This window comes from Acomys russatus, chromosome 17 (genome assembly GCF_903995435.1).
Source record: "Acomys russatus chromosome 17, mAcoRus1.1, whole genome shotgun sequence".
NCBI classification, from domain to species: Eukaryota; Metazoa; Chordata; class Mammalia; order Rodentia; family Muridae; genus Acomys; species Acomys russatus.
Genome location: NC_067153.1, coordinates 60,458,977 through 60,528,751, shown reverse-complemented (window position 1 = coordinate 60,528,751; position 69,775 = coordinate 60,458,977). Strand labels below are relative to the sequence as shown.

Here is a 69,775-nt window from a genome sequence, read left to right as displayed (position 1 = left end):
TTTTAAAAAGGTGGCATCGGGCATGGAACCAGTAAGCTCTCTAGGAACTGGGCCCCAGTACCTGTAATCTCTTTTTCTCCCCCCCCCCCTTTTTACACACACACACACACACACACACACACACACACACACACACACACACACTTATTTATTTATTTATTTTTTAATTTAATGAGACTCACCATGTACACCAGGCTGGTCTTCACCTCAGATCCACCTTCTACCTCTGGGGCGCTGGGATTGCAGCTGTGGATTGCCACACTCCACAAACCCATTTTTACTTAGTGTGTGTGGTGTTGTATGCAGTTGTGTGCTTGCTTGTGTGTAGGGGACAAGAGTAGAGATGGACATCAGATCTTCTATTGCTCTCTGTTTTTTTGAAATAAGGTCTCTCACTGAGCTGGAGCCTGCCATTTTGGCTTGGATCCTCCTATTCTACCTCTTTACCCTGATATTATAGACATGCTGCTGCGTCTGGATTTTATGTGGCATGGAGTTTTTCGACGTAAGCCACCACTTTATCTGCTGAGCCCCCAATTTTTTAAAAATTCCCCCAAACTTTTAAAGATTCTACAATTCACTGACCCTCCCTCCCCCTCACAAAATTAGGCAGCCATGAGCAGTGTTTGGTTTTAGACCATTTGTGTCAATTCTTCCCTCATTAGGAGTCTCGTGATCTGGCCCTGTAGCTGCTGGCACTTGCTTACTTTGTCTTTGAATTTACTTATTCTTGAATTCCAGTTTACCAGTTTAGAAAAACAACAACAAATCCCAGTAACCTTGGTATGGTTGCTCACACCCATCCATAATCAAACACCCAAGAGGCTGAATGAGGCAGAAGGCTTACTAGTTGGGGCAGTCTTGAGCTAAACAAATAGTGGGTACCAAGCCAGCCTGGGCTACACAGTGAGATCCCCATCTAAAAAACTAAAGCAAAGTTGGGCATGGCAGTGCACCCCTGTAATTCCAGCCCTGGGGGAAGCCGAGGCCGGCAGATCTGTTCCGAGGCCAGCCTGGTCTACAAAGCAAGTCCATGACAGCCAAGGCTACACAGAGAGACCCAGTCTTGAAAAGGGGTGGGGATATAAAAGCAAATAACAAGTGTAAATGGTCCAGTTTTCAGTGGACAGCAGCAACATCTGCAGCCTCTCACATGAATACCTGAGGCATTGTCAGGACTGGTGCTATGATTTGACAGGCGAGGGGAAAGTATGAGCAAGACCTTTGAGATTGTAGTGGAGACTTGATGTGTATGAGATTTAGCTCCTCTTAGATCTGATTATCATTTAGAATTAAATAACAAGCGTGACTTTTTCCCCCCTCTCTGAAGTCTATGGCTCCAGCAGCATTGTTTCTAGCAGCAAAAGTGGAAGAACAGCCAAAAAAGTTGGAACACGTCATCAAGGTAGCACATACTTGCCTCCATCCGCAGGAGTCACTTCCTGACACGAGGAGTGAGGTAGGTGGCTGTCTACACCTTCACAAAATCATTGCTTCATTTTGCAACTTTGAACCTGCGATGTTAAACTTTCTAGTGTTTATTTTTCTTTTTCCCTGAGACAGTGTTTTCTCTGTGTAGCTCTGGCTGTCCCTGAACTCACTCTGGAGACCAGACTGGCCTAAAACTCACTCTGTAGACCAGGCAGGCCTTGAACTCAGATTCTCCTGCTTCTACCTCCCTAGTTCTGAGATTAAAGGTTTGTGCCACCACTGCCTGGCCAGTGTTTACTTTTTAAAATTAAAAAAAAAAAAAAAATAAGATTTATCCAAAAGTTTGTCATAAAATTGAAAGCTATGTAAGAGCAAAGAAGAATCATATCACCTGGATAGGTTTTTTCACCCTCTGTATCCAAAATATTTTTCTTATTCTCTCCTGTTTAAAAATGGCCAGGTAAGCTGCGTGGCGGCGGCGGCGGCGGCGGCAGCGGCGGCGCCGCACACCTGTAACCTCAGCACTCGGGAGGCAGAGGCAGGTGGATTGCTGTGAGTTCGAGGTCAGCCTGGTCTACAAAGCGAGTCCAGGATAGCTAGGGCTACACCGAGAAACCCTATCTTGAAAAACAAAACAAAACAAAACAAAAAAAAGTGCAGGTAGTAGTTCAACAAACACATGTGTATTTACATCTCTAACCATTCTGTTAAGAAGCAGACATAGCTTTTAGCTGTTGTTTTTTCAAGACAGGGTTTCTCTGTGTAGCCTTGGCTGTCCTGGAACTCAGAGATCCACCTGCCTATGCCTCTTGAGTGCTGGGATTAAAGGTGTGCACCACCACCACCTGGCTGTTTCCACCTTTTTTATTGTCTTTCTTTCTTTCTTTTTCTTTCTTTCTTATGTAAGCAGTGCTCTGCCTACATATACACCTGCAGGTCAGAACAGGGCATTAGATCACACTATAGATGGTTGTGAGCCACCATGTGGTTGCTGGGAATTGAACTCAGGTCCTCTGGAAGACAGTGCTCTTAACCACTGAGCCATCTCTCCAGCCATGGAAATTTAAAAATGAGAAAGGGTCTCTGCCTGACTTAAACAACAGTTTGAAAATGAACACATGCTTAGAGATAACAGGTTTTGTATGTGTTTATTATTAAATTTGACTTTAGCTAAAAGGCCAAGAAGCATTATGGTTATTATTAAAGAGTCCAAACTATTTTTCTGAGACAGGGTTCAAACTCTTATTAAGATTCATTTCAGGTGCTTGCTTCGGCAGCACATATGCTAAAGTTGGAATGATACAGAGAAGATTAGCACTGTCCTTGCACCAGGATGACACACAAATAGGTGAAGTGTTCCATATTTTTTAAAAAAAGAAAAAAAATCATTTCAGATTAAAGTTCACATTTTCTTCCTGTGAGAATACTGTTAAATACAGTTCCATAGAGACTCTGTTGGACCTTTATCCTGTGCACATATGCGTTTGTTTTGTTTCGTGCTTCCTGGTGTGTGTGTGTGTAGGGGGATGTTTTGGTGGTCAGGCATCGAATCTAGGACTCAGAATTCTAGGCAAACACTGTTGCAGAGCCACTCCCCCAAGCTGAATGTGGTTGTGTACACCGTAAAACCTGTCACTCAGGAAGCAGAGGGCAGGAGGGCCTCTGAGGCCAGCCTGCTCTGTATACTGAGTCTTAGAGCAGCCAGGGCTACATGGTGAGTGCTGTGTCTTTAAAAAGAAAGAAAACCCACACTTTCAGTCCTTGGCTTTTGTAATGAAGGGTGACTCTCCTGGCTTTTTAAAATTTATTTTTTAAAAATGATTTATGGGGCCTGGAGAGATGGATCAGAGGTTAAAAGCAGTGACTGCTCTTCTAGAGGTCCTGAGTTCAATTCCCAGCGTCCACATGGTGGCTCACAACCATGTATAATGTAACCTGATGCCCTCTTCTGGCCTGTAGTTGTACATGCAGGCAGAACACTGTATACATAGTAATGAATAAATACATCTTTTAGAAAAGATGTTTAAAATGATTTATGTATTTAATTAAATACATACTATATGGGTGCAGATGTCCACAGAGGCCAGAGGTCTTGGATCCCCTTGGAGGTATGGGTGGTAGTAAGCTGACCAGTGTGAGGCTCAGAATTGAACTCTGATTTTCTGCAAGAGCAGCATATGCTCTTAGCTACTGAGCCACCTTTGCAGTTTTGGTTTTAGAAGCCAGTGATTGGAGCCAGGCATGTTGGTGCACGCTTTTAATCTCAGCACTGGGAGGCAGAGGCAGGTAGATCTCTTGTGAGTTCCAGGCCAATGATCGGAGACGTTGAGAATTCTAACACTTAAAACTGAGGGAAAATTATAGATTAATGTTACTAGGTCATTTAAGTCTCATATGGGTATATGGATCATGCTTTATGAAAAAAGTATATAGATTTGTATATGTACTCTTTATTTTTAGAAATTTTGTGTATCCAGTTTCAGTATGTGTGCTACTGAAACAGGCATGGATAGCCACTTTCTCGCTATGATGAAACATCTGAAAAACAGCCCAAGGGAAGCATTGATTTCTTTGGCTCGTAGTCTCACAGGTTCTCGCCTGCGGTTATTTAGCTGTATTACTTTTGGTCCCGTGGCTATGAGGCAGGACATCATGGCTTGGAAGGAGCAGGATGCAGAGCATCAACAAAGAGCCAGGGATGAGATGCACTCTGTGGAGGACGTGCTTCTGTGACCTGCCTCATCAGATTATAACAGCCTCTCTGGATTAATCCACTGATGAGGTCAGAGCATTCATGATCCAGTTACTTCCTAAAGGCCCGTCAGCTGACAGCCAGACCATAACAGTTTGGGTGCCGTGCCTGTGTGCCTGCATGTATGCATGCCAGTTAGCCAGCCAGCCATGGCCTGTGTGGAGGCCAGACTACAACTTTGTGGCATTGGTTCTCTCTTCCTCCTTTACTGGGGTTCCTGGGATCAGTCTTGCTTGACAACATCTTGCCTGCTAACCATCTCTTCAACCTGGCACCTGGGCCCTTTAACACAGGAGACTGGGAAACATTTTATCCTCAAACCGTCACACTTTCCCCCTTCTCCAAAGTGCACTCATAGTTCCTTACTTGAGTATTGAGCCCCTGTAATAGGAAGACTTTTGTACTTTAATATATTGGAAAGAGGGCTAGCATAGTAAATTCTTACTTGATTTACTAATAAATAATACAAAGTTTAATGTGAAATTAGCTACAACCATAAGAATAAAGACTTCGTGGTGATAAGCACATTGTGCTTTCTTTTGATACTTTATATTGTTTTTAGTCCCTTCCTTCCTTCTTTCAGGTCAGGGTTTCTATTTGTGCCTGGCTTGCTGGAGCTCATTATGTAGACCAGACTGACCTCAGTAACCCGCCTGCCTCTGCCTCTAGAGTGCCAGGATTAAAGTTGTGTGCCATCACTGCCCGTCACAGTTTTTACTTTTATTTTATGTGTATACATATTTTACCTGCATATATATGTGTGATTCAGATCCCTGAGAAGGGAGGTTACATACAGCCGTGTGGTGCTGGGGAATTGAACCTGGTCCTCTGGAAGAGCAGGTGGTGTTCTTAACCCCTGATCCATCTCTTTCCAGCCTACTGTGGTCTCTTAACTCCTTACCCGAATTTCATTTTCCTAGAGGCCAGTTTTTTCCAAAGAAGTATAAAAGCCATATTTACAAAATTTTTGTTTTGTTTTCCGAGACAGGGTTTTTCAGTGTATCTCCGTCTGACCTAGAACTCGCTCTGTAGACCAGGCTGACCTCAAACTCACAAAGATCCACCTGCTTTTGTGCCTCCTGAGTACTGGGATTAAAGGTGTGCACCACTACTGCCCAGCCATATTTGTAAAGTTTGTAAAATTATTAAACTTTAATAAAATCCTTGAGATGAGGGGAGGTGGAGGTATAGTTCAATGATAGAGCACTTCTACGTGATTAAGTCCTTACTGCTCAGGGTAGGGCTTACAGCTGGCTCACTGGTAAGGTACTCGCTACCGAGGCCGACAACCAAAGGCCGATGCCTAAACCCACAAGGAGAACTGACCCGCACACGCTGTCCTCTAACTTGCACATCCAAGCTGAAGTGTGCACATGTCTCTCTCCCTATGCACTATAAACAAATGCAAGACGATTTCAGCTTTCATTTCACAATTGTATTTTAATTTTCACTGGCTATAGTTTATTTTATTTTTTATTTATTTAGGTTTTTCGAGACAGATTTTCTCTGTGTAACAGCTCTGGCTGTCCTAGACTAATTTGTAGACCAGGCTGGCCTTGAGCTCACAGAGATCTTCCTGCCTCTTGAGTGCTGGGATAAAAGGAGTGCAGCACCGTGCCCAGCCTTATAGTTTTAGTTGGTAGAAATCTGAATGAACTTTTTTGTTTTGAAACAGTCTCTTCATGTAGCCCTGGTTGTCTTTGAACTCGGGTCCACCCGCCTCTGCCTTCCGAGTGCTTCCCCCTGTGCCTGGCTTTGAGAAGACTTTTAAAATTTATTCTCCTTATGGTTTTGTTTTTTTTTTTTTTTTTAAGAGGGCGGAGTTTTTGTTTGTTTATTCTTTTGAGACAAGGTTTCACTTCGTAGCCCTGGCTTGCATGGCATCCTGTAAGTACAGCCTGGCCTCCAACTTTCAGAGATCCATTTCACTTGCCTGTCTCCCAAGTCCCCTGATAAAAGCATGCCCCCAATGCCAGCCAAGCTCCTTTAACTCTTAGAGATCTACTATCAGCTCAGAGAGAAATTTATTATTTATTTATTTGGTTTTTGGAGACAGTTTCTCTGTGTAGCCTTGGCTGTCCTGGACTCACTTTGTAGACCAGGCTGGCCTTGAACTCAGAGCCATCCGCCTGCCTCTGCCTCCTGAGTGCTGGGATTAAAGGCGTGTGCTATCACCGCCCAGCTTCAAAGAGAAATTTAATGTGAGTCAAATATTTATCAGTTAGATGGTTACAGTGCTCTTTTAAAAAAAAAAAAAGTTTATTTATTGTATATGAGTGCTCTATTTGCATGTACACCTGTTATGCCAGAAAGAGGGCTTTAGATCACATGGTTGTGAGCCAACATGTGGTTGCCGGGAATTGAACTCAGGACCTCTGGAAGAGCAGACAGTGCTCCTAACTGCTGAGCCATCTCTCCAGCCTTACAGTGCTCTTAAATGGCCTGCAAATAAAATGTGATATTTATTTACTTATTTATTTATTTTTTGAGACAGGGTTTCTCTGTGTATCCCTGCTGTCCTAGAACTCACTCTGTACACCAGGCTGGACTCTTAACTCATAGAGATCTACCTGCCTCTGCCTCTGAGGTGCTGGGATTAAAGGCAAGCGCCACTACTGACCATCTGTGATGCCTTTTTATTATGTATACAGTGTTCTGCCTGCATGTACACGTGTACACCAGATGATGGCACCAGATCTCATTATAGATGGTTGTGAGCCACCATATGGTTGCTGGGAATTGAACTCAGGACCTCCAGAGGAGTAGTCAGCATGCTTAACCTCTTAGTTAATCTCTTCGGCCTGATTTTTTTTTTTTTTCCTTCGAGACAAGAGTTTCTCTGTGTAGCCTTGGCTGTGCTGGACTCACTTTGTAGACCAGGCTGGCCTCGAACTCACAGTGATCTATCTACCTGCCTCTGCTTCCTGATTGCTGGGATGAAAGGCGTGTGCCACCACCACCTAGCTTCCAGCCTGGTTTTTAAAGTTTTATGTGTATGAGTGTTTGCCTACATGTATGTAAGTGAACCACATGTATATAGTGCTGAAAAGGCCAGCGAGGGTGTTGGATCCCCTGGAATTGGAGGTACAAATGACTGTGAGCTGCAGTGTGGGTGCTGGGAACCAACCTAGGTCGTCTGCAAGAGCATCAAGTGCTGTTCACTGTAGACCCATCTTTCAGGGCCTCTATCCATACCGTTCGTTGTTTGGTTTTTAAAATTGCTTGCTCTTTTGTGGGATATAACTTCCGTTTTTTCTCTCTTAGGCCTACCTCCAACAAGTTCAAGATCTGGTGATTTTAGAGAGCATAATTTTGCAGACCTTAGGTAAGTTCATTTTCTTAAGAGCATGAAAAGGTATATATGGAATAAAATGATTTCATGTTAGATCTGTAAGATTAGGAGGAAGTCTTTTGAAGGGACTGGGACATGTCTGTAGCTGGGTAATAGTGCCTGTGCAGCTCGTAGTCCACAGTGTTAGGTTCATGGAGATCCTTGAAACAGCCACTAGTCAGGAGTTTGCTTTTAATTTTCCTCATTGTAAGGTTTATGATTTATCTCTCTATTTTAGAGTGTTTTGTTTGTTTGGCTTTTGGAGACAGGGTTTATCTGTGTAGCTTTGGCTGTCCTGGACTCACTGTGTAGACCAGGCTGGCTTTGAACTCACGATCTGCTTCCTTAGTACTGGGATTAAAGGAATGAACCACCACGCCCTGCTCTGGCTCTGCTTTGTTTGTTTGTTTGTTTGTTTTGTTTTTTGAGACGGAGTCTATGTGTTTGGCCTGGACCTCACAGAGGTCCACCAGCCTCTGCCTCCTGAGCATGCTGGGAGGTGTATGAGAGAGTGATTTTGTACTGAAATTTCTCCTCCTCCTCCTCCTTTCTGAGTTACTGTGGGTAGCTCTTGTCCTGGAAATCTCTCTGTATACCAGCTGTATTAGTCATCCTATTGAATAACTTGCAACATGTGAATTGTTCATTATATCTATGTTTTGTTTTTGTTTTAACTTTATTGATTTACTTTGAGACAATCTTTTATCATGTAGCTCAGGCTGGCCCTTGAACTCACTGTATATATCAGATTGGCATCAAATTTGCAGATGTCCTCAGCCTCCGGAGTGTGCCACAATGCATGGCTGGGATTTTTATTTCTGTGTTAAAATAAAATGTACTTACGTCATTTTTTCAATATACTGACCCTGTTAAATAATTTTGGTAATGACCTTTTGAAGTTGGATCAACAAGTACACATTATAATAGAGCTGATGAAAAGGAACAAAGTGAGGGCTAGAGAGATGGCTCAGAGGTTAAGAACACTGGCTGTTCTTCCAGAGGTCCTGAGTTCAATTCCCAGCAACCGCATGGTGGCTCACAACCATCTGTAATGAGATCTGGTGCCCTCTTCTGGCCTGCAGGTGTACATGCAGGCAGAGCACTGTATACATAATAAGTAAATCTTTAAAAAAAGAGAGAGATAAAGGAAATGAGGCGAGAGGAATGAATTAAGATTTCTAATCCAGCCGCCCATGGTGGCCTTTAATCCCAGGACTCAGGGAGGCAGAGACAGGAGGATCTCAGAATTTCAAGGAGGCCAGTCTGGTCTCCACATAGAAACCCTGTCTTCTCTTTTCGAGGTTCAGCTGTAAGGAAGCGAGGCTATAGCTCAGTTGGTAGAATGCTTAGCTTTCTTGAACCCTAGGTTTGCTGTCTAGATCCTCAGTGCCTCACAAATTGCCCGTGCTGGTGCACACCCGTATTTCAGCATTTGAAGCTGGAGGCAGGAGGATCAGAAATACAGTAATTCTCAGCAACACAGTGACTTTGAAGCCAGCCCGGGCTACATGGAACCATCTTTTCCTACTCTCTGCTTCCCCAAATGAAGGAGACTAAGCTTTAGAAGGAGTCCTTGTTTGTGAGGCTGCTTCTTTCAACCTTGTGCTGCATCCTTTTTCCTACAAAGAGATAAAACATTCTTTTAGATTTACTTTATTTTATGTGAATGAGTATATGTCTGTGCACCATGTATGCCTGGTGCCCACAGAGGTCAGAAGAAAGTGTCAAATCCGGGCTGGGTGTGGTGGCGCACACCTTTAGTTGCAGCATTGGGAGGCAGAGGCAGGTGGATCATTGAGTTCGAGGCCAGCCTGGTCTACAAAGGGAGTCCAGGATAGCTAAGGCTACACAGGGAAAGAAACCCTGTCTCGAAAACAAAAAAAACCCAAAAAAACCCAAACTTTATTTGTACTAAGACAGCCAAGGCTACACAGAAACCCTATCTCAAAAAACAAACAAACAAACAAAAAGTGTCAAATCCTTTGAAACTGGGTTACAGTGAACCACCATATGAGTGTTAGGAGTCAAACGCAGTCCTCTACAGGACATGCCGTAACCACTGTGCCATCTCTGTAGCCACTCTTAGCACCATTGTTGCATTTAGAGGTTTGTTTCTTGAGTGGCCTTTGGGTCTCACTGGTGCCCTTGCTGGTGCTTGGAGGTGGGAGCCTCGGACAGTGTGAGGGATAATTGGAGTCTCTGTAGTCTCTGCACAGAGCTTTTGGGAGAGAGAAACAGGCCCTCAATGATTCACACAAAAGTGGTATCAAGTGTGGTGACTATTTTAGCTTTTTAACCAATTGCTTTTTTTTTTAAGGGTTTGAGCTAACAATTGATCACCCACATACACATGTGGTAAAGTGCACCCAGCTTGTTCGGGGTAAGTAACTAACTTTGAATTGCTTAGTTATTTGGGGCCTCTGCTTGGCACGAAGGTGCAGCCCAGCACAGCATAGCTGCTTTGTCACAGTTTTAGAAGGAGTGACCTGCTTGGCTAGAATCAAGCACTTTTGGAAACTATTTTTAGATGCTTTTAATTTAACAAGATTGTGTGGTCAACATTAATTGTCATTTTGACAGAATCACTTGGGAGATAGGCCTGTGGGTTTTCCAGTGGAACATTGCGTTAGGCTAATTGAGGTGGGAAGAGCCGCCTGTCGTGGACGGCCCCTTTCCCTGGCTGCCCTGCCCTCAGTCATTCCCCCCCACCCCCCACCCCCCTGCTTCCTGACTGGATGCAGTGTAGCCATCTGCTTCTTGCTCTGGCTGCTGTGGCCTCCCTGTCAGGATGGACTGTGAACCAAACAGGAGAGAAGCTAAGAGAGTTAACTTTAGTCTTTTGGGGTATTTGTCAAAGGGTAGGAGCATGGAGTCATATATATATCCAAGGCATTTTTTCAGAAAATCTTGAGAGTTGATGGTCTTGGGCCAGCAAATGGCTCAGTAGGTAAAATCACTTGCCTTACAAGCTTGAACCCTGGATCCCACAGTGAGAGGAGAGAGCTGACTTCTGACTTCCACATACGCTGTGGCTTTCCAGTGTTCTAACTCCCGTCTCATTTGTACACTTGCACACAAGTATAGTTTGTTTATTTATTTATTGGTTTTTCTTTTCTTTTCTTTTTTTTTTTTTTTTTTTTGGTTTTGGTTTTTCGAGACAGGGTTTCTCTATGTAGCCTTGGCCATCCTGGACTCGCTTTGTAGACCAGGCTGGCCTTGAACTCACAGCGATCCGCCTGCCTCTGCCTCCCGAGTGCTGGGATTAAAGACGTGCGCCCGGCTAAGTATAGTTTATTTTTAAAAGTAGGTGGTCTTGCCAGGTGCATATCTTTGATCCCAGCACTTCGGGAGGCAGAGGCAGGCTGATCGCTGTGAGTTCGAGGCCAGCCTGGTCTACAGAGTGAGTCCAGGACAGCCAAGGCTACACAGAGAAGCCCTGTCTTAAAAAAACAAAACAAAACAAAAGTGGATGGTCTTATTTTAGTTCATGTCTAATTACAGGAGATCTCAATGATTATATAGAATTTATTTGAATTTGTTTTTCTTATTGGCAATCCATTGGGTGGAACTTTAAATTTATATACGGATGGGTGTTTTGCCTGAGTATGTTTGTGTACAACATGTGTGGCTGGTACCCTTGGAGGCCAGATGAGGGAGTCAGATCTACTGGAACTGGATTTATAGGATAGTTATTAGCCATGAAGGTACTGAGAATCAAACCCTGCACCTCTGGAAGCAAGGCTAGTGCTTTTAATCAGCGAGCCATTTCTCCAGTCCTGATCAAAAAACTACTTATTAAATGATTAAACTAATTAATTCATTTTTCTTTCTTTCTTTCTTTTTTTTTTTTTTTTTTTTTTTTTTTGGTTTTTCAAGACAGGGTTTCTCTATGTAGCCTTGGCTGTCCTGGACTCACTTTGTAGACCAGGCTGGCTCATTTTTCATTTTTGAGACACGGTCTTACTATGTAGCCTTGCCTGGACTGGAATTTGCTAAGTAGGTCAGGCTGGCCTGGAACTCAGATTTCTGCCTCCTAAGTGCTAGAATTAAAGTCTTGCACCACCATACTCAGCCCTGTTTTGTTTTGTTTTTGAACAGAGTTTAAACCTAGGGCTTTGTATATGTTGGCAGCTGCTCTACCATTGCCTTACATCTGAATCAGTAAGGGTTCTGTTTATTAAACAGCATAGTAATATCTGTGGCCCCAGTTGTGGTGGATCTCACCAACATTCCCAGTATCTGGGAGGCTGAGACAGGGAGATTATTGCAAGTTCTAAGCTAGCCTGGGCTATATAGTGAGTTCAGGCTAAGCCTGGGCTACATAGAATCAATAACAGAAACAGCAAACAAAGGAGTATGTGGGGCTTTAAATTCTTAGTGGTTGAGCATTTGCTTGATACACGTGAGAGCCTGGGTATCATTGTGCATATGAATGTCCTAGAGTTTTATATGCTGAGCTGATAACTAGCCCTACTTTTGTTTTAATAATGATTCATGAAAATTGAAGTTTCAAAAAAAAAAAATTCCCATTTCCTCCAAGTTTTATATATTAAAACTTAAAACAAACAAACTTGGCTGGGTGATGGTGGTGCACGCCTTTAATCCCAGCACTTGGGAGGCAGAGGCAGGTGGATCTCTGTGAGTTCAAGGCCAGCCTGGTCTACAAAGCGAGTCCAGGACAGGCAAGGCTACACAGAGAAACTGTCGAAAAACAAAAACAAAAAAAGGAAAGAAAAAACACTTAAGTTCTAAAGAAGATAAAATTGGCTGTCTTATTTGATTGTTTTTTGGGGTATGTGGAATGTTTTATTTTTCATTGTAGTGTGTGAAGTAGGTGTAATTTAATGTTTAAGGGGTTAATCATAGTCTGCTCAGTTGAAATTTTTTTCTTTTTTTATGGACAAAAGTTCATGTCCCCAAATATATCAAAAAGCCTTTTGTGTTCTGACTTTGGGGCCAGGTCCTATTGGTTTGTCTTTTAGCTTGCTGTTTCTCTGTGATCTCTTGAATCAGAGTGTGTCTGATTCAGGAACTGTGTCAGGAACTATATTTTAAGCAGGTTCCCCCAGGAGCTGATGTGCAAAGTAAAGCCTGAGTCCCTCGATCTGGAAATAGCATAACTGTTAACGTTACGATTGGAAATCAGTTGTAGAACATACGCTCAGTCTGAAGGCCCTGGGGCCAGCTGCCAGCATCTTACTTCACCCCTCCGTAAATCATCATCTGCTCACTTGGGTAGATGCAAACACAAGGGAACTCGGCATTATCTGCCTGATTTATTACTATTGCAGTATCTTCCAAATAATGCATGTTTACTATGTATTTGTTGAGAGAGAATGGAGCTAATAACTCCTTTTTCCTTTGTTTCTATTAGCAAGCAAGGACTTAGCACAGACGTCTTACTTCATGGCAACCAACAGGTTTATATTTTATTTCTTTCTCTATGTTTTGGGGTTGGCATTTGGTTGGGCTGAGCTTGTCACCTTTTGAGGGGTTTATAGGATCACTCACTGAAGTAGAGCCAGAAGCCATGGGAATGGTCTATGATGCAATACATTGTAGGCAGTGCTTTGGCAAACATGGATTTGTCTGCAGACTCTTTGGAGATTTGCTAGGGTCTTGTAATTTTGTAATTTAGCATGCCTAATTCTGTGCCTTAACTTTGCTATGAAATATTAAATATCATAATTCTGAAAATTCATGTTATTTTGGGGGTTGTTTTTCTTCTTTGCCCAAGGAATGGGCACTTTATCTATAGGGACTTTCTTTTTAAGTAGTTGTCAGGGTATAACTTGTTCTGCTGAGCGACTTGGTTGTTCTCATGTCTGACTCCCTCAGTCATCAATGTAAGAAGTTCAGTTTCAGTAAGCTGACACAGAGGCAATGGCTGTAACTCAGTTTCTAGAGTACTTTCCTAGTGTGCCCACTCCCAAGTTTAATTCTCAGCACTGAATGTATTAAATGTGGCTGTTCACTCCTCTGATCTCAGCACTCGAGACACAGAGGCAGGAGAATTAGTAGTTCAAAGCCATCCTCTGGATTATAGCAAGTTCAAGGCCATTCTGCTCTACGTGAAACCCCCATCCTACAAACACAGACAGGCAGACAGACACACACACATATAAGAGGGAGGAGGAGAAATAAGACATTTTGAAGAGTCAGGCATTATGGTGGTACAGCATTGTAGTTGAGAGGTTGTGAGTTTGAGGCCAGCCAAAGAATGAGACCTGTCTAAAAACCAAACACACCCTTTGAAAAAAAACTAATCAGGTATATTTTATTTGTATTCCAGAGAGCCATTTGCTTTCTTTCTTTCTTTCTTTTTTTCTTTTTTTTTTTTTTTTTTGAAACAGGGTCTCACTTCCCATGTGTTGGGATTTTAGGCATCTACTACTGTCTTGGTCTTTTTGTTTTGAGACACTGTCACACTAAATAACCCTGGCAGTCTTGGGATTGACTATGTAGACCAGAATGCCCTCAGACTCACAGATCTGCCAGCTTGTTGCTTCCCAATCGCTGGAATTAAAGGTGTGCCTCACTGTGCCTGGTTACCTAGTTTTTTTTCCTTTTATTTTTTGTTTTTGTTTTTTGTTCACTAATCAGTGTATAGATTATGTGATCATAGGAAAATTAGAAATGTTAACTTGCAGTATTTTAATAGAAATCATATTGAGGTGCTGGAGAGATGAGTCAGAGGTTAAGAGCAGCACTTCTAGAGGACCTGAGTTTAGTTCCCAGCATCCACTGAGGGCTGGTACACCCCCACCTGTAACTACAGCTGTGTCCTAACCTCACACCCTCACTCATGTGCATATATGTCCACACAGACATGTATGACATGTATACATAATTGAAAGTGAATCTTAAAAAAAAAAAAAAAAAGGAAGAAAATCATATTGAATGCTGAATCAGAGACATATTTCTTGCCCTTCTCACTCTCCTGTGGATTTTGTTTTTGTTTTTGTTTTTTAATAATGGAGAGTTTTAGTTTAGGGTTGAGAATTAAGGGCTCATGACACTCTCTGTTTCCTTCCCTTTGATGTCAGCCTGCATTTGACCACATTTAGCCTGCAGTACACACCTCCTGTTGTGGCCTGTGTCTGCATCCATCTGGCTTGCAAGTGGTCCAACTGGGAGATCCCAGTCTCAACTGACGGGAAGCACTGGTGGGAATATGTTGACGCCACTGTGACCTTGGAACTTTTAGATGGTAAGTTTTAGCGTAAGGGACCTTGAAACGCACTTCTTGATTTGTCACATATCTGGCCGAACGTGACTTGGAAACAGTGAGTTAGTTGAGGTTATTCTTGTTTCATTACCTTCTTCTTTCTGAACATTTCTTGAATGTTTCATTTGTAGAATTGACACATGAATTTCTACAGATTCTGGAAAAAACTCCAAGCAGGCTGAAACGCATTCGGAACTGGAGGGTAAGAATTAGAGCTGATAAACTCACTCTTTGAACTGCATCAGTGATTATACCAGAATTGGATGTGTGCACTAGGTTTAGAATTTCCCTTTAACAGTAACTGCATGGACACTAGTTAAGATTTCAGTCTGTGGGGAGAGAAGACTTGCACTTTAGCAGTACCTTTTGCGAGACTTCTTGGGCAGTGGCATTGGTTGAGTGTTTTATTTATTTGGTTTGTTTGTATACATGTATTCACATGTAGGTGTACATGCCTATGAGCATACACATGGAAGCCAGAGGTTGTAATTCAAATGTTGATTTCTGTACCCGCATATCTGGCTGCAGTCCTTGTTCTGAGAATCTCCTGTCTCAGTGTTGTGTCAACACTGCTTCCAAAATGTCCACTGATATACCAGTAAAGCAGCTTACAGCCGGTTGCTGAGCAGGGGAGAGAATAGGGCTGGACTAGCTGCCAGCCAGGGTAGCAGGGCTGAGAGGAATGAAGAAGGGGATTCCGCCATGGGAGAGGCCTAGGAGACTTCAGGAGGAGAGAGCCGAGTAGGGAAAGCCATAAGATGCAAGTCTCTCTGGGATGTCCACTGAGAGGAAGCCGGACTAGCCTAGAGGGTTAAGAACAGAGTAATTACTCTAAGGTTTGTGTTGTAAAGCTTATTAAACAAATATAATAAATAGTCCAGTCTCAATTATTTGGGATAAGAGAGAAACTGAGAAACACAGTTTATAAATAATAATTCTTAACGAGTTCCTCCGTTGCTCTTCATTATTTTTGAGACATGGCTTTCTTACTAACCCTGAAGCTCACTGTTTGAGCTCGACTGGCTAGTGAACTGCAGGGAGCAGCTTGTGTCTGCCTGCCTGGCTCCCTCTACCCACCTCACTCTGGAGTCACAGGTATATGCCACTGCACTGGGCTTTTTTCACCTGTGTGCTGAGGACCCAGGTCAGATCCTTAAGCTGGCAAGGCAAGCCTTTTACCCACTGAGGTGTCTGCCCACCTCTGGTTGTGTGTTTTCTGTATAGTGTTGATTTCTGATAGAGGGGCAGGGTATGATGTAATTATAAGGGTCGACTGTAGTTTGTCTTTGATATTAGCTACTTTAAAAATGTTTTGTTGGGGCTGGAGGCTAGAGAGATGGCTCAGAGGTTAAGAGCATTGATTGCTCTTCCAGATGTCCTGAGTTCAATTCCCAGCAACTGCATGGTGGCTCACAACCATCTATAATGTGATCTGATGCCCTCTTCTGGCCTGCAGGGGTTCTTGCAGCCAAAGCACTGTATACATAATAATAAATAAATAAATCTTAAAAACAAACAAACAAAAAAAAAACCAAAAACCAAAAAACGTATTGTTCTTTTTTTTTTTTGTTCTTCCATCCCTCCCTTTTTTTCTTTTAAACAGATTTATCATTACAGTTGGGTATGGTGCTGCACACCTTTAATACCTGCACTGATCTCTATGAGCTTGAGGCCAGCTGGGGCTATGTATAGTGAGACCCTGGGTGGGTAGATCTGGATTTTTTTTATTTTTTGTTGTGAATGTTTGCCTGCATTTATGTGCATGGAGTATCTGTGATGGCCAGAAGAGGGCATCAGGTCCCTAGAATTGGAGTTGCAGGTGGTTGTGAGCTGCTAAAAGTGCTGTCAACTGAGTCCAGGCCTTCCTAACCCCTGAGCCATCTCTTCAGCCCCAGGGTTTTTGTTTTTTTCTTTTTTGGTTTTTCAAGACAAGCTTCTCTGTGTAGCCTTGGAACTCTCTTTGTAGACCAGGCAAGCCTTGAGCTCACAGAGATTTGCCTGCCTGTGCTTCCCCAGTGCTGGGATTAAAGGTATGTGCCACCACCGCCTGGCATTTATTTATTTATTTATTTATATTTTGAGAGAGAGATGCAATCTCGAGTTGTAATGCAGATATGTTTAATCTTGTGAATAATAGGGTTATTTCTCTTATTATAGCACCAGGTAGATGAACCTGGGTACAGCTTAGAGGCAGGATACATACTCAGTGTGCAGTAGGCCCTACACTCAGCCACCAGCACTCAAACAAAGAAAAAAGCCTTCTCCAACCCCCTTTGAGACAAGGCCTCATGTAGCTCCAGCTGGCCTTAAGCCTTGCTGATGCAGGGCTTGGCCTTGCACTCCTGATCCTCCTGCCTCTGCCTCTACCTTGTAAGTGCTAGGATGGCAAGCATGAGCGCCATGCATGGAAATTTCCCTCATTTCTTATTAGTCCACACTAATTCTCCCGAGTCTAGTGAGTTATAGACAGTGCTTGCTTGGGGTTAGAAGTAAACTTAAAAGCATGTACTTCATTTTGTATTTTCATATAAAACTCACCAAATCGTCTAGAATTTATTTAAGGCAAGCTACAGCCATACGTAGTTGTGGCTGACTGTTTAAGAATAGCTTTCTCTGGGTATGGTGGTGCATGCCTTTAAGCCCCCAGGAGGTAGAAACAAGATCCCTGCATTTGAGACTTGCCTGGTCTGTAGAGGGAGTTTCAGACCAACACGGGGCTACATTGGCCTTGCCTCAAAACAAAAACTAACCCACCCCCAATATACACAAAGCACAAAAACTATCAAAAAGTTCTTAGTTGGTGCTTCAGTGTACTGCCACCTAGTCAAGCTCTTGGAATGAAGAGGGTTTCTGTGCTTCACTCTAGGCATACCAGGCTGCCATGAAAACCAAACCAGATGACCGAGGAGCGGACGAAAACACGTCAGAGCAGACAATCCTCAATATGATTTCTCAGACCTCTTCAGACACAACTATTGCAGGCTTGATGAGCATGTCCACTACATCTACCACAAGTGCAGTGCCTTCCCTTCCTGCCTCTGAGGAGTCGTCAAACAGTCTGACTAATGTGGACATGCTGCAAGGTGAGCGATGGCTGTCTTCCCAACCACCTTTTAAACTCGAGTCTTCTCAGGGTCATCGGACTAGTGAGAACGTAGCACTTATTGGGGCTGATCACTCCTTGCCACACGAAGGCGCCAATGCATTTGTTTCCCAGAAGCAGACTAGCAAGAATGCGCCGACAGCTAAAGTTACACTTAAAGAGTACCGTGCAAAGCACGCTGAAGAGTTGGCTGCTCAGAAGAGACAGCTGGAGAACATGGAGGCCAATGTGAAGTCACAGTATGCGTATGCCGCCCAGAATCTCCTGTCTCACGACAGCCATGCTTCAGTTATTCTGAAAATGCCCATTGAGGGCACAGAAAATCCTGAACGCCCTTTTCTGGAAAAGGCTGACAAATCAGCTCTGAAAATGAGACTCCCAGTGGCCAGTGGAGATAAAGCAGCCTCTTCCAAACCAGAGGAGATAAAAATGCGCATTAAAGTGCACTCTGCAGGTGATAAGCACAATTCTGTAGAAGACAGTGTGGCCAAGAGCCGGGAGCACAAAGAGAAGCACAGGACTCACCCGTCCAATCACCACCATCACCACAACCACCACTCACACAAGCACTCTCACCTACAGCTGCCCGTCGGCACTGGGAGCAAAAGGCCGAGTGATCCAAAACACAGCAGCCAGGCGAGCGCCTTAGCACACAAAACCTACAGCTTGTCTAGTACTTTGCCTTCTTCCAGCTCTGCTCGGAAAAGGGGTCCTCCCGAAGAGGCTGGGCCAGCAGTATTTGATCATCCAGCCAAGATTGCCAAGAGTACTAAATCTTCCTCCTTGAATTTCCCCTTCCCTCCTCTTCCTACAATGGCCCAGTTGCCCGGGCACAGCTCAGACACAGGTGGCCTGCCCTTTTCACAGCCTAGCTGTAAAACTCGAGTTCCTCACATGAAACTGGATAAAGGCCTTCCTGGGGCTAATGGTCACAACACAACTCAGTCAATAGATTATCAAGATACTGTGAATATGCTCCACTCCCTGCTCAGTGCCCAAGGCGTTCAGCCCACTCAGCCCCCTGCATTTGAATTTGTCCCTTCTTATGGTGAATATATGAATCCAAGAGCTGGTGGCATCTCCTCCAGATCTGGCAATACAGACAAACCTCGGCCACCACCCCTCCCATCAGAACCGCCTCCACCACTTCCACCTCTTCCTAAGTGAGAAACAACAAAAGAAAGGAAGAAAGGGGCAAAAACTTAAAAAACAAAAAAACACCTTTTTGTTTTGACTACTGATACTGGACTACGAAAACTACATCCCTTATGAAATACGTCACCCCTGGACTAAGGAACTGATTGCTATTGAGACAGGTGGGGAGGGTGGTGGAGGGCCTCAGTGCCATCTCTGCTGCCTCCCTCACACATCTGTTTTATAGCTTATACTGGTATCAGAGAGATGGGGTTAGTGTTGAAGCTGTGACGGATTCTGTTGCTGGCCTCTCCCCATCCTGGTTAGGTTGGCTGGAGTAGGTGTCTTTCCTCTTCTTGCCAGAACTGAAATGTGGAGGGCATAACACGCAGTTGTGCAGTCTTTTGGTGTTTAACATATCAGAAGAGAGGAAGTATTTAAACGTCAAATCTTTAAGAGACTTTAAAAAAATAATTTAAAGAAAGTAAGTTATCTGTTTAGTTTTTTTATATAATCGGGAGGGGCAAGGGGTTTGCTGTGTCTGTGAGGAGCATAGCAGTGACCGATGAGGGTGGGGGCTGGAGGGCGGGAGCGTGTGCAGGGAGGTTGGGAGGGTAGGCTCAGGCCACTTGAAGTATTGAGACCTTTAAAGTGTAAGAGTGTGAGTGTGTGTGTGTTGTGTGTGTAAAATCATGTTACCTTTTTCCTCCCACCCCTATCCATTTCACACCTCAGCATTCTACTAGAGAGCATAGTTGCCCTGAGAACATTACGTGTTGACGTTGAAGCCCACCCCCATCCCGCGCCCATGTTTATGTTGTAGTAATAGCAGCCTCTAGTTTCTAGTTTGGACAGGTGCAGCCAATGACCTGACTCTAGCACCATTTCAAAACCTTCCCTTTTAACTCCTTTTTGTGTTTACAGTGCAGATGGAGGTGGGATTGAGGGAAAAGCTACAGAGCAAGGCCAGGTCTGTAGGCCTTTTCAGGCTGGGCGCTGGGAAGCCCCAGTCTCTGCAGTGGGGAAGGGCGTACTTTGTCCTGTCTGACAAAGACCAGACCGTGAGTGATAATAGGTTTTGGAGAAGCCAGGAAGTTAATGATACTAAAGACAATGAAATTGTGATTTGGGATTCTGAAGCCTTTGTGTTTGAGTTACATTATGAATGTAAGACTTGCTTTTTATTGTATATCTAATGGGAAACAACTGCATGCTTGCATTTGCGGCCTATATGACTTCAGAGACAGTTTGAACTTAACAGCATTGGTATAATGAGCGAGCAAGCCTAGCCAACAGACACTGCTGTGTTTAGATTCTTTTGGTGGCTTTTGATTCTAGACAGAGATCCTTAAGAATCCTTTTTCAAAAAGTGGGTCAGAATTCCTATTATGGCTTGAACATTCTAGATATTAGGAGGGAATAGTTTTGATGAAGGAAATCTTTGAAGAAATACTGGCTAGATAAAAATTTTAAGCCAAGCTGTCTAAACTGAGAATGCTGCGTAGCCACAGATCACTGCTGTTCTTTGGTTCAGTTGTGAAATATGTGTGTGTGTGTGTGTGTGTGTGTGTGTGTGTGTGTGTATGTGTATATATATTCACACGTGTGTGCATGCACACATGCGTGTGCACGCTTTTTTCTGCTATGGAAAAGATGGTGCTATGAAAATAATCAGTCTTTTGTTTTAATTAATGAAGCTTCTCTCATGCCAAGTAGTCTTGAGGGAGAAGTCAGATTCTTTTCATGGAAAGTCATAGGGAAACAGAAGTTGTACGGGTGCTGCTTGCCAAGAACAGACTAGGAAAAACACTGAGGCAGTTACAATTGGTGATGTGTGGTCCAGTAGAAGAAAGATGTATAGGAAGGAGGATGTCTTAGGGCGACTTAATCTGCATGTTTGAACTGTCTAGACTGCTTGCCATTGCTGTGCAAAACACGGCGCTCCTTGCTCCTCTATAAACCAGCGATATTTCTTGGTATGTAACTTTTAAAGTGACATTTTCTTTCTCCTTGCTATTTCCTGTGTTGTGCAACATAGACGTGCCATCACGATTACTAAATTTAGGCTTGGTATTCGTTTAGATTTTGTTTTCCATCCTGACCTTTCCAAAAGGGAATGTGCTATTTAGTTTGTGTCTTTGTCTGTGGAATTGATGATTTGATTTGGGAAAATGGCTGTTACTTTAATTACTCTCGTTAATGTCACATATTTTCTAATCACATGCTCTCCTTTACCATAAAGGCTGTCATATTTGCCATCATAGCAGTTCTTTCTAGTAATATTGTAGTTAAGTTCCTTAGAACTCTGTCAGTAGTGGACTAGGAAAGACCGCTTACTAGAGTCTAAAGAGCTACTTCCTGCTGTAGTCTGCTCTTTGTACTGTACATCGACACTGATTTTGGTTAGGTTAGAGACTTTCCTATATTAGTTCCCCCTGGTACTGTCTAGATATCTGCAGTGTTTGCTTCTAGGTCTGTGTGTAGGTCCTGACCTCCCTCATGGGCTCTGCATGAACCGCTGCATTATTTTTGGGTTAGCAGATACACTTGCCAGCTAGCATGCATAGTGTCCAATTTCTGTATAAATAAGGCTTCTAAGCCATGTGTGTCTCTCCTACCTTCATACCTTCAAAGGGTGAGAAGTAGTATTTGTATTTCTAAAGTTAGCCTTGTAAACATGGCTTTTTGTTTTTTCTTTTTAATCCAAACTGTCAAAAATAAATGACAGTGGTAAGCAGGCTTGGAGCCTCAACTTCTGTAAATCTTATTCCTAAAATTTTGTTTGACTCTTATGTTGGCAGAAATAAATACCTGTGGATTGTCTTTAGGGCTTTTAATCATATACCTGTGTTGTTGGCTAAACTCTGAATCATTAACCTAAAGCCAGTGTGGTCTTCTGAAGTACCCAGTTATGCCTTTTGGGTTTAGAAAATACCTAAATATTAGTCTTCTTTTCTCATTCATGAATCATTGTGTTTTTGTATCTGAGACTCAGCATCTTTTCCTTGTAAACGATTCTAGTGTTTTGGTTTAGTGTACTCCACCCACATAGGTCTATATTGTTAGGTTCACCAGTGGCGATAGAAAAATTGAAAATCTCCAGTTGCAAACAGCAGTAGATTTGAGAATTGAAACAAAATCATGGTCACACCACTGCTGGGTCCTGAAGCCTTTGCAACTGAATTCTTTGTTACCTCTCACACCTTGCTTCTAGACAAAGGCAATTGGAGGGTCCTATCTATCCTGGTATGGTTGGAATCTAAATATTTGTGTTTCCATTATTTTGGGAACTGATTATTTTTTTTTTTAAGAGTTTTTTTTTTCTTCTTCTTCTTCTTCTTCTTTTGTTGATGAGTTATTTTGATACTCATGCTAGGAAACGGGAGAAACTAAAACATCTTGACTGGAATGCCTATTTTGTTCTCCTGGGTTTGGGAGAATTGAAGCAGTCTATGCAACCCATCAGATAGTGAGAAATAGCTTTCCACCATCCCAGTGAGCACTCTCACACCTCCCCAAGGGTCGGCGTTGGTGGTGTAGGAAGCATCCTTGTACCACGCTGTCATTTATTTCTTATCCCTCAGTGGATGTAAGTTTGAATGGTACTTTACTCTTCCTTACTTGATGGAGTGTTTTCTAAGTGGGCGAGCTTTCCGTTTTAGTACTTCTGAAGTTTTTAATATGAACTTGGCACTGGGAAGAGGAGGGAAAGGAGGTGAGCTATAAAACAGTGTCTACTCTGTCATGAGTGCGCATTCCTGGCTGTATGAAGAGAGACTCCTGGTTCTGTGTTGCCATGTAAATTGTGGAGACGGATGCTTGACAGCATGTTAATTGAAGCCAGAGCACGCATGTCTGCCATCAGGTCATCTGGAAGTGCCAGTGCACGCAGGGGAGTGACCAGCTGCTGGTACAGCGCAGTCACTTACAAAGTAGAAGGGCTGCTTGGCCTGAGAACCTGGAGGAAGGAGTGCAGCAGCCGGTGTCAGTGTCATTAGGGTTCTCACTGGAAGCTGATCTGTATCACCTGACTTTCCACACACAAAACTGTCCATTTTCTTATCAGACCAAAGAGCAAAAAGAAAAAAAAATAAGATGAAAAAACAAAGTTACACTTTACCAGTTTATGTCACTCAGGTACAATTTGTGGTAAGTTGTTTTCCTTTTTTGTTTCTGTCTGATTTTTGTACTGCTCAAAGGTATATTATTCTGCTGTTGCCTCTGTCCCCGTGGGCACCTCAGTCTTGGGTGCTGCTGCTCCTGGGATCTCTACTGCTGTTAGGTGAGTGACGATAGGATGTAAGTGACCATTATCATAAGGGCTCTTTGTAAAAAACTTTAAAAACTCAAAAAAATTTTAAAGAAGGATGTTGTATACATTTTATAGTCTGGCTATCAGTTTGATACCTTGCTGTCAAGTATGTTTCTCAGTCTGTATTTATCCATCCCATCAATAAACGTCAATGACAAACACCTGCTTGTTGTCTGTATGAGCCATGTCCTTAAAGCAGTCTTTATTATTTTATTGAATCAGTACCGCTTTGCTTTGGTTTTAATAGAATCATGATCTAACATTTAACCATAACAGTGAAACGGGTAATGTAAAGTTATGTTGTAGTCAGAGGGGAAAAAAACTGTCATGTTATACTGTTGCAAGAGTGCATAGAAGAGTGTTAAAAAATACATCAATATGAGAGCAATACTCAGCCACTCATCTAGCAAGCATCAAGATGCAATTCATAATGGTGTCGTGCATCTTTGAAAAGCTGAACTGTTAAGACAGCCATATTGGTGTATTTGGTAGACAGTATGTTTTTGTTCAAGACGTAATTTCACTATGTGTGTAGCCCAGCTGGCCTCAAACTGTATGCTCCTGCTACATCCAAGATCTTGGGTGATGGGATAGATTAGTGGCATATGTCGCTACTGTACTTAGCAGAAGTGTGTTGTGAACAAAGGCTATATTTTTTTCCTTTATTGTTTTTCTTTTTGTTTTGTTTTTCCAAGACAGAGTTTGTCTGTGTAGCCTTGGCTGTCCTAGACTTACTTTGTAGACCAGGCTGGCCTTGAACTCACAGTGATCTGCCTGTCTCTGCCTCCCAAGTGCTGGGATAGAAGGCATGTTCCACCATCCCTGGACAAGTTATATTTCTTTATAATGTGGGAAAATGGAATACTATTACATAAGGTAGATTTTACAAATTACACGTACGAAAAGAACCTTCATGCACAAGTACTTTAAACTCGAGGATTACAGCACTGGGGAAGCAGAGGCAGGCGGATCCCCATGAGTTTGGAGGCTAGCCTGGTCTACAAAGACAGTTCCAGGACAGCTAGGGTTATTAGACAGAGAGACCCTGTCTTGAAAAACCAACCAACAAAACATTAAAAGGTGGGCTGGCGAGTTAGCTCAGCGGGTAAGGCATTCAGTGTACCCAAGCCTCACAATCCTTGGGATCCATGTTGTTGGAGAGAATTGACTCCCATTGGTTACTCTTTCATCTCCACACACATGCTTCCCCACACCCAAATAAAATAAAAATTAGAAGAGATCCGTCTTTGTTTTTGTTTTTGTTTTCCCTTCGAGACAGGGTTTCTCTGTGTAGCCTTGGCTGTCCTGGACTCGCTTTGTAGACAAGGCTGGCCTCGAACTCAGCAATCTGCCAGCTCTGCTGGGATTTAAGGCATGTGTCACCACCTCCTCTTTTTTTTTTTTTTTTAAAGATTTATTATCTAAGTATACAGTGCTCTGCCTGCATGTACACCTGCACGCCACGAGAGGGCACCAGATCTCATAGATGGCTCTGAGCCACCATGTGGTTGCTGGGAATTGAACTCAGGACCTCTGGAAGAGCAGCCAATGCCCTTAACCTCTGAGCTCTCTCTCCAGCCCCAAAAGACCCTTCTTAAAATGATTTATTTCATGTGCATTGCTGTTTTACCTGCATGTATGTATGTGTAAGGGCATCAGATCCCCTGAAACTGGAGTTATTGAATTGTGAGCTGCCATAGGAGTGCTGGGAATCGAACTGGGTCCTCGGGGAGAGCAGCCAGTGCTCTTAATGGCTGAGCCACCTCTGCAACCATATGGAAACTTGGGTAGGGGCAGGAGAGGACAGTGTCATGTAGCTGACTGGCCTGAAACTCTAACTCAAGGTTGGTCTCAAACTCAGCTCCTGTCTGACCCTTCAGCATGTCAGGATGACAAGTGGCTACCACATTTGGCATCCTTTTTTTCCCCCATGTGTTATGAGTGTTTTGTCTGTATGTGTATCTGTGTACCTACCATGTGTGTGCCTGTGTCCTCCAGGCCAGAAGAGGTTCTGCTGGGAGTGGATTTAACAGGATGTGAGCTGTCACGTGGCTGCTGGAATCCAAACTTGGGGTCTCTGGAGAGCTGGTTCAGTGGTTTAGAGCACTTGTAGAGGCACAGAGGACCTGGGTTCAGTTCCCAGCACCCACATGGAGGCTCACACCCCCTTTTACTCCCAGTTTTAGATCTGCTATGCTTTTCTGACTGCTAAGCACCAGGCATTCCCAATGGTGTAGGCAAAACACTCATATAAGCAGAATTAAAAAAAAAAAAAAAAAAGAGCCAGGTGTGGTGGCCTTTAATCCCAGCACTCGGGAGGCAGAGGCAGGTGGATCTCTGTGAGTTTGAGGCCAGCCTGGTCTACAAAAGAGTCCAGGACAGCCAAGATAACACAGAGAAACCCTGTCTCAAAAAACCAGAAAGAAAGAAACTGCAGGGCACTTGGAGATTTCCAGTAACAATTTATATCCAGCTTAGGTTATAAAATGTTTCTTTGGGTTGCTGTATAGAAACTAGATTCAAGGGTAAAGGCTTTCAACAATTTAGGTAAGAGAAAAGGGTGGCTCCAAAAATTCACAAGTTGCTGAAGGTAATGAGAATTGTAGTATGTCTTGAAGATAGAGTCCGTGGGATTTTCTGTAAGGCAGAAGAGAGGTCAAGGATGACTTCGTGTTTGACCTGACCAACTGGAAAGATAGTTACTGTTTATGGAAATGGCAGGAACAGAAAATTGGCCTTAACATAAATTTGAAATTTCATGGAGAGGTCTAACAGACAGATGGATGTAGAGTCCAGGATAGTGGTACCTACTTGGGAGTCATCAGTTCATGAATAGACTAAAACTGAGAGAACCAAGAGACAGCAGAAAAATATTCAGCATTCAGAACTTGGCGTGGGGGAAGATGATCACAAGATTTAATGACACCAAGAATGGGTGACTAAGGAGGGGGAACTAAGAGTATACAGATCCAGAACATGGAATTAAGAAAGGAGGCTCACTGGGTGAAGAGCTGTGTGCAAGCGAGGAGGACCTGAGATTGGGCCTCTAGGCCCTGTAGAAAAAGTTGGGTGTGGCGATGCACCTGTGGCTCCAGGCAGGGCTGTGGAGGCGGGAAGATGGTGACGGTGGATCCTGAAAGTTTGCTGTGGACACTGCAAGTGCCAGATACAGTGAGAGGACGGACACTAGACGTGTAATAACATCTGGTCTCCGTAGTCACCTATGAGTGCTCCCACAAACACACAGTTTCTGGACATGGTAGTTCATGCCTACAAGTCCAGCAGCTGCAAAGCTGAAACAGGATCGCCATGTTTGAGGCTCGTCTGCGCTACAGAGAGACCCTGTCCCCAGGCAAGGAAGAGACCTGAGGTGTTAGATATTGCAAAACAGTCTAAAAACATGAAGCTTAGAAACTTCGTTTGAATTAACAGGTCATGTGTAAACTAGACTATCAATTTGCTGTGGAGAGAATCCTATCCAGAGAGAATTCGAGAGAGGAAGGGAGCTGGGAGTGATGACACCTGGAACTCTAGCACAAAAGAGGCTTTGGCAGTAAGAATAGGCAATAGGAACAGTAACTGGAAAAAGGCAAGAGAAATGTACATGTGTGTCTTGGGTTTTTATTGCTGTGAAGAAACACTATGACCATGGCAACTCTTTTTTTTTTTTTTTAAAGATTTATTATGTATGTAATATTCTGCCCACATGTACACCTGCACACCGGAAGAGGGCACCAGATCTCATTGTAGATGGTTCTGAGGCACCAGTAGTTGCTGGGAATTGAACTCAGGGCTTTTGGAAGAGCAGGTGGTGCTCTAAACCTCTGAGCCATCTCTCCAGCCCAACCACTGCAACTCTTATAAATGAAAACATTTAACTGGAGCTGGCCTAGTCCATTTTCCTCATGGTGTAAAGCATGGTGAGGGGCTGGAGAGGAAGCTGAGAGTTCTACATCTTGGTCTGAAGGCTGCCAAATGAGACTTGAGACATCCTGAGGACTAGGGTGAACATATGAGGACTCAAAACAGGCAGCCACAGTGACACACTTCCTCCAGCAAGGCCACACCTCCTAATAGTGCCACTCTCTATGGGCCAAGCATGCATGCACACACACACACACACACACACACCAGTCAATGCGGGGCATTTCTATTCAAACTACCACAATGTGCTTTTGGAAGATTCGGGAGACAGAACCGTGGGGTGATGTCTTTGAGTAGATGACGCAGAAGTGAGCGCACAAGTGGAGGATTTCATACCTAATAGGAAAAGGGCCAGTTAAATCACAACAGTCCGAAAGGGGGAAAAAGACCAAATTGTAGGCTTTGAGGGAATGTGATAAAGAGCCCGTGAAAGGCGGGCTGGAGAGATGGCTCAGAGGTTAAGAGCACTGGCTGCTTGCTCTTCCAGAGGTCCTCAGTTCAATTCCCAACAACCACATGGTGGCTCACAACCATCTGTAACGGGATCTGATGCCCTCTGCTGACCTGCAGGTGTACATGCAGATAGAGCACTCATACACATAAATAAAAAAAAAAAACCACGTGAAAAGTTCAAGGGAAGGGACCACGCTTGCAGCCCACATCTAGGAGGTACCAGTAGAGGGCTGCAAAAAGCCCAAATGAAATACGGGAGAGCATGCGGAAAAGTTGGGGATTCTCAATGCTCAGAACTCAGAAACAGAGAGCTGGGGAGATGGTTTGCTGAGTAACGGTGCGAGTTGTGGAGAGCCGAGCTCCAATTTCCAGATCTCATGGGGGGTGGGGGGGGAGCCAGGTGCCTCCTTAGAGGGCTCTTGGAGAGGAACCTGACGACCTGTTTCACTCTTATAACTCACGTGGCAGAAGCAGAGAACTGACCTTTGCAAATTGTTCTGCCTCCTGTTTCATAAGACACCAGTTCGGTAGGGCTGCTCCACCAAAAAAAATTAATCAGTGCATAGGAGTCGTGTGACAGACGCCCTCCGCCCTCCCCTCCCCCACCAAAATTCGAGTGTTTTACAGAAAATAACCCCCCCCAAAATGAGCTGAACTGTTCACAATAGAAAATAAAGCCTTTTCATGTGTAAACAGCAAACAGGGTCAGCCTCTGTCCAGTTTTCTACCTGCTGTGTAAAGACGTGGCTGCCTGCGAAGTCTGGAGTCCGAGACCATCAGAAAACCCACCGAACTGAGATGGAAAAATATCCGGACCCGGCGACTGGCTGCGGCCCCACTTTACGACTGTCCACTCACAGGCCGGGTTTCTGACAGACAGTTCATCTTAGCCACTCCCGTTGCGCATCTTCTCTCTGTCCCGCCCTCCTTGGATGATGTGTTAGCCTTGACCAATAGAAGCACATCACCGTCAGGCCCTCGACCAATCAGCGTCTAGGAGCCGCAGGGCCCCGGTTCGGAGCGGCCTGAGCGGCCAGAAGGCTGGCTGCGCGGAGCAGCGCGGCGGGGAGGTAAGATGGTGTCGTGCCCGGTGCTTCGCCTTTGCTGTTTGCCTGCCGCTCGCCCTTTCTGCCGGCACGGCGGCCTACTTCGGCTCCTGCCCCGTCGGAGTCGCTTTGATAGCTAGGCTTTCGGGGACCAGCTTCTCTGGCGTGCGGGGAGCGGAAGGACAAGATGGCGCTCGCGGGAGGACGGCCTAGGCGCTGCGGCGGGCCGGGGCCGTGAGCTCAGGGCGGCGGGGGACAAAGGCGGCGTGCCGGGCCGTGGGGGTCGGGGTTGCGCCGTTGCAGTGGTGCCGCGTGAGACGGTCGCCGCGCTTCCGGCCTGCCGCTGAGGAGATTGGGCCAACGTGGTAGGGGCCAGAGCGGCGGGCGGGTAGGGAGGAGGGTGAGGGTGGGTGGCTTAGTAAACCGCAGGGCGGCGGGAGTGGGGGTGCGAGCCTCCCCCTGCCGGCCGACCCGCGGGAGAACAGAGGCGAGGACTTTTGGCAAGGTTAAGGCCATTTTGATGTTTCCTGTAACCCCCCTCCCCTCCCCCCCTTTCCTCTCCCCCCCCCCCCCGTCACCCCCTTACAGGTTTTGGTATGAACAGGATTCGGATTCACGTCTTGCCAACGAATCGGGGGAGGGTCACCCCGGCGCCCAGATCTCAGGAGCCCCTGGCTTGTTCCTTCACTCACCGCCCATGCTCTCAGCCGCGTCTGGAGGGCCAGGAGTTTTGCATTAAGCATATCCTTGAAGACAAGAATGCGCCCTTCAAACAATGTAGTTACATATCGACGAAGAATGGCAAAAGGTGTCCCAGCGCTGCCCCAAAGCCCGAGAAGAAAGACGGGTATGTATGTGTATATCTTTCTGTAGGTTGGTGCCTTGCGTCTTTACGTCCCTTTTCAATGCTGAGGTGGTTTGGATCCCGGTTCTCGCGCACGCCAAGCATAGCTTGTAGATTGCGTCATCGAGCCTATTTAAACGCCTAAACTACTTACCTGTAGGTTTTCCTTTTTATTACATTTTGAAGCATTTATTTCCATTTCGTGCCTGGGGGTGGGGGCTGGTATCGGCAAATGTGTGGAGGTCGGAGTCCAGTTTGCTGGCGTTGGTTCTAATACCTCGTGGGTACATCGGATAGAAGACGTTGCGCTGGGCCTTCAGAGCCACTGGGCTGTTCCTTTGTTGTTAATTTTTTCCTTTTTGGGAGACAGTCTCAGTCACCGCAAGGGCCAGCCAGACTGGCTTGGAATACTTTTGGCAACTCTTTACTATGGTTTAAAAAAAATTTTTTTTTTATGTGTATGGGTGTTTTGCCAGCCTGTATGTTTGTGTACCACGTCCATGCTTGACGGCCAGAAGAGGGCGTTGGATTCCCTGCAACTGCAGTTACACGTGGTTGGGAGCCTCTGGTTGGACCCGGATCCTCTAGGAAGAGCAGCCATTGCTCTTAACTCTGAGCCTTTTCCTGCTCCGTCTTGGTAACCTTTTGGCCTCCAGAGTGCTGGTGTTATAGGTGTGGACTAAACCCTGCTCCCCTGCCTTCTCTTTTTGCTTTTTGTTTTTTTCCTTTGAGACATGGTATCTCTTGTAGACCAGGCTGGCCTTGAATTCATGTCAATCCCAGCCTGCCTCCTAAGTGGTAGGATTGAAGGCATTTGCTGCCACAGCTGGCCTAGATTTTTGTTGTTGTTGTTAGTTAGTTTGTTTCCTGAAAGACAGAGTCTTTCTTGTCCTGGCTCTCCTGGATCTCACCGTGTAGAGCAGGTTGTCTATGGACTCAAGAGATCTGTCTCAGAATGTTGAGGTGCACTGCCATGCCCCCCCCCCCAGTCATATCTGTGAAGCTTTAGGTCATGTGTTTGTAAAATTGGGATTAAGGATATATTCTTTGGGAGGAGTATCAAAATATTAAATGATCAGAACTGATGCTGCGTGGTGGTGCACGCCTTTAATCCCAACACTTGGGAGGCTAAGGCAGGGTGATCTCTGAGTTCAGGCCAGCATGGTCTACAGAGAGTTCCAGAATAGCCAGGGCTACACAGAGAAATCCTGTCTTAACCCCCCTATCCCCAAAAGGTGAGAACTGGAAGGACATCGGAGGCAGGGACATTTAGCTAACTGCTTACTTGTAAAAGTAAGGTGTTTATCTGTTATCTGTCTGTCTATCTACGTACGGACATATCTATCTGTCTTGTGTTCTGACTATGGGCCGATTAATTTTTCAACCCCTAATTTTGCCTCAGTTTCTGGATTTCTGGGATTACTGCCGTACTCAGCTGTGAATTCTTTTTTTAAAAAGTTTTACTGGGATTCACGTGCTACCACACTTTCCGGGTTGTGGGTGGTGAGGTGGTTGGTGGTCAGCCCTTGGCTGTAGGTGCTTTTGTTTGCTGAGTCACTGAATTAGCCCTGAGTTAATTCTTAATTCTGGAGTGCTGGCTCACTTGCCTAGCCAGGCTTCCTTTTAAGTAATAGGCAGAGTGTATATGTGTGTTTGGGAAGGGGCTTGGTAGTTTTTACAATACATGTACTTATCTGTGTAAGAATATAAATTTACTAGGTAATTTTGTATAGATCTTCTAATTTTAGAATTGAACTATATCTGTCTACAGTGGATTAATAGTAAGATGTGTTTCCAGAATTAATTTTGAAAGATACAGCATCTCTGATTTTCTGTGAGATGCTAACATTTTTATGGTTAGAATGTTTTTGTTCAGTGATTAGAACACTGGTTAAGCTCCTTGGCTTTCCCTGAAAGCTAGTGTGGGCAGGGGAAGTAGCAATGGTGTTAGAGCCCTTCCGTGCAGGGAGCTCTGGGCACACACACCATACCACCCAAACCAAAACAGAGACCCTAAATGGCTTAACTTGGGACAGTTAGGTTTCTGATTCATGTTGGTCTGTCTGTGTCTATCTGTCTGTCTCTCATTTGAAATATAGTTTCACTGTTTAGGTCTGGCTGCCCTGGAGGAACTCACAGATCCATTTGCCTCTGCCTCTGAAGTGCTGGAATTAAAAGCCTGCGCCACCACGTCTGGTCTTCAAGGTGTGAATATAATAGTCATTTTAAACTTCCCAAGAGGGGGAAACTAACTGGTGACTAAATATCGCTGAATTCTTTCAAGAGAGAACCTCTGACATGTTAATGTTTTGTCTCTGTAGGGTGTCTTTTTGTGCTGAACATGCTCGAAGGAATGCCCTAGCACTTCATGCTCAGATGAAGAAGAGCAGCCCAGGCCCTATGGGTGAAACCCTCTTGTGCCAGTTGAGCTCATATGCTAAGACAGAGCTGGGCTCTCAGACCCCAGAGAGTAGCCGGAGTGAAGCTAGCCGGATCCTGGGTAAGAGCTGCTCTCCTGGAGTAAAAAAGGAAGAGGCTTCGGAGTGGACGTAGCTTACGGCAGTGCTTTGTCCGCTGGTGGCTGGTTACTGGGAAGTCGGCGAGAATGCCAGGGTTGCTCTTGCTAGTTGCTAGTTTTGCATCTAGGGTTTGTTTAGATGCACAATCCTGACCTGGTGACCTTTCCTCCTGTTAAATTTTTGAAAAGTTAAAAACTTTGAATTTTAAGGTTTCAGATTGCTCTCTTAAGTAATGTAGCTTCATGTGTGGAGTTACAGAGGTGGGAAGTCTTAATGGCTGCTTTCCCTTCCTTGCCTCAGATGAAGACAGCTGGAGTGATGGGGACCAGGAACCCATCACTGTGGATCAGACATGGAGAGGTGACCCTGACAGTGAAGCTGATAGCATAGACAGTGACCAAGAAGACCCCCTAAAGTAAGTTGTAACTCCACATAAGGCTTTGCATATTTTATGTAGTTAGCATGTAGAGTGTAGTGTGGAATGTGGCTAGTTCACACATGTAGATGGGTTTAAGTGTCATGGCTTAGCGGCATCATGCGCCAAGGCAAGATTTGTGGATTCCTTTACAGAAGGCCTGTACCTTGGAACTGAGTTATTTGTGCCCTTGAGATGTTTTAGGAGAAGAACAGAGGTTTCTTGGCGTGTGACTGGGAGGGAGGTGGAGAAGTACTGGCTGGCTAGAGAGTGAACATGAATTTAAATAGGTACTTGTCCCAAATCTCAGAAATAATAAGCTGCTTACACTTGGATACTTGTGGCAAAATTCCGTGGTTCTGACGTTCTAAGTGAGAAACAAGTGTTCAATAGTTGGTTTTGGTCTCTTGTCTAATGAAAGGAAAACTGATTTAGAAATCCAAATTTTAATTATATGTTAAGGTCTACTCTACCCGGCCCCCATGTCATCTTAAGAGATTAGAAATAGCAAAATATATACCTCCTCTCCAAAATCTCTTAATATTTTTGAGGCAGGGTCTCAGTATGTAGCTCTGACTGGCCTGGGACTTGATATATAAGTCAGCCTGGTCAAATTCAGTCTTAGTTTTCCTCTGTGCTAATTTTCGAATCATCTTAGCAATTAGGCAGCATTTGTCTTTATTTATATATTATAGAACAGTATGTATATTACACACACACACACACACACACACACACACACACACACACACTATACACTGGTTTTTTTGAGATAGGGTTGCTCTGTGTAGCCTTGGTTTTTGTGGAATTCAAGGCTGGCCTTGAATTGAGAGATCTGCTTGCCTCTGCCCAAAGTTAATCTTTCAATTTTTAGTTACTTAACTCAGAGGCAGTAAACAATCTTTATTTAACCACTAGAATATCTTTAAAGTTTGTGATTGGCAGCAAAACTAATAAAATTGGTATATAGCCCTCCTACATTTTTGCATTAAAGGGTTAATCCAGAGCACTGAATTTTGAGAATATTGTGAAGAGAGAGTGGGCCTGTTATGACCCATGGTGTGTGTGTGTGTGTCTGTGTGGTGTGTGTGTGTGTGTGTCTGTGGTGTGTGTCTGTGTGGTGTGTGTGTGTGTCTGGTATGTGTGTGTCTGTGGTGTGTCTGGTGTGTGTGTGGTGTGTGTCTGTGGTGTGTGTGTGTGTGTCTGTGGTGTGTGTGTGTGGTGCTGGTAGTGGTAAGAATCAGAGTCAGAGCCGGGCGTGGTGGCGCACGCCTTTAATCCCAGCACTTGGGAGGCAGAGGCAGGCGGATCGCTGTGACTTTGAGGCCAGCCTGGTCTACAAAATGAGTCCAGGATGGCCAAGGCTACACAGAGAAACCCTGTCTCGAAAAACCAAAAAGAAAAAAAGAAAAAGAAAAAGAAAAAAAGAATCAGAGTCAGGGCCTGCATGTGCTGTGTGTGCACTTCACCATCACTCTGCCTTGGAGCTCCTAAAGGCCAAATGTCTCAAATAAGGTTGTATTTAAGGGAAATTAGAAGCCACAGCCATTTGATGCTCTTGTGTGTGAGTGTTGGCCTGAATGTATGTCTGTGCACACGGAGGCCCGAGAGGGGGCTGGATCCCTGGAGCTGGAGTTAGAGTTGGGAGCAGGGAGTGCTGGGAATCCTACTCAGGTCCTCCGCTGTCGACCTCTGAGCTGTTCTCCCCAGCCCTGATAGATCTTGGAGTTGCAGTGCTAAGTTGTTCTCACAAGGGATTCTCAAATCACTATCTTAAAGTAGAATGGAAATTAATTAGTAAAACTTTCATGTTGCACATTTGTACTCATTTTCAATATTCCATTCCATTTTGTGAGATAGCACATTGGTATCCTTTTGTGGAGAGATTGCCCTCCCTCCCGTCTCTTCTTACAAAGAATCTGTTCGGTTCCGGGCATCCACTAGGGACCACTCACAGTCACTTGTAACTCCAGCTCCGGGCTGTCTGACAACCTCCTCTGCACTTACAGGCAGGTGCCATGCACATATCTGGGGGAGAAGACTTGATCATTGTGGGGTTTTTAAAAATTGGTTTATTTGGTTTTTTGGTGCCAACAGTGGAACCAGGGACATTATGCATGGTAACTACAGAGCTGTACTGCCCTCCCAGGCCTCTTTGCTTAATATGTCTTAGCAAAATACTGTGTAGATAAAGTGTCAGTCACTGTTGGCTTTGTTAAATACAAATTGAGTCTTTTTAGACTTTTACTGCTTTGTGTTGGGTTTTGTTGTTTTAAGATGGGGTTTTATATCTAGGCTGACCTTGAATTTGCTACGTAGTCAGGCAGGCCTTGAACTCCTGACCCTCGTTTTTCTGTCTCCTGAGTGCTACACTGGGGTCATACGCACGTATGTTACTGTTTTTAATACTTTGTTGAATTTACCTATATTCCAGGCATGCTGGTGTGTACACAGCCGAGGAAGTGGCTCTTATTATGAGAGAAAAGCTAATCCGTTTGCAGTCTTTGTACATTGATCAGTTTAAACGACTACAGCACCTGCTCAAAGAGAAGAAGCGCCGCTACTTACATAACCGGAAAGTGGAGCATGAAGCTTTAGGCAAGTTTGCTGGCCCTGACCCTGCCCGTCTTGTAGCTCTTGCTTCCCTGTGTGCTTCCTTGATTACAAGCTACGCCTGACTTTCGTAGCGCTTTTAGTGGTGGCTGTGTGCTATCTCAGTACTTGAGAAGCTGAGGGTAGGGAGTTTGCTGTGAATTCAAAGCCAGACACATGGAGGTTCTGTTTCAAAAAACTTGATTTTTGTGACTCTCTAGGTAGTAGTCTCCTGACTGGCCCAGAGGGACTTTTGGCCAAAGAAAGAGAGAATTTAAAGCGACTGAAATGTCTTAGGCGATACCGCCAGCGCTATGGAGTGGAAGCCTTACTACACAGGCAGCTCAAGGAGCGCAGGATGCTGGCCACAGACGGGGCTGCTCAGCAGGTAATCGGCTTATATTTTGCCGAGTTTGTTGTTTTATTCCAGACATGCTGGTGTCTACACAGCCGGCAGCGCTGTGTACTCTGGGAGTGCACATTCACTTTATTGATAGAGTCATCATCAAAACACTGTGTCCAGTCCTGGTTTGAAATCTGACTTCTGCCGAAAGCACTTACCTGGATGTCTCTGTCAGCCCTGTGCCTGCACGGTAGCCTTGACTTCTTGGAATTCAGTATTCAAATTGAGTTCAGGGGATGGATTCCCAAATTTTTTTGTTCAGGAAGTCCTTAGATCAGAAAACTGGCAAATGTTTTACCCCAAGCAGTTTGGGAATCTTTAAGAAAGAAAAGCTGGGTGTGGTGTTACATGCTTGTAGTCTCATCTCTATGGGAGGGGAGGATTCAGCAAAAAACCAACAAACTTGAAACCAGCCTGTGCTATCAGCCAGTTGATCATTCTAAAAGAATGCTAGTGGGCTGGAAAGATGGGTCAGTGGTTAAGAGTGTAGCTCATGTGGTGGAGCACGCCGTTAATCCCAAACACAAGAGCCGACATGTGCTCTCAGGGTGCGTGGGTCTCAGGGAGGAGAGAGTCAGACTAAAACTACACTGTGTGGCTTTGAGCAGATTGCTTCATCTGTTCATTTTATTTTATTTTTTGAGATTTTTATTCATTTTTACTTAGTGTGTTAATGTATTTTGCCTGCATGTATATCTGTGGACCATGCATGCAGTGTTCACAGAAGCAGGTGTTGGATCCTCTGGAACCAGAGTTATAAAGGGTTGTGAGCCCCCATGTGGGTGTGGGTGCTGGGAATAGAAGCCACTTCCTCCAGAAGAGTAGCCAGTTCTCTTAACCGTTGAGCCATCTCCAGCACCCCTACACACACACACACACACACACACACACACACACACACACACACACACACACACACACACTTTATTTTCTAAACTGAGAACAGTAACAGCAGCTATCTGGGTAGGCTATTGTGGTAATAGAATGTGACTGTGTCGAATACCAAATGTTAGTGCTAATAAAGCAGGCTGAGAAAAGGGAAGAGGTGGGAAAGATGAACCAGGATAGTCCCTGACTGGAAGGTGGAGCTCTGGGGCAGAGATATTGGGGGAAGAATTCCACTCTTGGAGCATCTCTGTAGGTGGGTCCCTGTGTCTGACTGGTGGACTCTCTTGAAAAGCGGGATCTTGTGTTGGCTCTGTTTTTAATAATTAAACTTTATTATACAACCCAACTAGCTTACACAAGAAGGAAAAAAGGTTAAAGGGACAAAAGAGTGAACCTTCCGGTATCCGTTCCACGGGACAGGTCCTTAGGTGTCTCTCTGGCCCGCGTGCTGGTCCAGCCTGTCCACTGCTCCACACGGGCTCAAGCCCCGGCTGCATTTGTTGTTCTCTCCTCCTCACCTGCCTGAGTCACGTGGGAAGGGCGGTCTCCTTCTCCCGTTGAGGGTCAATTAGAAAAATAGCCCAGTTGGGGTTCCCAGGTCTGCTTCCTGAATTCCAGGCCCAGGATGGCTCCACTCAGTCTGTCACAAGGTATTCATGGGGTGCCCCAAGGGTAAAGCCCGCCAAGACTGCCTCCACCTGTGACAAAGCTTAATCTTTCCCACATCTTGAGTGAGGGGTGGTGGCTCAGGCCTTTAATCCCAGCACTCAGGGTTAGGGTTGGGCAGAGGCGGGCGATCACTGTGAGTTCAAGGCCAGCCTGATCTACAAAGTGAGTCCAGGACAGCCAAGGCTACACAGAGAAACCCTGTCTTAAAAAAAAAAAAAAGTGTCATAGCTCTTCCAGAGGACTCAGGTTTGAATTCATGCACCCATACTCCATTCCAACTGTAACTCCAATCCCAAGGGCTCAAAGCATCGTCTGTCTCCCCAGACACTATACACATTGTTAATAAGCATGCAGGCCCCAAAAAAAGGTGTGTACAGATACACACCTTTAATTCCAGCACTCTGGAGGCAGAGGCAGGAGGATCTCTTGTGTTCAAGGTCAGCCAGGGCTCTCACACAGACAAATCCTGTCTTAAAAAACACCAACAAACAAAGCTGAGTGTGATGGCGCAGGCCTTTATTCCTAGCACTTGGGAGGCAGAAGCAGGAGGATTGCAGTGAGTGTGAGGTCCTCCTGGTCTTCAAAGTGAGTTCAGGATAGCAGCCAAGGCTACAGAGAAACCCTGTCTCAAAAAACAAACAACAACAAAAAAAACCAAAACACACACAAAAAACCCTGAAAAAAGTAAAAACAACAAAAAAAATAAAAAAGTTAAAGGTTAAAAAAAATAAACTGAAAGAATAGTAGTGTCAAGAAAGTAAGGGTAACAGAAAGAATAATTACCTGGTCATTCTTTTTGTTTGTTGAGGCCTCAACATATTTATGTACAGTTCCTTTGTGTGGCTGTGGATGCTGGCTCAGTTTTAGAGGCTTTAGTCCAAAGTGGCAGGACAGAGGAGTTGTCATTTTGGTGGCTAAGAACAAGATTTTTTGTTCGTTTGTTTTATTACTTTTTGTTTCATCTAGGCTCTTAGTGCAATCGTGCAGACCACAGACAGGGTGGGTCTCTCCACACTCCCAACCTCACAAGTCCCCAAAAGTGAATTTTCACTAAAGGAATTGGTCCCCCCCTGGCTGGCAGGAAGTCCAGCCCTATTCTCCTCCATCCATCCCTTCATAGATTGGCTGAAAACTGCCTTATTGACATATCGGGGACAGTTGGGGAGCAGAGTTTATACAACATTTAGACAGGAAATCCTTAGAACAAGGCTTGCAACCAGATGTTAGGGGGTACAGAAGTCAGCATATGAATTACACAGTGACTTTGTGGCTGCCACTGTGCCTGGCTAAAGCATGAGTGCTTAGGGCACAGTCCTCCTTACCCCTGAGGGGTAGTTTCTAAGGTCCCTGGTGGAGCAAGTATGCCATGTTATTTCCTGTAAGTACCTATGTTGAAACTTAGTTAATAACAAACTAGGCCAATTATGGCAATGTAAAGGTAACAAACTATTTACAACTTAGAAATTACTTGTATAATTTTGTATTGACAGTTTCAGACCTAGGTTGACTACAAGTTAAGGAGGTGGGGAAGTGCTGCTTCTCATTACTTGACAGTGTGGAGGGATGTGTTTGGCCTTAGGATTAACTCCAGTTATACATGAGGTTTCATTGTTATGTACAGATTGGCTAAGTGGGTTTCTTAAATGTTAGATTTTCTACTTTGTATGATTTGACTTCATTTTATAACTGTATTTGTTTTCTCAATTTTAGGCTCACACCACTCGTTCCAGTCAGAGGTGCTTAGCTTTTGTGGATGATGTTCGTTGTTCCAATCAGTCTCTTCCAATGACCAGACACTGCCTTACCCGTATCTTTACCTGCTGGTTTAGGTTCTGAGTGTCTAGTTAGTACCGAGGCTCGTGTGATCTCCATAAGTCTCATTGAAGAGCTTGGCGACTTTGGCCCTGAATCAAGGCCAGCAGCTTGCTGAAGCTGTTGGTTTCAAGCAGGTGCCTAAATAAATGTCTTTCTATGGTCTGTTGGCCATTTCAGAATATTAAAAATGTAATGGTCAATTCATTAGAAAGAAACATCTGCCTGAATGTAGTACCCACCTCTGTAATTGTAGCACTTGGGGGGCCAAGGCAAGAAGATTGATAGCTCGAGGCCTGCCTGGGCCTCAGCAAAATCCTGTCTGGGGTAGATGAAGTGGGGGCAGGGAGCCAAAGAAACAGCTGAGTCATTGGTGACAGATGTGGGTGGCTGATAGTATTAATGACAGGATATCTGTGCAGTGGTGTCCTTTTGTATGGTTAGTGCCCTAACTTGAATGATTTAAACTTACTCAAGTAGAAATTTTGCAAGGAAAATGGAGTATTTACCCCATTCTTTCTAACTTGTGAGTTTAAAACCTTACACAGTGTGTTTTCTGGTATAGAATACATTTGCTAATTGGCTACAACACGGTGATGTTTATTGAGTTTTTATGTCTCCTGTATGGATTTTGTTGGATTTCATTTACCAGATGCTTAGAAGGGAAACATTTTTTATTTTTATTTTTTTAGTTTAGTCTTAGTGTGGTATTTTAATTTAGTCCTAGGTAATGGGGAGACCGAGGCAGGAGGAACACTTGAGTCTAGAGTTCTGGCCAGTCTGGATAGCCTCTCCCAACCCCCAAAAAAAGTAATAGGAAGAGGAGGAAAGACCCTCCTCTTGGTCTTTGATAGGAGAGGAAAGGGTTGTTTTTGTGTCCCCCCCCCCCATTTTTTAATTGAAATATTTGAAGTTAATTTTTATTCTAATGCCTGAATGGTTGCCTTTTTAGTCTCTTAGTACTGGGATTACAGGTATATAATACCACACCTTGTTTATAGAGTTACTGTTTTTTATATATAAGATAGTAAGGTAGAAAGAGAGTAGTGGAATGAAATGGAGACTAACAACATGAGCTGCTGGAGCGAGAGAGGTATAAGGAAACCTGTTGCTTTGTAAACTAATTAAAACAAAACAAACAGCACTTGAGAGGGACCAGTAGGGTGATCAGGTGTTAAGAATTATGCTTGGCTACAATCGTGCATTCTTCTTGGGTTTCTAGTGAGCTTATGCTATTAGGAACAACCGTTCAAAAGTTTGTGCAGACTAAGAGCAGGAACAGCACTGTATGTCTGGACTCTTAGCAGCTGGTACTTGATCTGTAACAAGCTGTTAGCATTTGTTCCCATAGGAGTTTCTTTGTATGTTCCTTGGCAACTTATTGCCACTTTGCACTGCCGTGGGGCTTAGTGTTTAGATGGCCAAGGTCCTGGAAAAGCGTTGATAGAGAACTAACTAGAAGTTACTGCATTTGGGTTTCAGGGGAAATGTAGTAGTTGTTGGCATAGTCAGACCTGCGTTTGCACAGCAGACTTGCCTCCCGGTTGGTTTTCCTTAACTGTTCATGCAGATATCTGTCAGGACACAAATCAGGTTCTCTTCAAATGCTGCCAGGGATCTGAAGAGGTGCCCTGCAACAGAGCAGTTCCTGTAAGCCTCTCTGAGGATCCCTGCTGCCCACTGCATTTCCAGTTGCCTCCTCAGATGTATAAGCCCGAGCAGGTACTGTCTGTGCCAGCCGATCTGGAAGCCGGCCCCATGGAGCTGTACTTGAGTGCTGCCGAGCTCCAGCCCACTGAGAGTTTACCTCTGGAGCTCAGTGATGTAAGTTAGAGAAGCTCTGCTCTGATTGGCCCTTGAGAGAAGGCCCTGTTTCTAGTGGTGAGGATAGTTAGTGGGTTTCTGCCAAGAGGATGGATAAAATTGTTAAAATGATATAAATGTAGTTGAATGTGTTCGTTACTATAGTTATCAGGTACTTTCTGCTCTACCTTTTTTTCTCCCCAGACACTTCACAACTCATTACATAGCCTGTGTATCGCCTGACTGGCCTCACGCTGGTTTTGAGATGGGGATTCTCGCCTTGTTGCTCTGCAAAGAGGCATGTAGGTTGAGGCCAGCCTGGGCTACACAGTGAGAACCTCTTTCAAAATACAAAATAACAGGCTGGAGAAATGATAAAAAAAAGTTTTGTTTTGAAAGAAAGGGTCTCTTTATGTAGTTCTGGCTGTCCTGAAATTTGCTGTGTAGACCAGGCTAGCTTTTCAACTCAGATCCTCTGTCTCTGAGTACTCGGATTAAAGACATAGGCCACCACACCCAGCAGTAAAGTAGATTTAAACTCTTTTTAGGTGATCGCTATTTACTTGTATTTATTGTACTTCCCTGTGTTAGCTTTGTTTAGGCCTTGAGCATGCTAGGTAGGTCAGTGTTCGAACACTTTATGGTAAACCAGGGTGGTCATTAGAAAGGATGGTTTTACAGGGCATGGGGATGCATACTCTCGTTGTTTGAGAAAAGCTCTCTGTAGCCCTGGCTGTCCTGGAACTCGCTTTGTAGACCAGGCTGGCCTTGAACTCACAAGAGTTCCCCATCTCAAAACCAATTTCAGGCCAGTCAGGTAATACACAATGAAATTCTCATCCCTGGCATACCCACCAAAAAATGTATACAGTGCTCTGCCTCCATGTACACCTGCAGGCCAGAAGAGGGGATTAGGTCACAGTATAGCTAGCTGGTTGTGAGCCACCATGTGGTTGCTGTGAATTGAACCTCTGGAAGAAACAGACAGTGCTCTTTTTTTCTTTTTTCTTTTTTTTTTTTTTTTCTCCCTCCGAGACAGGGTTTCTCTGTGTAGCCTTGGCTGTCCTGAACTCACTTTTGTAGATCATGCTGGCCTCGAACTCAGCGATCCACCTGTCTCTGCCTCCTGAGTGCTGGGATTAAAGGCGTGCGCCACCACTGCCCAGCCAGCCAGTGCTCTTAACCTCTGAGCCATCTTTCCAGCACCCAAAAGTTTTATTTATTTATTTAATTTTATTTTATTTTTGGTTTTTCGAGACAGGGTTTTTCTCTGTGTAGCCTTGGCCATCCTGGACTCACTTTGTAGACCAGGCTGGCCTCGAACTCACAGCGATCCACCTGCCTCTGCCTCCCGAGTGCTGGGATTAAAGGTGTGCGCCACCATACCTGGCCGATACTTTTCCTTTTTAAAAGAGGCTTATGTGGTGTGTGTGTGTGTGTGTGTGTGTGCGTGCGCGCGCGCGTACGTGCTTCTCCTCTGTATCAGAGGCCAGAAGTGGTTAGATCCCCTGGGACTGACTTTAGAGCCAGTTGTGAGCCGCCATGTGGGTGCTGGGAATTGAACTTGAGTGCTTGGCAAGGGTGCTAAGTGCTCCTGCTCACTGCGCCTGCTTGGTCTCTTGGGTTCACAGTCTTTGGAGGTGCTTGATGGGCAACCGGTGTATAATGTAAAGCCCTTCTCAGCACGGCCTGTGTCTGCACAGCTTCCAGGGGTGAAGTTCCAGGAGTGGTTTGGAGTGAGATGATGCCAGTCCCTTTTTTGCTCTTTTGAGTTTGGCAATTTAGGATATAGTCTGTAAATCTCTTAGCTATAAATTTGGAATAATTAAGGGAAAAATGGGGCTGGATTTTAAGCACCCCCTTACATAGCTCTTAGGAAATGAAGCCCTTTGGAGTGCCTGTCTATGTTATACATAAGCATTATGCTTTTTTTCTATTGGGATCTAGAGACTCACAATATGTCTAATTCCCTCTGGTTCCAGAGTTAGTGATCTAAAATACTCTATGATGGGGCAGCTGATTGTTAAAGATCCTCCTTTCCTCCCTTACGGCAGACCTGGATATTGGGGTGACTTCCAGTTTATGCTACAGAGATTGCCTCTGCTTTTCCTGCCCAATTCAGGAAAAGAGATGGTTTCTAGTTGCTTGATGAAAAAGAATCTCTTCATCAGTCAGTCCCTGGCATTCTCAGAGTGAATTAAGTAGACTTTGTTTGTATGGTATACCTGTGGGTAAAGAGAGCTGGAAACAATCTCAAGGTATTTTTTTAAAAAAAAAATTGCAGGAAACAAAGTGTCTACAGTCACAGTGCTGTGAGAGCATCGGACTCCACGGATTGAATGACATCTGCAGCGTGTCTGTGATGGACATTAGTATTCTTTTCTTTCTTTTTAATTTTATTCTATTTACATTGGTATGAAGGTGTCAGAATCCTGGAACTAGAGTTACAGTTGTGAGCTGCCATGTGGGTGCTAGAAATTGAACCCAGGTCATAGTGTTCTTAACCACTGAGCCATCTCTCCAGCCCAAACAGTTTTTCTTTTCTTTTTTTTTTTTTTTTTCTTTCTTTTTTTTTCTTTTTGGTTTTGTTTTTTGTTTTTCGAGACAGGGTTTCTTTGTGTAGCCTTGACTGTCCTGGAACTCCCTTTGTAGAGCAGGTTGGCCTCAAACTCAGTGAGATCTGCCTGCCTCCTCTTGAGTGCCAGGATTAAAGGTGTTCGCCACCACCACCCAGCCCTGTTTCTCTGATTCTGTTTACATTGAGCAGCTTGTTTACGTTGTTGCTGGTATTTAAGGCATTATTTTATTTGTCTTTTTTTTTTTGAGACAGGGTTTCTCTGTTGTGTAGCCCTGGCTGTTCTGGAGCTAGTTTTGTAGACCAGGCTGGCTTCAAACTCAGAGATCTGCCTGCCTCTGCTGCCTCCCAAGTGCTGGGATTAAAGCCGTACACCACCACCCACTTAAGGCATATTTTTAAAAAGGATACATTGCGTAAATATTCTTGGTTTAGTCTTATCTGTATGTGTGTGGATGTTTTGCCTGCATGAATGTGCACCATGTCGGTGCCCTGAGAGGGCAAGAGAGATGTCAGGTCTGGAGCTGAGTTCTGTATGGATGCTAGGTACTGAACCTGGGTCCTCTGGAAAAGCAGCCTGTGCCCCTAGTTATCAATTTTTTGTTTGTATTTTGGATCAAGTCTTGCTCTGTAGACCAGGCTGGCTTCAAATTCACAGAGATCCACTTACTTTTGCTTCCTGGGTGCTGGAATTAAAGTTGTGCGCTACCATGACCTGCATTAGCTTTTAAGGGGAGTAGATTCTTTGTGTCCCCTTCCGCACTTATGAAAAGATTGATTTTTGTTCCTGGTGATTGGCCTGCCAAAAAGAAAAACTGAGTTTATTAGTACATAATTGTGTAAAATGATGGGTTTCCTTGTGACGTCTTCACATGTGCATAGAGCTACTTGATGATACTCACTGCCCCTGTCCCTTTCTTACTGTCCCTTCTTCCATCCCCTGCCTGCTCTTCTCTAAATGTGGGGCCTGTAAAAACACATTAACTGAGCTGTGGCGAATGGTGTGGAACTTAGGTTATCACTATATTGAATCATTGTAGTGACCTGGGCCCTAAATCAGCATTGATTTCAGACAGAAGCCAAGAAGGCTGCCTTGGTCTGCTGGCTGCTCTCGTGTCTCTAGAACAGTTGATTGACAGAGAAAGTGTAGCCTAGAACATACTGTCTTTCATAATGTTTTTTTGTTTTTTGTTTTTTTTTTTTTAAACAGAATACTTGAACTATGTTAAGACTCAGGCTTAGCTGGGCCAGGTGGCACAGGCCCATAATCCCAGCTCCTGGGAGGCTGAAGCAGGAGCATCATAAGTTCAAGTCTTACCTGGGCCGCAGGGTGAGTTCATGGCTAGCCTGGTCAACTTAGTAAGGGTCATCTCAGTCGAAAGTGAGGAGGAGAGGGCTGTGGCTGCTGGGAAATTGGCCTGAGTGTCTCCTCAGTCTTCACACTAAGGAGAGGGGATTAGCCAGTGTCATGGCATCCGAGTCTCTGTGCTTTCCTTTCCCCTCACTTAGTTGCTTGTTTCCTGAATGTTGGTCAGTCTTATGCTGCCTGTCATTTTTCAGCAGGATCTCATGTTACTTTACCCATATTGTTACTGAGGAGCTTAGACGTTGACTGTATTAGCCTTACAGGGGGAATATAGTTATTTATCACACTTAGTTACGTGTGTGTGTGTGTGTGTGTGTGTGTGTGTGTGTGTGTGTGTGTATGCGTGCGTGCTGCTGGACTAAATACAAGTCATTAGTCTTGATGACTGAGCCATCTTGCTATCCCTGTATTTTTTTTCCTCTTATTCTTCACACTTTATGTAAATATACATCAGAGGGCAGCTGTGGAATCTGTTCTCTTCTTCCACTATGTGGATTCTGGGTTTGAACTCACTTTATCATACTTAGCAAATGCCTTTGCTCATCGAGCCATCTTTCTTGCCCTGGAGGCTTTTTTTAAAAATGCTTTTTATTATAATAGAACGTGTAGTAGAAGGAGCCACTATAACCTCATTACGGCTTACAGTTTATTGGTCTTGGCATCTGGTGTGCTGTACAGTCACTACTAGTATCTAATTGTTCCGTGGGTTCAAACAAATCCTGTACCTGTTAAACCTCTCTTTCCCTCCACTCATGGTAGTCACTGTGTTACTTTTTCCCTCCAGAAATTTGCTTGTTGGTTTATATTGTGTTACCAGCTAAGAGAATGTTTTCACTATTGTTGGAACTTGTCAATTGGTCTAGCATTCTAAGCAAGGGGGGAGGGAGGGACCTGAGATGAACTTTCAGTGTATTGATATTGATTTCCTAAGTATAGACTTTTCTGTTTCCTAGGACTTGGATGTTGTGGGGGATGGAATGCCGTGCCCTCCATCGCCCTTGCTTTTTGATCCTTCACTAACTCTCGAAGATCATTCAGTCAGAGAAATTGCCGGAGGCCCAGTGGGTATCTTGACAGTTGAATTTCAGCTAGGTTCCCTCATGCAGTGAGCAGGCGGGGCGGGGGCTCTTTGTTGGCTAGCGTGAATCCCAGGGAGCAGAGCGTGTTCCACATGGAGTGTGAAAGTGCCCAAGATGGTGCTGCGCTCGGTGAATACCATAAAATGAGAATGCTCCTTTTGAGCTGGACGTGGAGGTAGATGTTCTTGTGGGCTCTCTGTTGCTGTAATAAAACACAACCAAAAGGAACTTGGGTAGACAGGGACTTATTTCCCCTTCAGATAAGTCCATCACTGAGGGAACCTGGAGACAGAAGCCACGGAGCTGCTCGGCCTGTTCTCTACAGGGGTGGCTCTCCCACATCAATCAAGAACAGGCAGCACAAGCTTGTACACAGGCTAGGCTGGTAGGCCCATTCTCTCAGTTGTCTAAATGAGCCTGTGTTAAACTGACACAAAACCAGCCAGCACAGACCTAATGCTTACAGTGTGACACGTCCTGGGCTTAATGCACAGCACTGCCAGGAGCACAGCTTGTGCATGCTGGTCATCACTAGTACAACGCCTGATGGTTCCTAATCCTCAGAGTAGGGCACACATTTATTGGAGTGGAAGATGGTAGGTGAACTGCCCCTAGCCTTCCAGGTGTTCTTAGAAAGGTGAGGTGGGTTATTAATGGCTCTTACTGAAGACTAGCAGTTGTACTGTAGCTGTTAGTTTCAAGCAGAAGCCTAAAGAACAATCTTCCTATGGCTTATTAGCTGTTCTGGACCCTCAGTAGAGAATGACTATTTCGTTTGGAAGAAACAACCCTCTGTTCTCTGACAGCGTCAGTAGTGATCTGATTCTCAGGGACGGAGTACTGGGAAAAGCAACCACCTAGTTACTTTATCTCTTGTTCTGTTAGCTGCTGTAAGTGGGTATTGCTAAGTCAGCTTCCGGCCCACTGGATACATCTCTAACCAAAGTGCCTTATGTCTTTTAATAGGGCCCGATGCAGATGGCTGGAGATGGGTGCAGATCCCAGGGACCTCGAAATATAGATAAAGCCCATGCTCCATTCCCTCAGCATGGGTTGGCTACTACAAATGGAAAACCAGAACCCACTTCTGTCAGTTGACGGTGCATCCTGGGAACTGTTTGCCTTGGGACGTGAATTGTCCATTCATTCTTCAGTCATGCGTATCTCTGATCACCTCTCACTGAACAGGGACAACCCAGACTACATTGTTTCCTTTGGGGCTGTAGAGTGCTGTAGACAAACATAAACCAGCTGTGTGCGTAATGGATCTTTAGTATTTAAAAGTTACAGGATTCTTTGCAAGAAAGAAAGAGGTACTCCCTGCGTACTGCAGCTGTGCCTGGGAAAGAGACATTTTGCAATGGGATTTCCTGAGCCATGGACGGAAAAGACCCGGATGTGGAGCAGGGCCGCGGTCAGGAATGGTGCCTGCTCCTCAGCTGTCGGCTGTAGTGTGGGGCTACTGTATCTAAAGCCTGTGTGTAAGCCTTTCCTCAGCTCCACACACTTGGGCAATATAAACCGCTTTTCCTAGTGAGCTACAGCTGTGAGAAAAGCAGCTCACAGGCTGGGCTCTCCTTAATTATCCTTGCTTTTAACTTATGTAAATTTCTGTGTTGGCTCTTCCATGTAAAATATACTAAAATTATTGTGTATAGTTTCTATTAAATGTTACAAGTGATATGAGAATGTAAAGTGCTGCATTGGTTTTGTTTTCTCTGTATTTGAGAATGTCTATGATTCTTTGACACGTGGAGTGCTGCCTGCCCAGGGCAGATAAACAGTCTTCACTGAAGAGGTTGGCATGGAGCTTTACAGCCCTGGGTCAGCCCCATAGAGCGGGTGAGAGAATGGCAAAGCAAAGGGGTCTTTTCAGGCCACTTCAAGGCATATGTATCGTTTGTCTCAAAATGGTTTCTAGGGAAACAGAAATAATGACCTACTACAGCCTCAATAACAGTTGGCAGAAAACAGGTAATAAAATTGTAAGAAAAAAAATAAGCTTGTTCTTGGGGTAGGCAGTTAGTTACCCCTTTCTGACAAAGTATTCCGGGGTGGAGCTCACTTCAGCCCAGGCCCCTTCAGGTGTTCTAGTCCTTTCCTGTTGCTGAGTGTCCATCACGGTGGCGTGATCATGTGGGAGCTCACAAGCAGGGGTGACAGCGTGCTGTAAGCAATAGAGGGTTTGTAATCTCCCCAGCCCCAGTGAAACACCTGCCGCTGTCACCCACTGGTCACTGCTGCTGCAGACTGGTGGGCATGTCACTCAACCCCGGAAGGTTTAGCGAATGGAAAGCCAGGGCCACCGTGCTGGACCAGAGGCAGAAGGGAAGCAGATCCAGACAGCAGTAATGGCAGGCCAAACATGTAACCCCACCTCACGAGACACTTGGAGGCCCCACAGCAGTGCCCTGGGATGCAGTAATTAATTTCTGGGGGGAGAAGGCTAAAATCAGTGAACTGCAAACCAACTCTCAGCAAGTTGTGCAGGGAACTCCAGGGTTGCAACTGTTGAGTTGTCACCATTTGGGGCGGGAAGATGCATGTTTTCAGTGATGTGCCTGCCTCTGAGTCATCCATGCTCCTGTAAGTAAGCCAAAAAACTTGGTATTCCCAGGAAATGCAACATGACCACAAGAGGGAGCTAGGGAGATGTGTACATACCTTCAATAGAGCGTTCCCCCCCCACCCCCCCCAAGGTTGAGGAAGGCCGACTAAACCAGGAGAAATGAGACGCAGCTAAGAGAAAGAGGCAAAGAGAAGAAAACTATGGAAAAGAAGCAGAGGGGAAGGCTAGTGAGGGAACAGGACCAAAGATAAATGATCCACTGTAAAGGATTGGGCATTACTCCTTAAGCCCAGTGAAGACCTGAAACCCTGCTCAGGGACGGTAAAGAACAAAAAAGAACAAAATAACAAAGACCAGAAGATGGTGGTGCCTCAAGAGGGAGAGGCAGGCTGATCCCTGTGAGTTCAAGACCAGCCTGGTCTACAAAGTCCAGGACAGCCAGGACTACACAGAGAGACCCTGTCTTAAAACAAAAACCAAAAACAACAAAACCCCAGAAATGGACTGGAGAGATGGCTCAGTAGTTAAGAGCACTGGCTGCTCTTCAAAAGGTCCTGAGTTCAATTTCTAGCAACCACATGATGGCTCACAGCCATCTATATTGCGATCTGGTGCCCTCTTCTGGTGTACATGCAGGCATATGTATATATATGATATATACATGTATGTATGATAAATAAACCTGTCTTTAAAAAAAAAAAGAGATTTATGTATGTATGTACAGAATGTTCTGCCTGCATATACACCTGTGGGCCAGAAGAGGGCATAAGATCATATTACAGATGGTTGTTAGCCACCATGTAGTTGTTGGGAATTGAACTCAGGACCTTTGGAAGAGCAGACAGTGCTCTTAACCTCTGAGCCATCTCTCCAGCCCCTAAATAAATCTCTTAAAAACCAAAACCAAACCAAACCAAAACAACAAAAAACCCCAGAAGACATGGAAGCACTTCTGTCATATACCTTCATTTCAAGGACAACTGAGTGAGAGGAGTGCCTCCCCAGATGTTGCTCACCCTACAGTGCACAGGCAAGAACTTGCTTTAATGCTTGTGTGATTTGTAATGTCCTGGATTAGCATGGCTAGTAGCTCTTGCTCCCACCAGAGCAGGTCTGTCTCTGCACCATATGATACTTGGTTAGCCGTGCAAGAAAAGACCCACACATAAAACATACAAAGAAATCCTACGCAATCTTTTGTTTTTGTTTTTCCGAGACAGGGTTTCTCTGGGTAGGGCTGACTGTCCCAGACTCCCTTCATAGACTAGGTTGGCCTCGAACTCACAGAGCTCCACCCGCCTCTGCTTCCAGATGGCTGGGATTAGGCAGGCTCCTACACAATCTTATAAATCCGTTTCTTACTTTTCTCCCTCCCCTTTCTCCCACCTTCTCCTTGGACAGAGTCTCACCATGTAGCCCTGGTTGGCCTGGAACTCTATGTAAAGCAGGCTGGCTTCAAATTCAGAGATCCTTCTGCCTCTGGCTCTCTAGTACTAAGTTTAAAGACATGTCACCACATCTGGTGGCTTTTTTCTTTTAAACTAGGTTAGTTTGTTGGGGTTATTGAGATGGCTTAGCAGTTAAAAGCACGGGCTGCTCTTCCAGAGGACCCAGGTTTGATTCCCAGCTTCACACCTGTCTGTAATTGAGTTCCAGGACACCCGATACCCACTTCTAGTCTCTGAGGGCACCACACACGCACAGGGTACACAAATGTATATGCAGGCAAAATACTTATAAACACCTTTTAAAAAGTTAGCTGGGGCCAGAGAGATGGCTCAGAGGTTAAGAGCACTGGCTGCTCTTCCAAAGGTCCTGAGTTCAATTCCCAGCAACCACATGGTAGCTCACAACCATCTATAATGTGATCTGATGCCCTCTTCTGGCATGCAGGTGTACATGCAGAGCACTGTATACATAATAAATATATAAATCTTTTTTAAAAAGTTAACCTGAAATCTTGGTGTGGTGACACATGCCTTTTATCCCAGCCCTCAGGAGGCAAGGGCAAGTGGGTATCTGGGGGTTCAAGCCCTCAGGAGACAGGGACAAGTGGGTACCTGGGGGTTCAAGGCCAGCTGTATCTACATAGTGAGTTCCAGGACAACCAGAGCCACACACAGAGGAACCCTGTCTCAAACAAAGAAACAAAGAAAAACCCGAAGTATATAAGTGGATTGAGTGCTATTTAGACAAAGAAAAACTATTAGAATAGGCCTGGTATGGTGGCCCACGCCTGTAATCCCAGCAGGAGGCAGAGGCAGGTGGATCTCTGAGTTCGAGGCCAGCCTGGTCTACAAAGTGAGTCCAGAGCAGCCAAGGCTACACAGAGAGACCCTGTCTTGAAAAACCAACCAACCAAAGAAGCAAAAAGCCACCTCCCCCCCCCCCAAAAAAAAACTATCAGAGCCTTTATTCTTCATTTTCTTTTCTTTCTTTGGTACTTGTTTGGTTTTTTGAGACAGGGTTTCTTTGTGTATCCCTGGCTGTCCTGGAATTCTGCAGACCAGGCTGGCCTCAAATTTAGAGACCTGCCTGCCTCTGCCTCCCAAGTGCTGGGGTCCAAGGAGGGCACCACCACCACCCACCCATTATCTTCATTTTTATCCATGGCTTCTCTCATCATTTTCCTCATAACCATCTTTTTTTTTTTTTTTTTTTCCCTTTTCCAGCTTCGATAATGCTAAATACCACCCCCACTTGTTTTTTTTTAAAGCTGCCTTTAGCTCTTTGTGTAGCAACATATTTTGTTTTCCCTGAGCGTATCAGCCTTCTGGTAATGAGGCCACTTGCCCTCCGCAGCCACATTCTTCCATACTGCCCCTAGTTTCTTTGGATTTCAGCTGCTGGGTAGGTTGGGATGGTCTCCTTCTGTGCTGGGATGATAGTCAAAGTGAGATAAAGAGGAGGCTGGATCAGTTACGTGTGCATTACTGTGGCAACGCAGCCGACAGAAACAACCTAAGAGAGAAGGGATTGGTGTTGACTCACAGCTCGTTAGAGCAGAAAGGGTGGAGAATCAGAGTGGCTCACAGGGTGGTGGCCAGGAACCAGACAAAAGGGTCTACAGGAGGGATCCAGGCACGATCTAGGCCTAGGGTCACACCCCCAGGGACCTGACTTCTTCAATAGGGTCCCATCCTTTTCCTTTGACCATCACTTTTGGTCAGAACCCTTGTGATCAAACCATCTCAGCAAATGTCTGCAAGCGACAGCCCCCTAACGGACACCTGGCTAATCTCTTGGCTTTTCCCCCAAGCCGATCAAGTTGAGTTGGAGGGAGTTTTTTTTTCCCCTGAGGTCCCAGGAGCAATTCCTAGCACCCACATGGCAACTTAAACTGTCTGCAACTTCAGTTCTAGGGAGCCCAGTGCCCTCTTCTGGTCTGAGACCAGCAGGCACGCACATTGTACATAGACATGTGTGAAGGTGAAATGCCTATGCTCTCTCTCTCTCTCTCTCACACACACACACACACACACACAAAATTAAAAACAACAAAATTAAAAAACATGACAAAATGATTATAAGCCCCTTCAGATGGGTTGAGGATCCTGTAGCTCAGTGGTTATCAACCTTTGGGAGACGGCATCAAACAATCCTTTCGCAGGGGTTGCATTATCAGATATCCTGCATATCAGATATTTACATAATTATTATTATCAGATATCACACTACATCAGATTTCATAGCAGTAGCAAAATTACAGTTATGAAGTAGCAATGAAATAATTTTATGTCAGGTGTCATCACAACATGAGGTATTAAAGGGTCGCAGCATTAAGAAGGCTGAGAACCACCGCCTTAGCTGTTTTCTTTTTCTTTCTTTCTGAGACAGGGTTTCTCTGTGTAGCCTTGGCTGTCCTAGACTTGCTTTGTAGACCAAGCTGGCCTCAAACTCACAGCGATCTGCTTGCCTCTGCCTCCCGAGTGCTGGGATTAAAGGCGTGCGCCACCACGCCCAGCTCCTTAGCCATTTTTGACAAGATCTTGCTCTGTAACCCTGCTGGTCTGATGCTTGTCATGAGACCCGGGTGACCTTTGAACTCATGTCTGTTCTCTTGCCTTAGCCTCCTGAGCTCTGGCACAAACTGCATTTCTGTTTTCTCTTGGGGAAGAATCCAAGTTTTTACTCCTCTTTCACAATGGGCCTTTTCCGTCTTGGCTATGTCCTCAAATTTTCTGTCTACATGTTTTTATATTTAGAAAATTCTAAGAAGCTGGAGGGAGCACCTGGGCACCAGGCCCTCTCTGCACTTCCTGCCAAGACTGCCAAAAGAATGTGGAGGGTGACTTTTTGCTCTGGATGACAGTGGCCGTGCTACTGGGGGTTGGTCTGGTGCTAATTGTTGGCTCCCAAGATCTAGGTGCTACCCAGACAAGCACATTCTCACCTACACCTGTCCTTGTGTCAACCTTGACAAAGAAATTATTCCTGTTTGGCCAATAAAAGGCCGATACCTGGGCAGGACGGGAGGGAAGGTAGCTGTGGCGATGGTTTGATGGCTTTGGGGAAGAGACGGATCACGGGACAAGGAGCAGACAAGCAGAACAGCCATGATGGGTTAGCATGGAGAGGAACACATGGCTGGGTCGGCACGGACGGAGGAAAGCAGCTCGGAATTCTGGGTGGGAGGTAGCCCAGATAGAAATCATCAGAGCAGATGCCACCAATGTGGGAGCTTGGGAGGGTAAGGGTCGTTTAGGAGGTAATAGCTGCCCAGCCCCTGGAGAAAGGAAGCTATTCTAAAAATCTGTCGGGCTTCTGTGTCTTTATTGATTGTGAGAGTGGGTTAGATGATACCGTAATAATTGTAAGGCAAATAATATTAGCCACATTTTATAATATCAACTATACCATACCATCTCACCCTAGCATTTCACAAACATGGCAAAATGTGCTTCATACTCTGCACAGGGCTCCCCAGTTTTAAAACAGCAGCAGCAGCAGCAGAGTCAGAGCTGAGACCACAGAGGTGTTTGGCCCTCCAGGCTGAATGCCTCTCCGTAGCACCCCCAGTAACAGTCTCTCACCCTCTCACTGAGGGGCAGCCCAACTGAGGCTATCAGCTCTGTCCCCCAGGCTGGGTGGCTCAGTCCTAATCTGGCCCTGGAAGTTCAGAAGCTTCCTGGAGAACTATTGGTACCTCGTCTTGAGGACAAATTGGAAATGCTGATTCTGATATCAGAGAAAGAGACATCATCTGCAACGGGAAAAATAGACTCAGCCTGTTTTGGTTTTTTTGATTTTCGAGACAGGGTTTCTCTGTGTAGCCCTGGCTGTCCCGGACTCACTTTGTAGACCAGGCTGGCCTCGATTCACAGAGATCCGCCTGCCTTTGCCTCCTGAGTGCTGGGATTAAAGGTGTGTGCCATCACACCTGGCTTCTGAGCCAGTTTTAATTGGGAAAATAGCGTCTGGGCCAAAGTTGTCTGGCCCCGACGCAGAGAAGAGCCACAGAATAAACTTTGCAGGAGCTTGGAAAGCAAGCGGTCAGAGCCCACGCGAGTTGTTCCCTTCCTGGTTACTGGCTCTTTGGGACATGCAGTGTCTTACTGACTGTGGAGGAGACAGAAAAAAAATCAGCTTCCATTATATCATATTCTTTAAAATATAGCCTACAGGTCTTGACACTATAGAATCAGGGAGAACCTGCTAATGAGCCAGGTAACAGCTGGGATGCATCTGCTACCGGCCAATGCTGGCGAATGTCAGAGACAGTAAACACAGCTCTACAATGTGGAAAATCTGAGAATTAATGCGCCAGGCTTCCCATTGTAACGAGCACACAGGGTCTGCCGGGGCTGGAAACAGTTGGCTTCTATGGGCCCAGTAGTGGGGTGCTCCTCCAACCCCAAAGAGGGGTGATTTGCGTGTGGCAGTGTTGGTTGCTTGCGAGAAAAGCTGAAGTACTATAGGCAAAACACAGCCCGACAGCGCCCCCGTGTGGTCTGCGCGGTACTTGCCAAAAGTTTGAATTATCTCCGGCTATAGGTCAGTACCATTACGTAGTGCACCAAGAGAAATTTGGTTTTACTTGGAAAGGCTGGCGATACTCAATGTTGATCATGTTACGTCAGGGATAGACAGACACACACACACACACACACACACACACACACACACACACACACACACACACACAGACAGACAGACAGACAGACACAGTCCACCTACCTCTGCCGTGCCCCGCCCCCTCTCCCCCCCTTCCCCCAGTGCTGGGATTAAAGGCTTTCCCCAAGGACATTTATGTAGCCCTACTACTTGCTGTAGTTTGGAGAAGCAGAACTTGGTGTACTGGGAAAGGCCCAAGGTGGTCACTTTGTACCATTATACTGATAGCTACATAATTATACATTTCTGCATATCATCCATCCATCATCTATCTATCTATCTACCTATCATCCATATATCTACCTATCACCTATCTATCTCTCATCTATCTATCTATCTATCTATCTATCTATCTATCTATCTATCTACCACCCCTCCCCTTATCTATCTATCTATGAATCATCATGCTGGCCTCTGATTCTTTCACCAATTTGAAGCTCATGACTGTGAGCCTGAGAGCCATTCTGGGAACTTCCCTACACGTCATAGAGACGGATCAACAGCTCCGAGGTGTAAGGTCTGGTTTGTCTAGAGAAGGGCACACTAAAGCAGTAGTCACCTAAAAACAGAGGAACAAAAGCCTTGAGACCAATAAAAAGTATATAATACAAGATACGGTCCCCTAGAGCCATCCCCACAGGAAAGGGTTTGATCCACACCTGTCTTAGTTACTGTTCTATTGCTGTGAAGAGATGCCATGACCAAGGCGACTCTTACGAAGGAAAGCATTGAACTGGAACTTGCTTACCATTTCAATTTACTCCATTATTGTCATGGTCGGGAGCATGGCAGCAGACAGACAGACGGACATGGTGCTGGAGAAGTTGAAAATTCTACACTGGGATCCACAGGCAGACCCAGAGAGTGTCACTGGGTCTGGCTTGGGTCCTCAAACCCCAAAACCCCACCCCTAGTGACACACTTCTACCAATGAGGCCCCACTTCAAATCCTTTCAAATAGTGCCACTCCTCGGTGACCAAGCATTCAAACCTATGAGCCCGTGAGGGCCATTCTTACTCAAGTCACCATAACCCTCACTAGGGGGCAGAAGCTACAGGGAAGGAGTGACAGAGCACTGCCCACTGGTTACCATGGAAACAGGAGCTGGTCAAATCAGTCACTGGGCTGGATTGAGGACTATGTGGCTGGTAGAGTCATAAGTGAACCCTCCCGTTCCATGTGTGTCCAGAGTCTGTTGCTGTGATAAACCCCACAACCAAACGCAACTGTGGAGAGGAAAGAGTCCATCTGGCTCCCACTTTACACTTTATCATCGAGGGCAACCAAGGCATGAACTGAAACACAGCCCAGAGACCACGGATGAATTCTGCTTATTGGCTGACTCCCTGAGGCTTGCTCAGCTACTTTTCTTTTTTAGATTTATTTATTTATTATTATGTATACAGCGCTCTTCCTGCATGTACACCTGCAGGCCAGAAGAGGGCATCAGATCACATTATAGATGGTTCTGAGCCACCATGTGGTTGCTGGGAATTGAACTCATGACCTCTGGAAGAGCAGTCAGTGCTCTTAGCCTCTGAGCCATCTCTCCAGCCCCTCAGCTACTTTTCTTATACAGCCTGGCATAGGCATATACACACATATATACATACATATACACAAATGAAAGAAAGAAGTTCTGGGGGTGGGAAAGTTTCAGTGTTTAGGGTTTTTGTTTTTGGGTTTTTTTTGTTCTTTTTTTGCTAAACTGTAAATCTCTGCAACAGCCAAGCTTAGTGGCTTCTAGCATCACTATTTTCTGGCTCTTGGGTCTGGCAGGCTGTGGCCTGGAGATTTCCCACTACAGGAGGATCTGTGATATTAACTGGCCAAAACAAGTCACATGGCCAAAGCTAGCTGTCACCTAATGCAGAAAATATACTGTGTCCACTGTGGTGATGGGCAGGTCACATGATAGAGGGAGGAAGCAGAGAATTAGGACTGATAATTTGTTCCATCCCTTGACGAGACAGAGGGGCTGTGGGCCTTCTGAGCACTGTGTGGTAGCATGCCATTATGTTGCTGGTGGCTTTTCCTCCCATCCCTTAGCTCCTGGAATAACGACTCCTGAAACTCACTAAATATTATACAAATAGCTAGGCCATATAGCGAGGCTCTTTTCTGACTAGCTCATAACTTAAATTAACCTATTATACAAATCCACGTTCTGCCATGTGGCTGGTTACCTGAGGTCAGGCACCATGCGTCCATCCTTGTCAGATCTTGGCAGCAGAATCTTGCAAGCCTGCTTCCGTCCCAGAATCCCTTCTGCTTGCCAGAAGTCCCACCTATTTCTTGCCTAAGCTATAGGCCATGGGTTTTTTAATTGGCAGGTGCTGCATCCATATAATACACAAGAAATTCCTTCTACAGCAAGATCTCATTTCTTTTTTTCTTTTCCCAAGACAAGATTTCTCTATGTAGCCTTGGCTGTCCTGGACTCACTTTGTAGACCAGGCTGGCCTCGGACTAACAAGAGATCCACCTGCCTCTGCGTGTACCACCATGCCTGGCCTAAGACCTAGTTTCTTAAAGTGCTTTTTAAAATGCTGAGATGATGTTCCAGGAGGTTACTTTTTTTTCATTTTTTACTTCAAATGAGTCCTCTGACAACAGAGGCCATTTTCCAAAGTAAAATGCAAGGCTGTAAATTTTCATGAAAAGGATTCTGGGAACTTGCTTTGCATCTTTTTCTTTTAAAAACATGTATTTTTATTTTATGGGTATGAGTGTTTTGTGTGCATGCAAATGCACTGCATATATGCCTAATGCCCCGAGAGGCCAGAAGAGGGTGTCTGATCTTCTGGAACTGGAATTACAAATGCTTGTGGGTGCTGGGAACTGAAACCAGGCTCCCTTTAAGGGTGGTTGTGGCGCATGCGTTTAATCCCAGCACTTGGTAGGCAGAGACAGAAGGGTCTCTGTGAGTTTGAGGCAAAGCTGGCAGAGTGAGTTCCAGGACACCCAAGGCTCACAGAGAAACCTTGTCTTGAAAAACAGCAAAACAAAACAAAAAACCCAAAATGAAACAACAACAAAACAGCATCCAATGCTCTGCATGTTAATTGGTCTTTCAATTATAGAAGAATTTTACTAGGTGGTAGAATCACCTGGGGAGACCATGAAACCAGATTAAAACAAGGACACTGCAGGGCTGTAGTGGGCCCAGGAGTTTGCCTTTTTAACCTGCTTCAGGTGTTGTTGCTGCTGCTGCTGCTGGTGGTCTATGCTATCTTACCCAGTAGCAACGCCACAGTGATATTGATTTATGAGACAGGGTCTCTCTGTGTAGCCTTGACTGTCCTGGATTCACTTTGTAGACCAGGCTGGCCTCAAACTCACAGCGATCCACCTGCCTCTGCCTCCAGAGTGCTGGGATTACAGGTGTGCACCACTGCGCCTTTAGCACAGGAACAGGTTTTTTAGGTAAGAGGACCGTGGAGGGGCCAGATGGAAAGAACCTGTGCTTTTCAATGCGTTTAGGAAAAATATCCTCGGATTACTGTTGAGAGACAAATGCCTAGCATCATATTTTGGGGGTTTGCTTGCACCAGCCTAGTCATACGCCCTAGCCAGCATTATCGCGCTGCTAACCTGCCAATCTTTTTCTTCCTCAGTGCTCTTACGTTTTACCTTGACCTTACTTTCCTCGTGGTGAGGATGGGCCAGGCTCACTGAACGAGCTTCGTCAGAGCTGGCATCTGAAGGCCCAGCTTCTACTACACCATAGTAGCCAAGATGTTCTCAGCCAGGCACGGAGAAGACGGAGCTGGAGGGCCGTGAGTTCAAGGCCAGCCTGAGTTACACAGAGTGTCTGAGGGATGGGATGGCCTTAGGAGAAGGTTTGCTTAACTTTCTTCCCAGTGGGGACGCAGGGAAGCAGTGGGCGGTCGGTGGGAACGGGAGCTCTGGCTGTTAAGGTTATTTTTATAAAACAGTGTTTGCTTCTCTTAGTTTCTTTCTTAACCCGGCTATCACACAAATAAATCTGAGATTCTTTTAAATGTTTATAAGGCTTCATAACACAATATTGAGCAGATTAAGTCTGTTCTTAACCCTCTATGCTGTTTCGTCTTACTCCCAGCAAACAACCCAGCGATACTTGCACTCTGTAGCTTTCCTCGGCTCCTGCATCTCCACCTCTGGTGCATGCTCCGCGTCCTCCTCTAACTCCTCTTTCCCTGGCTGGCAGGAAGTCCAGCCCAATTCTCCTCTGCTCAGCGATTGGCTGTAAGCTCCTTTATTGGCATACTGGGGAACAATTGCCTCCAGCTGGCTACCTCTACAGCACTGCAAAAGCCCACCATGACTCGGCTCTTTTCCCCCTCATTTATTGAAAATAGATCATCTACTTGCATTACGTGACCCATCACGACTCGCCGACTCCCCGTTCCTATCTCCTTCCGTCTGCGTCACCCCCACTCTGTCTCCAACCAGAAAACAGGCTTCCAAGAGATAACAAATCAAACCATAATAAGAAAGATATGATAAGATAAAACAAACCCGAACACATCAGGACAAAATGAACCCTGAAGAGCCCAAGAGAAGGCACAAGAAACAGAGACCCCCATTTGTTTGCACACCCCAGAACCCCACAAAAAACACCAAACTGGAAACTGTTAGCATACACACCAATGATCTGCATGGCAAAAAAGAGAGAAGGAAAAAAAATACATAAATAAGATAAAATAATAATAATAAGAACAACCCCCCCCCAATAATGAGATAACATTAAAAAAAAAAAAAAAAAAAGCACTGATACACTGACATGACATTATGAGATAAGGAACCACCAAAGATACTGATGGCTTTGTTTCTGTTGGCCATAGATGCTGGGTGTGCAGCCCACTCCCAGGAGCTGTCTGTGAAGACCCCTTCCCAGCCAAACCTTCATCAACCGGAGATTGCCCCTGGGTTGGGGATGGGGCCTGTGTCCACCTCCTCCTCCAGCTCCGCGACCCAGTCAGGCGCAGCCCCACGCATGCACAAGCGAGCAGCCGCCATCTCTGTGAGTTCCCAGATGCACTAATCCTGCTAACCCAGCTGGCCTCGCTTTCCTGCTGTTCCTTGTATCTACTCCACTCCCATTTCCCGCACCATCTGTGCCCCAGGTGAACCTAGGTAACTTCTAGTTTGGAGGACAAGATGGGAAAAATTCAGAGCTTCCAAGAATCTAAGGAATTAGTCATCTTTGTTTGTTTGTTTGCTTGTTTGAGACGGTGTTTTTCTGTGTCACCCTGGCTGTCCTGGACTCTCTTTGTGGACCAGGTTGGCCTTGAACTCACAGCGATCCACCTGCCTCTGCCTCCTGAGTGCTGGGATTAAAGGGGTGTGCCGCCATGCCCGGCTGGAAGTGGCCATTTTGTGGGAGGCAGGTTTCAAGATACTTTCACAGTCTACAGCTGGTCGAGTATTTGGTCAAAGGCTTGCTTTTGCAGTGTCTCATTAAGAGCACCCTAGGGACTTAGAGAGTGCGTGGATTAGGGCCAGGGTCTTTTGAGTGCCCAGAGACTCAGCTTGCACCTTGTGAAAGTTCAAGAAAAGGCTATTCTGTTGCCTGGGGTGCAGGCGTCACATAAGTCCCCCATTTTTACAGCAGAAGAGCAGCCTTAAACCATCCCTGAGCTCAGAGTAAATCTTACACAGCCCAGGTACTGCTCACATCGACAGCCAGGTCCTGGAGGCCCCTCACGGCAGAGCCGCTGATCACGTGCCTCTTACCAGGCAGATCCCGTGCCTTAGGATCTTTCATAACCACCTTGGCACAGATGACATCATCAGTGATGTCATCATCTATGAGCTCTGAAAGGAAAAAAATGGATGAGTAGGGAGGAAGACGTCTCTTTCCTTGTTTGAAAAAAATTGATCATTGCTTTGGGAGACTTTCCCCCCTCTTTTCTTCCTTTCTTTCTTCCTTCTCCTTTTCCTCCTCCTTCTTTGAGACAGGGTCTCTCTGTGTAGCCCTGGCTGTCCTGGAACTAGCTCTGTAGACCAGGCTGAATTTAACCTCAGAGATCCACCCGCCTCTGCCTCCCTGGTGCTGGGATTAAAGGCGTCCGCCACCACTCCTGTCTTTCTTGAGGAAACTGGGCCCAAAGTTTTAGAAGTCTTTTCTAGCTCTGAAATCCCTTTCTGAATTTCCTTCCATTTTGCTTGGGTTTTCTGAGTACTAATGCAGAGCCTGGAAAGTTAGAGAGGACCTGTTTTCAGAGCACGGCTCAGCGTCTTGTCACTGTGTGGCATAGTGATACAGGGGTGTGTGTGTGTGTGTGTGTGTGTGTGTGTGTGTGTTGGACTTCAATACCTTGATGGCTGGACCTTGGTGGTCAACCTCAGGAAGAGGAAGTGGCCAAGTAAGGGACTACACCTTGGAGGCTAGCTTCAGGAATGTAATCTGTGGGTTGCAACCAGGCAGAGATGGAGGAGGGGCAAGGCCTGCAGGGGCATGTTCCAGATTCCTCACGTTACTTACATTCAGTAGAGTCCACAGCACATGCCTAAAACTAGACTAGTAAAAGGTTGTTTTAATTCGGAGAGCAGTGGTTTCCTTTTCGGTGGAGTTGCAGCACATGGCCATAGTGAAGAGTGGGCTGTTTGAACTTTTGGTCTCTTGTTTAAACTAAGGACTCCTAGTTATCTGAGTGAGACAGACTGCTCCTGTTCCCTTCACTGATACATTACAGCCTGACCAAAATGTGTTAGTGTTGTTCCAGCTTAGTCATGGTTTATAGCTGTAAATTTGAGTCATTCTTGTTTTTTTATATTTATTTATCTGTTTTTCTTTTTCTTTCTTTCTTTTCTCTCTCTCTTTTTTGTTTTTGTTTTTGTTTTTTTTTTTTGAGACAGAGTTTCTCTGTGTTAGCCTTGGCTGTGCTGGACTCGCTTTGTAGACCAGGCTGACCTTGAACTCACATCGACCTGCCTGCCTCTGCCTCCTGGGTGTTGGGATTAAAGGTGTGCGCCACCATGCCCGGCCTGGTGTTTTATATTTATTTAACTTCATTTTGTTCTGCGATTTTATGTGTGTGGGTATTTTACCTGCTTGCTGTTTGTGCCTGGTTCCTTTGGAGGCCAGAAAGAGGATTTGAATTCTGTGGAACTGGAGTTACAGATGGTTGTGAATCACGATGTGGTGGGATTTGAACCCAGGTCCTCTGAGGGCAGACAGTATTCTCTCTCTCTCTCTGGTTTTTTTTCAAGACAGGGTTTCTCTGTGTAGCCCTGGCTATCCTGGACTTGCTTTGTAGACCAAGTTGGCCTCGAACTCACAGTGATTTGCCTGTCCCTTCCTCTCCAAGTGCTGGGATTACAGGTGCGTGCCACCATACATGGCTTCTTTCTTTTTTTATAGTTTCTCTACACATCCCTGGATGTCTGGGAACTCTCAATGTAGACTAGTCTGGCCTAGAACTTATAGAGATCAGCCTGCCTCCCTCTACCTCCTGAGTTTTGGGTTTAAAGGTGTGTACCCACAATGCCCAGCATTAAAACACACACACACACACACACACACACACACACACACACACACACACACACACATTTCAAGCTGGTTAGAGCTTACATTTTTTCCTACTGTTTTGAGACCCCTGCTTCTTCAGCTACCAGTGTCAGCTAACCCCTTCATGCCCGGCACTGCACTAAAGAGGAATCACACACTGCCTTCCTTGGTGTTGCCATTGACAAGTGCTGGGTTTCAGGCATGTGCCACTGTGTCTGGCCTATCTGACGATTCTAAGGCTCTTGTGAGTGTCGTTTCCCGTCCACACTTTTGTTTAAACTCCTTAACTGACATCTTGGTTACTCTTCCGGATTTCTCTAAACCTGTAAGACTCTTAAGGGTTGGCATTCAATAGTGACGCTGACTTGTTTCCGGAGAGTGGCCGGAACCTCTGCAGGCTCACCTCCTTCCACTCTGAGCCAGTGCCAGTTGTTCCTGGGCAGCTAAAAGGATGATGGACAGAGCTGACAGCAAGGCCAGTACAGTGTGAAAAGATCTTACCACTTGAATACGTTGTTCAGTCCGAAGAGTGATGTTGGCTGCAGTGGCATGCTTGGGAGATACATCTACCACTCCTTCATCCACAGACATTTCCCTGAGCCACCTGGCCCTCGTCCTGGGGCGATGCCACAGGAGACCTTGAGCTGACGATGTGATGGTGGTATTGAGGTGCTCCACCTTGGAGAGCACCATTGGGTTCTGAGACTCCCCTAAAGCTCGGACACAGGGATACCCTGACCAGGGCTGCCCTCTTACCCTTTCTTCCTTACCCTTCTGGACTCCCTGATTCCCTGGGAGTATCATTTGTTCTGGACAAAAGTTCAACCTCAGTGTAAGACAAGGAGCTGCTGAGGTTGAGCCAAGAAGAAAAGATATGTGAGCCGAGTGGTGGTGGTGCACGCCTTTAATCCCCGCACTCGGGAGGCAGAGGCAGGCGGATCGCTGTGAGTTCGAGTCCAGCCTAGTCTACAAATCGAGTCCAGGACAGTCAAGGCTACACAGAGAAACCCTGTCTTGAAAAAACAAAACAAACAAACAAACAAACAAAAGCCACGCATAGTGGCGCACGCCTTTAATCTCAGCACTCGGTAGGCAGAGGCAGGTGGATCACTGTGAGTTCCAGACCAGCCTGGTCTACAAGGCGAGTCCAGGACAGACAAAGCTAACACAGAGAAACCCTGTCTCGAAAAACCAAAAAAGAAGAAGAAAGGATAAAAGGATACACACGAAATTTTAAGGCTACAGAAAGGAAAAGGAAGTCAGGCTGGGAAAGGCATTGGTCACGGTTGGTCAAAGATCTGCCTCTGCCCCTCATGGTGTATGGAGGGTCAAAGTGTCCAGCCCTCCTAGGCCCTGTTGTCTATTCCATCAGGGAGTAAAGGAGACACTTAGACTAGCCTCTTTGACAAGCCTGGAGCCCCTGACCACCCAGGGGGCTTTCGTTGGTGGTGAAACACATACAGCTGCCAGCTACTTAGATCATACGCCATACGCCTCCTATGGGGTCATGTGTAAGTGTGTAAATGAATTTGGGGGGGCATCATAAAAATTTTGACTGATTACAAACAATAAAAAATTAATTCAATTCAAATGTAAATTCCAGGTGTTTCAGATGCCACATTTTCTGTTACATTCTTTTTTTTTCCTCTTTAAGACTAGCTCCCTCCCCCCCCCACCGTTATTTTAAGTTTGTTTACCTTACATCCCGATTGTAATCACCTTCCAGTCCCTTATCCCCTCCCCCCCTAGTCCTCAAAAAGGGGGGAGCCCTCCTCCCCTATCAGCATATCAAGTCTCATCTGGACTGTCCTTATCCTCGGGGTGGAGGGCAGTGGGAGTCACCGAGTGGGCACAGGGGTGGGCGTGGGGGGGTACCACAGAGACTGATGCACCAACCAAGGATCATGCATGGTGAGGACCTAGACTCTCTGCGCAGATGTGGACAGGCAGCACAGTCTCCTTGTGGGTCCCATAATATGGGGAAAAAGGGGCTACTTCTGACATGGGCTCTGGTGCCCACTCTGTTACATTCTTTGACTTCATTCTGTCTTTTAAAAATCATTAAGGGCTGAAGAAATGGCTCAGCGGCCAAGAACACTGGTTGCTCTCGCAGACGATCCTAGCTGACCCTCAGCATTCCCGTGGAAGCTCACAACTTCCTGTAACTCCAGTTCCAGGAGATCCAGTGCCCTCTTCTGGCCGCCTCTGGTACTGCGCATGTGTCCAGATCCAGGAGCTCCAGTGCCCTCTTCTGGCCGCCTCCTGCACTGCGCATGTGTGTCTAGTTCCAGGAGATCCAGTGCCCTCTTCTGGCGGCCTCTGACACTGCGCATGTGTGGACAACTTTCAGGGGTTTGTTTGCTCCCGCCACTGCGTTGGGATTGACCTCAGATTTTTATCAGGTCAGGCTTGGAGTCAAACGCCTTTACTCACGGAGCCATCTTTTTACATCTTTACTTCACTTTTCTGACCCTTGGTTCTAGGATTTGACCGCTGGTTAGGTCGATTTTCTGGTGGTCTGTCTCTTCTTCCAGTGTCATCTCTGTCTGCTCATTCCAAGGGACAGGAGGGAAAGGCTGTGCACCATGTTTCCATGCTACAAACACCCACTCAAGGGAAGACCCTTAGTGATGAGATGATGGAGTCTTCAGACGTTCTTGAAAAGAACGCCAAGACCAAATGAGCCACAGGTAAAGCTGAGGAGGGGATGGATTTAAGCATATGTTTCTTATATAGCTGAGGCAGCTGTGCACTTTGTTCAGATCCTGGGATCCAGGCCTCGGGAGCTGTTGAAGTCTATGTTTCCTGAGTCTCCTGGACTCTTTCAGTGGCATTTACAGGGGGTAGAAACAGAGCCCTGGGCATAGTGTGAGGGTGCACCCTGAAAAGGACACTGTGGCCTTCCTATGGACTATACTGTCCTGGTCTTCTGTCACATACAATTCACTCACATACAACTCAGGATTTTACCTTTTTTTGAGGCAGGGTTTCTTTGTGTGGCCCTGGCTATCCTGGAACTCACTCTATAGACCAGGCTGGCCTTGAACTCATAGAGATGGATGGCATTGTCTCTGCCTCCCGAGTGATGGGATCAAAGGTGTGTGCCACCACGTCAGGGAGTCTGTTTTATTTTGTTTAAGAGATGGCGTTTTACTATGTCGTTCAGTCTCCCCAGACCTCTGGGGCTAAGGGCACATGTCACTACTCTTAGCTTTTGTCATATTGAAAGTCTTGAAAGAATCTCTGGTAGAGGGGGAGATATCCCTGAAACCCAGGGCTGTTTCACAGGGTTTAGTTTATCTTTCCTTTCTCATTTAATTGCCTTTTTCCTTTCCTTTACTCTTTATTGTTCCAACATTGATGACAGGGACTAATTGGACCTCACAGACCAGTGGCCTAATTGGTCTCCCAGGCTCTTGGCTTGAGCAGTTTGAGCTTTTGGCTCTTCCCTAACTGACCTTTGTTTTCCAAGGCAAACTGCTGCTGTATACAACTCCTCTGGCGAGCACCCCTAGGGACTTTAAGGCTAAGGGTTTTATTCCTTCATTTCCGAGATAGCATTTGAAGTCTGTCAGGAAATCCTACCTTAACTCTAGTTTGCAATACAATCTCTCTACCCTCCCCTCCCCCACCCCTTTCCTCGCTTCCAATCTTAGATCTGGCAACCTTGGATTAAGAATCTGTAAGAGGAGCTGGAGAGCTGGCTCAGTGGTTAAGAGCACTGCCTGCTCTTCCAGAGGGCCTGATTTCAGTTCCCAGCAACCACATGGTGGCTCACAACCATCTATGATGTGATCTAGTGCCCTCTTCTGGTGTGCAGGGTACGTGCAGATAGAGCACTGCATACATAATAAATAAAATCTTAAAAAAAAAAATCTGTAAGAGGGGGCTGGAGAGATGGCTCACTGGTTAAGAGCACTGGCTGCTCTTCCAGAGGACCCAAGTTCGGTTCTCAGTACCCACATGGTATTAAACCCAAGAATCAGGAGAGAAAGACCAGTTTCACATTTTTTTGGGGGGGGGGCACAAATCTGAAGCAAGCTTTAATTAAACATTGGCCAGGTAGATGGGCTCTGGCCAGGACCAACTCAGGGTTTCCAGGAAACGTGGATGAGTTACGTTTTGCTGAGGCTTCTAAGGCCACGCTATTATCCTGCCTGCGTACCTCCGGCCTACATCCAATCAGGAGCAAGCGTAATCCTGCCATATTTCCTGCCTATGTAGCTCCCACCCACGTGTGATCAGGCACATCTGGTTCAGATGGGCCACACAAATGTAGGACAAACAGGACTTTATTCTTTCGCTTTTTTTTTTTTTAAAAGTCAGGGTTTCTCTGTGTAGCTGTGTCAGTCCTGGAACTAGCTCTGTAGACCAGGCTAGCCTTGAACTCACAGAGATCTGCCTACCTCTGTCTCTTGTATTCTGGGATTAAATGTGTGCACCATCACCACACGGTTAGGGCTTATTCTTAACTGTCTTAACTGCAAACAGAACCCTTAACTTACAAGGTCTAGTTTCCCTGTTTTGGTCTCACAATCTAGTTCCAAGGCCTATGACACCCTCTCCTGGCCTCTCCACGGTGCCAGGCAAGAGGCACGGACATGGTGCATAGACACACATGCAGGCAAAACACCAGCACGTAAAACAAAAGAATCTGTCGCCATTCCTCAGCTGGTGTTACCGGTCAGTTCCTCCTTGTATGCTTTTCAGTATTAATTCATTGAGCGCGAGTGTCCGAGAAATGTCCATGGTGCTTAGGTCCTGTTTGAGGCATGCGATTTTGACTGTACGCAACCGCAGTGGAATGTTGAGGTTGCCTTGTTTCGTTAGGTATTTGCTTTCAACCCCATTGTCTCCATCCTTTTAGCACAATGTCTGTCTCCTGCTGACTTTGAGGAAGGGGCTAGGGTAAATGTGAGAAAGCAACCGATAGCTGCCCTGTACACCTCAGCGGGGCTATGCCCTCAGGTGAGCTGCCTCCAGAGCCTACGCAGAGCCCATTTCACATCTTGGTTCTTGAGGCTATATATGATGGGGTTCACCATGGGGGTGAGCACAGTGTAGAGGACAGAGAAGGCCTTCCGGAGCAAGGGGGGCATGTGGTCTGTTGGGGCCACGTAGACCACAATGAGAGTACCGTAAAACACCCCAACCACGCTGAGGTGTGAGGAGCAGGTGGAGAAGGCTTTCTGTCTCCCGTGGCCTGGAGGTATTCTCAGCACAGCCCTCAGGATAAAGACATAGGATGTGACAATCAACAAGAATGGGGCCAGGGTAAGGCAGCCCGAGATGCCGACTCCAGCTCCCCACATGACCCGCGCCTCCCCACAGAAGAGCGCTACAACCGGAGCAAAGTCACAGAAGTAGTGGTCGATGACCCTGTTGCCGGGACAGAGGGACAGAGGGGCTGCCAAGGCCAGGGTGAAGGCAGAGAAGAAGAAGCCGCCGAGCCAAGCGCCGATGGCCAGGCAGCTGCAGGACCAGGTGCTCATGAGGACAGGGTAGTGAAGGGGACGGCAGATGGCCAGGTAGCGGTCGTAGGACATGGCCGACAGCATGAGACACTCAGCTGCCGCCAGCGAGGCAAACACGTAGAACTGGACCAGGCAGCTGACCAATGAGATGATGTCCCCACCTTCCAGGAAGCTCTGTAACAGCCGAGGCATGATGTTGGATGTATAGCCAATCTCTAGCAGGGAGAAATGGCAGAGGAAGAAGTACATGGGCGTGTGGAGGGTCCGACTGGAGGCCACAGCAAGCACGATGAGGAGGTTGCCGCCGACTGTTACCACATAGATGGCCAGAAAGAGGCTGAACAAGAGGAAGCCCAGGTATTTCAGCTCCCCAAAGCCCACTAGGAGCAGCCAGGTGGTCTGGTTCCCACTGTCACCACTCATGGGGATCTGAGCCCAGGAGAGAGGAAGAGAAGCATTCATTATTGGACAGTTACCCTACCAGGGCCACACTCGATGCTTGGCTTAGCGCTTACACACCACAGCGAGTATTTCAGCAGGCTTTATCGTCTTCCCGTAGTCAATACCCAACAGGCTTACTGTCAGGTATCCAAGATCGCTCTGATAGAACTAGGAGTTTGCATAAAGTCCTGTTCTAGAGTGCGTTTCCGCAAGCTTTTTCTCGGGGTGGCGGGGGTGACGGGGGACAGAAACACACACTTGAGAGAGCATTGTATAGCAGCACACTGTTTACCTGGTAAGGCTGGCTGAGTTCCAACTGCAGACGCATACCTGGTGAGTGTTTCTGGAAGGGTCGGAGTGCTGCCGTGAACAGAGGTGGTCTGTTCTGAAGTCATGTGTATTCCTTGCGGCAGCAACCCATTTCAGGCCGGATACTTTTGGGGTGGGGAGGCAGATCAGTTGGTCTGTCGCCTTGCCGTCCTGAGTTTCTTCCCCAGCACTCATGTGAAAGAGCTGTGCATCTCTGCACACCTGTATTCCCTGCACACCTGTATTCTCTGCACACCTGTATTCCCTGCACACCTGTATTCCCTGCACACCTGTATTCTCTGCACACCTGTATTCTCTGCACACCTGTATTCCCTGCACACCTGTATTCTCTGCACACCTGTATTCTCTGCACACCTGTATTCCCTGCACACCTGTATTCCCTGCACACCTGTATTCTCTGCACACCTGTATTCCCTGCACACCTGTATTCTCTGCATACCTGTATTCTCTGCACACCCGTATTCCCTGCACACCTGTATTACCTGCATACCTGTATTCTCTGCACACCTGTATTCCCTGCACACCTGTATTCTCTGCACACCTGTATTCCCTGCACACCTGTATTCCCTGCACACCTGTATTCTCTGCACACCTGTATTCTCTGCACACCTGTATTCTCTGCACACCTGTATTCTCTGCACACCTGTATTCCCTGCACACCTGTATTCTCTGCACACTTGTATTCTCTGCACACCTGTATTCCCAACCCTGGGGATGGGGGAGGAAATAAGAGGGATCCCTGGGGCTTGTTGGCCACCATTCTGGTCAACGTGAATATCTCCAGGACCAGGGAGGGACCCTGCCTACCATCAGAAAAAGTGGAAAGTGAGTGATGGAGGAAGATCCCCAACATGTATTCCTGACATCCACATGCATGAGCACACATGTGCACATGTATACACACACACACACACACACACACACACACAAAGAAAGAAAGGAAGGAGGAAAGAAAGTAAGAGAGAGAGAACATCAGACTTGGGGACCCTGAGAAAGCATCTGTGTCATCTCCTGTGAGACTCAGCATAGGTTGGAGTTAGTCTACAACCTTCTCCCCTAAGTTATGTGTTTACCTGGACAAGTGGTTCAGTAGCAGAGCAAGGTTGTTCACAAACTTTGTTCAGGCCCCAATCAGTTGCCAGGACCTGAAGGGTCTTTTTTTGTTTGTTTGTTTGTTTGTTTTTGTTTGTTTTTCCCACTGCCTTAGATTCCACATGCTGCTCAGATGCTAAATTGATCTTACCTCTCTGAGTTCCTCAGTGGCCTGGGCCCCGGTGTAGTCTTAGTCTCTTATTGCAGAGCTAATGCTGAACACAGGGAGGCCTTTTGGAAGGGTATCAAGTACACGGACCAGTGAATTAGCTAAGTGAGGTTCTGGTAAAACCGCCACCGAAAAACATAGTCTGTAACAATTCATGCTTGGGCTAGAGAAAGGACACACTTTTGAGACAAAGCATCGCACTGTAGCCCAGGCTGGCCCAGAACTGACCATATTCAGGATGGATTTCTGTTTTTTTTTTTTTTTTTTTTTTTCTTCCCTTCTCAAATGCTGGGATTACAGGCACCAGTCTCCAAGTCTAGCAGAAAAGGGCATTTAAATGGGTTTTAAAGGACCAGCCCTCACTTCACTGAGGGAACATTGGGATTCTGCCACTCAAAGTTAGAA

General features: G+C 45.6%; 3 protein-coding genes and 3 non-coding genes across 9 annotated transcripts in view; 5 read left to right on the top strand and 1 right to left on the bottom strand.

The window, feature by feature from the left end:
* Window positions 1-19,549, top strand: part of Ccnt1 (cyclin T1) — a 28,905-nt gene extending 9,356 nt beyond the window's left edge. Inside the window, exons 3-9 of the mRNA XM_051160298.1 lie at window positions 1,331-1,459; window positions 7,448-7,508; window positions 9,832-9,894; window positions 12,889-12,934; window positions 14,561-14,724; window positions 14,874-14,944; window positions 17,609-19,549. Coding sequence (XP_051016255.1) covers window positions 1,331-1,459; window positions 7,448-7,508; window positions 9,832-9,894; window positions 12,889-12,934; window positions 14,561-14,724; window positions 14,874-14,944; window positions 17,609-19,012 — 1,938 coding nt within the window. The 3' untranslated portion in view covers window positions 19,013-19,549. The remainder of the gene's footprint in view (window positions 1-1,330; window positions 1,460-7,447; window positions 7,509-9,831; window positions 9,895-12,888; window positions 12,935-14,560; window positions 14,725-14,873; window positions 14,945-17,608) is intronic.
* On the top strand, window positions 2,693-2,799 carry LOC127201919 (U6 spliceosomal RNA). The gene has a single exon (XR_007832254.1). It is a non-coding gene; the product is annotated as a U6 spliceosomal RNA (small nuclear RNA).
* A 9,735-nt stretch (window positions 19,550-29,284) lies between the features above and the next one.
* Kansl2 (KAT8 regulatory NSL complex subunit 2) lies at window positions 29,285-46,951 on the top strand. 4 transcript variants are annotated; one of them, XR_007832201.1, is made up of 9 exons: window positions 29,285-29,561; window positions 31,880-32,058; window positions 32,378-32,492; window positions 34,927-35,090; window positions 35,306-35,472; window positions 38,755-38,851; window positions 40,427-40,680; window positions 44,445-44,564; window positions 45,554-45,631. XR_007832201.1 is itself a non-coding variant. In XM_051160278.1 (9 exons), exons 1-9 carry the CDS (start codon window positions 29,311-29,313, stop codon window positions 46,775-46,777), a joined length of 1,467 nt encoding a protein of 488 aa, XP_051016235.1. In that variant the 5' UTR covers window positions 29,285-29,310; the 3' UTR covers window positions 46,778-46,951. The 4 variants fall into 4 exon arrangements, 3 of the variants coding, with proteins under 3 accessions (XP_051016235.1, XP_051016236.1, XP_051016234.1); XM_051160278.1 differs by lacking the exon at window positions 44,445-44,564 and adding an exon at window positions 46,646-46,951 and having other exon boundaries at window positions 45,554-45,661; XM_051160279.1 differs by lacking the exon at window positions 44,445-44,564 and adding an exon at window positions 46,646-46,951 and having other exon boundaries at window positions 34,927-35,094; window positions 35,310-35,472; window positions 40,427-40,578; window positions 45,554-45,661.
* LOC127201876 (small nucleolar RNA SNORA2/SNORA34 family) lies at window positions 38,943-39,079 on the top strand. Its single transcript, XR_007832221.1, has one exon. It is a non-coding gene; the product is annotated as a small nucleolar RNA SNORA2/SNORA34 family (small nucleolar RNA).
* LOC127201877 (small nucleolar RNA SNORA2/SNORA34 family) lies at window positions 46,333-46,469 on the top strand. Its single transcript, XR_007832222.1, has one exon. It is a non-coding gene; the product is annotated as a small nucleolar RNA SNORA2/SNORA34 family (small nucleolar RNA).
* Window positions 46,952-66,828: 19,877 nt separating the features above from the next.
* LOC127201034 (olfactory receptor 11A1-like) lies at window positions 66,829-67,761 on the bottom strand. The gene has a single exon (XM_051159390.1). It carries the CDS (start codon window positions 67,759-67,761, stop codon window positions 66,829-66,831), a length of 933 nt encoding a protein of 310 aa, XP_051015347.1.
* Window positions 67,762-69,775: the final 2,014 nt, after the last annotated feature.

What these genes read in the sequence shown, in the direction of transcription:
- Kansl2 (XM_051160278.1), top strand. Translation starts at nt 29,311, where the DNA reads ATGAACAGGATTCGGATTCACGTCTTGCCAACGAATCGGGGGAGGGTC. An exon ending in TGAAGCTAGCCGGATCCTGG is followed by an intron (nt 32,059 to 32,377) that starts GTAAGAGCTGCT and finishes TCCTTGCCTCAG; the next exon opens with ATGAAGACAGCTGGAGTGAT. An exon ending in AGTGGAGCATGAAGCTTTAG is followed by an intron (nt 35,091 to 35,305) that starts GCAAGTTTGCTG and finishes GTGACTCTCTAG; the next exon opens with GTAGTAGTCTCCTGACTGGC.
- LOC127201034 (XM_051159390.1), bottom strand. Translation starts at nt 67,761, where the DNA reads ATGAGTGGTGACAGTGGGAACCAGACCACCTGGCTGCTCCTAGTGGGC.